General features: G+C 36.0%; 4 protein-coding genes and 1 non-coding gene across 5 annotated transcripts; 2 read left to right on the forward strand and 3 right to left on the reverse strand.

The window, feature by feature from the left end:
* Positions 1-19,668: 19,668 nt before the first annotated feature.
* LOC145091150 (small nucleolar RNA R71) lies at positions 19,669-19,775 on the reverse strand. The gene has a single exon (XR_013702038.1). It is a non-coding gene; the product is annotated as a small nucleolar RNA R71 (small nucleolar RNA).
* Positions 19,776-36,684: 16,909 nt separating this feature from the next.
* On the forward strand, positions 36,685-39,470 carry VIP5 (plus-3 domain-containing protein). Its single transcript, XM_079024385.1, has 2 exons — positions 36,685-36,860; positions 37,347-39,470. The coding sequence occupies exon 2, from the start codon at positions 37,388-37,390 to the stop codon at positions 39,284-39,286; it is 1,899 nt and encodes a 632-aa protein (XP_078880511.1). The 5' UTR covers positions 36,685-36,860; positions 37,347-37,387; the 3' UTR covers positions 39,287-39,470.
* Positions 39,471-39,830: 360 nt separating this feature from the next.
* On the reverse strand, positions 39,831-41,842 carry LOC145086575 (SET domain-containing protein). Its single transcript, XM_079024386.1, has 4 exons — positions 41,386-41,842; positions 41,073-41,269; positions 40,758-40,998; positions 39,831-40,646 (listed from the first exon to the last, which is right to left on the reverse strand). The coding sequence occupies exons 1-4, from the start codon at positions 41,776-41,778 to the stop codon at positions 39,987-39,989; spliced, it is 1,491 nt and encodes a 496-aa protein (XP_078880512.1). The 5' UTR covers positions 41,779-41,842; the 3' UTR covers positions 39,831-39,986.
* Positions 41,843-43,607: 1,765 nt separating this feature from the next.
* On the reverse strand, positions 43,608-47,061 carry LOC145086576 (smr (Small MutS Related) domain-containing protein). The gene is made up of 5 exons (XM_079024387.1): positions 46,879-47,061; positions 45,804-46,520; positions 44,226-44,545; positions 44,029-44,098; positions 43,608-43,937 (listed from the first exon to the last, which is right to left on the reverse strand). Exons 2-5 carry the CDS (start codon positions 46,436-46,438, stop codon positions 43,853-43,855), a joined length of 1,110 nt encoding a protein of 369 aa, XP_078880513.1. The 5' UTR covers positions 46,439-46,520; positions 46,879-47,061; the 3' UTR covers positions 43,608-43,852.
* A 5,934-nt stretch (positions 47,062-52,995) lies between these two features.
* On the forward strand, positions 52,996-56,814 carry LOC145086577 (uncharacterized protein At5g08430-like). Its single transcript, XM_079024388.1, has 7 exons — positions 52,996-53,195; positions 53,804-54,746; positions 54,811-54,870; positions 54,950-55,000; positions 55,105-55,175; positions 55,301-55,440; positions 56,135-56,814. The coding sequence occupies exons 2-7, from the start codon at positions 53,958-53,960 to the stop codon at positions 56,629-56,631; spliced, it is 1,608 nt and encodes a 535-aa protein (XP_078880514.1). The 5' UTR covers positions 52,996-53,195; positions 53,804-53,957; the 3' UTR covers positions 56,632-56,814.
* Positions 56,815-60,948: the final 4,134 nt, after the last annotated feature.

Raw genomic sequence — 60,948 nt, forward strand, 5'->3', positions numbered from 1 at the left:
CCCATGTAAAGCGAGTGAAATCATCAACAATAACCAGTATATCTTTTTTGTGGTGAAGACTGGCTACAGTTGAAGGACCGTAGAGATCAATGTGTAATAGTTCCAGAGGCTCTGAAATAGATGATTCCATTATCAGAGGGTGACTTGCTTTGACTTGTTTTCCACATTCACAGGCTGGACAGAGAGTATCGTTGTTGAATTTGAGAATAGGGAGACCGCGGACTAGTTCACAAATGACTAGATTGTTGATGTATCTGAAGTTGAGATGAGCTAGCTTGTGATGCCATAGCCAGTTGACTTCGGATACAGCTTTAGAAAGAAAACACAATTGCAGTTTACCAATGATGAGAGAAACATCCAGAGGATACATTGTGCCTTTGGAGCGAGATTTGATTAAGCAACTGCTTCGGTTACCCGTCATTATGTAACAGAATTGATCATCAAATTCCACTCGATGGCCTGCTTTACATAGTTGGCCAACACTGATGAGATTGTGTTTTAAGACTTTCTACATAAGTAACCTTCTGAATGGAAAAGTTCCCCGTGGTGAGAACACTGTAACCTCGTATGATGCCATTTGCATTGTTTCCAAAGGTGACATTTCCACCATTGCATATAGGCTTGAAATCCCGAAGGTATTCTAACCTTCCAGTCATGTGCAAGGAGCAGGCACTGTCGATCAACCATTCTTCTTCTTGATCCTCCTTGCACAATGCCTACAAAGTTAAGTGGTTAATTTGGGCACCCAAGTGAGTTTGGAGCCCGAGGTCGCATACGATGTGTTAATCGATGCATGATGCGAGGTGGCAGGGACAGGTTTTAAGTCAACTCTCAAACCTAGCCCCGGGTGTTTGAAAATCTTTGGAGTTTTGTGAGATTGTGAGTAATTATTAGAATCGACCCTGAAATTTTGGGTGTTGAAGTTTTTTTGAATTCCTCCACATTGACATTGACAAGAGAACTTTTTGTCATTTTTCCTGACCTTTGACCTGGTCTGAGGTTTTGAAGATAAAGTATGTTTTTGTCCATTCCAAGGATTGTCCGATTTGACCTTTTTGTTTGTGTGTTTTCAAAAGGTGTTTTGTTTAGGTCTGGCAGGTGTGAAGATACATGTTGACCTTTTATGATGTGATTTCTTAAACGTTTGAAATGACTTTTTGGGTGCCGAAGTTCGCAAAATTCCTTTCCATTTTTGAGACTGTGATACTGAAATGGTTGGAATAGGTAAGATACCCTTCCATTTTGGGTCATTAATAGAATAGATTTGAAATCCATTTGAACGAAAAGACTTATCCTCATGTTTGGATTGTTTTTGAGTATTCTCAGAAACTTCTTTTTGTTTTCTTGGAAATAGTTTTCTTGAAATGATAATTTGAAAGAACAAATTCCTCAGGACTTTTTGATTCTGGATATTTCACAGATTTCTTAATTTTTGAGCAAATTTCTTGTTGTTTGCCACGAGAACGAAATTTTTCTTTAAAAACTCTTTTTGCTTCGGTCTTATGAGAACCGCAGTCAGTGATATTTAATTGCGGTTTCCTAGAATCTTTAGAGGTTTTTGAAAAATAGTGACTTGATTCATCCGAACTTGAGAAATTAGGACTTTCAGAACATTGACCAAACTCAAAATTTTCAATTGGTAATTCATGATTAATTGGTTCAATGATCACAGAACTCTTGACTTCAGTCAGTGGAGTACTGTTTTGGACTACGGCAGAGTAAGTCTTGGTGAATACTTCTTTGGGACAATTGATATTGGGTAATTGGACAGATTGCGGTATGTGAGTGTAGTCAGAGATACTGCGGTCAGACTGTAAGGATGGGAAGTCTAAAGAGACTTCATGACTTTCAATAACAATTTCCTCATCAACTATGGATGATGTCTGAGAATCTATGTTGTTGACATGAGTAGAAGATTCAGGGAGAATTTCTTCTATAACACAATTATTACTCAAATCATGAAGTTTTCCAAAGTGGGCTTGGATATCCTCAGGAAATGTTTTGTTATTGACTGGAAATAAGAAATTGCGATCTAATGGGACATAGGGACGTTCAGGTGTGAACCGAGGTGATGAGTCCGTTGCGGTTGGGTAACCGTTGGACCAACCCCAGTTAAAGGTGTTATCAACATTCCCATTATTGACAAGATTCTCAATGGCCTTAGTTTCATTAAACAGTTTTTCAATTAAAAGATTCAAACGTACAATTTCATTTTGTGCTAGATCTCTTTGATTTAAAGCTATTTCTAATTGAGTTTCACTAAGCATTCTAGCATCCTTTTCTAACATTAAATCCTTCTCTAACATTGCCATTTTAAGTCTCTTATTGTCCAAACGTCCTCTAACATGGAACATCTCCTGCGAAGCGATGTTCTTCTCATCTAGGGCTTTATTGTAGTCTGTAAGGATGGCAGCACAAGTGTCATTGAGTGTGTCTATGAAAGGTTGACAATCATGCATGTTTTAATTTAATGTTTGAATCATCAGTTTTACCTGTTCCACAATGCTGAGAGTTCCATTTTTAGCCATGTAGCAATGGTTCTTTTTTGGATTGGATGAGCCATCTTCATCAGCAGTCGCTACCATACAGATCTTGCCTTTTCCTTTGCTAAGAACTTCTTCATCCTCATCTCCTGATGACCACACTTGATGATTCCTTTTTACTTGAGCAACGTAGGCCTTTCCCTTTTTCTTTATCTTCCAGTTCTTGGGCCATTCGAAGATAGAAGGCTCTATCTTTTACTACATTTGCCTTGCAATCTTTGGCAAAATGGCTTTCCTTATTGCATTTGTGACATATGATGACATCACTCTTGTCTTCTATAGAGGTACCGGAGTCAATTGGTTGGGACTGCAGTGGTACTTCTTTTGACTGTGTCTGCTGGGACTGCGGTGGAGGGAGAGGGTTTTTAATGGAACGAAAATGATTGTTCTGAAAGTTGCGGTTGAAAGGTGGTCTATTAAATTGTTGGTTTTTGCGAAATGAAGGTGGTAAGCGATTGAATTTATGACTAATAAGAGCAATGGCATTCTGAAACTCTTCTTCGTCGTCATATTCTGAGTCAGCTTCATATGATTGCGGTGGAGAGTCATATGAGGTGGAATAGGTTTGAGTGAGAGGTGATTGGGCTATTAATGCAAGTGGTCCTCCGAAGTCTTAGCATTCCTTGAGTACAGTAGACTCTTGAGCTTGCAATTCTCCATAAAGTTCATAGAGAGATAAGGAGTGAATCTTCTTGTCACCTTGTACAATCATTTTGGCTGTTGTCCAGTGTCTTCCTAAGCCATTTAGAAACTGCATATTTGTTTCATGATTGCTGCGCATGGTAGCCGCATTGGACAGTTTTGTGACAATCAAATTGAACCTTTTAAAAGAATCTTCCAAACTTTCACCGAAGTAGGCTTTGAAATTATTGAATTCGTTGAGTGCTGTAGTGAGCTTCTTGTCTTGAGCCTGCTCTGAACCTTCATACAATTTTTTGAGAACATCCCAAATTTCCTTTGCTGATTTGCAATTTATGATGATGTCGAATTTGTCAGCAACAACTCCACAAGAGATTTCATAAAAGGCAATAGTATCACATTCCATTTTGTCTAGATCATCTTTTGTGGGGCGATTCAAGGCTGGTTGACCTCCTCCAAGTCTTGCTGTGGCTCCATCAGTTTGAACAGGGGTAAGGACTGGAACATGGGGTCCTTCTTCTACAGATCTCCAGACGTCTCTACCAAATCGTCTGAGATATCTCTCCATCCTTTGAGACCAGTGGTGATACTCATTTGCAACCAGTATTAGGGCTCGATTGGAACCACCAACACTGTTGGAAACATTCAGTGATAACGATTGTGCCATTTGAAATTTTGTTTAGAAGTGAGCTTCAGTGGTATAGAAGGCTCTTTGAAAAATCAGAGTTCCGATATTCAAAAAGCAACCACTCTGGCTCTGATACCAATTGATGAGAGAAGAACTTAGAGATACACTTGAACAAAAAAAATGGTTAGAACAAGTATATAGAGGAATAGTTAATCTCGAAGGATCTGTTAGCTCAACAATAATATTAATAGTTAGGAGTTAGTGAGTTAGATGCGGAAAGTAAAGTAATGTAAATGACAGCAATTGTTATATCAAGAATACACGTAAGTTGATTCATAACTTGGAGTGCATTCAAAACAAAGTTAGTAAGAGAGATCAAACTTAGTGAAGAAGTCACAAGGACTTGCTCCGAAGAGAGCTTATGATCAGATATGATAGTGAGAAAATGAGAGAAGAAGATTTCAGAGATAAGTAGTAAAGATACTTGAAGATGCGTATATTATTCAGAACAAGTGAGCTCTATTTATAGAGACTCAAGCATTACAAAAGATAATTTCTAGATGTAGCCATGCAAGGCATACTGGAAAATAGAAAGCATAAAGAAAAGACAAAAAAGAATAAGTCCAAAAGCTTGCTGTCTTCTGACTTCGGATGACTGCGGTAGATGCTTTCATTGCGGTAGCAAGTTGGTTGTGGTTCTGTAAAGTTCAAGAGGGTCACTTTCAGTGTTCTAACACCAGCCCGAAAACTCACTCTCTCTTCTGGCTTTCTGGCCTCACGGCCTCAGCCTGGGCCCCACGAATAGCGTCCAACACCGGAGTCATCACTTTCAATCTCAAACAAACATCTCGCATCGAGGTGCCCTCTACCCTACGGCTCAGTGCATCGGCTACAACATTAGCCTTGCCCGGGTGGTACAGGATCTCACAATCATAATCCTTCACCACATCCAAGGATCTCCTCTGGCGCATATTCAGGTTGGTCTGATCCATTAGATACTTCAGGCTCTTGTGGTCCGTGTATATGGTACACCGAACCCCATCCAGATAGTGACGCCAGATCTTGAGGGCTGTAAGGTCAAACCTTGAAATATGATGATGTTTGAAATAAATCTTTCAGCATCAGCGCATATCTCAGCATCAGCATCAGCATTTCAATAGCTCAGTGTATTTAGATTTATTCAGCGCATTGTAATAGATTTTGTATTTATCTTGTTTCCATAGTTAGCGTAAATTAGTAAGCTGGCATATCCCTGATTTATAGGGATTGTCCAGAATAGTAGTATATAATCTTTTGTATCAGTTTGTAATAGGTCACGCCTTTCACAAACCCTAATAGCCGCTTTGTGCACACGATAATCTCTTTGTGAGATTATCTTTCTTAGTGAAAGTTTTTCTTTGTGAATTCTTATTGTTCTTATTTACTGTCATTGTTTAATAAATTGATTGATCTAAGGTCTTTTCAATTGGTATTAGAGCGGGTTTCTTTTATCAAACAAATGGCTTCATCTTCTTCTTCGTCAAACTCATCAAATCATCCTTCCGCTAAAATTCCTCCTTTTGATGAAAAAAAATTTGCTATGTGGAAAATAAAGGCTCTATATGCTTTAGAGTCAGTAGATGAAGACATGTTGGACATCATCGAAAAGGGTCCATACGTCCCGATGTATCAGCCTCTAAAAAACAACGTTCCTTATGGTGCTATGAAGAAAACGCCTAGAGAAAACTGGATGGCAGATGACAAAAGAAAAAATGGTCTAGATGTTCGTGCTCGTGCTGCAATCAGCTACGCTCTGCCATACAATATCTTTGGGCTAGTTCAAAATTGCATCTCAGCAAAAGAGATGATGGACACTCTGACTGTATCTTTTGAAGGCACTGAAGAAGTCAAGGCTACTCAAATAAATGATCTTAACAGAACATATGAACATTTTTTTGCAAAGAAAGGTGAAACTTTGACTCAAACCTTTAACAGGTTCAATACTCTTGTTAATGATCTACGGAGATTAGATCAGTTGAAGCATAGAACTGTTCTAGTGCAGAAGTTTTTGGATTCTCTAGGTGCAGGTTGGGAGAACCATGTTGATGTGCTGAAAATAGTGAGAAGATCAACACTATGGACTTACAAAGTCTCTATAGAAACCTTCGATACTATGAGGAATCCAAGCTTCAAAGAAAGGAGCTGATGAAGGATTCTCAGCGTGAATCATCTGTAGCTTTGTTCTCAAACAAAAAGCTAGTGTCAGATTCAGACACTGAAAGCCATTCAGACACTGATTCCTCTAAAACTGACACTGATGATCTTGAAAAGGTTGTGGCTAGTGCAGCTTTGATTGTAAAGACTTTTGAGAAATCAGGCCGAAACTTCTCAAAGTTTCAGAAGAAGATGGGTGAAAAGTTTTCAAAAAGATCAGAAGCTGATAAAAAGCTTGGTACTGATAAGAAAGGGAAAGCTCAGTGCTTTAACTGTGGGAGCACTGATCATTTTGCAAAAGAATGTAAACAAAGAACCCAAGGCCCGGATGAATACTGGAAGCAGAAGTACAACAAGCTGATTGAGAAACTGAAAGCAGAGAACTTGGAACATAAAGTTCTTGTTGCTGAAGCAGAAAAATGGAAGACTGACGAGGAGTCATCAAATGATGAAGTCAAGTGTCTGATGGTAAAGATAGAAAACACTGATGTTTCTGAAAAAGGTACAAGTACATTTGATGCTGATATGTCTGATGCAGTTGAAAATTCCAGGAAGCACAACACTGACTCTCCTTCAATGTATCAGGTTAAAAACTTTGTTTCCTATTCAATGAATGAAAAAATCAAAATGTTTGAGTATTTGGGTGTTATTAATTCTAAGAAGAATCAAACAATAAGGGATTTGCAAAATCAACTTGATCTTCTTAAAACTGAAATATCCATGAAAAATAACATTATTGATTCCACTCAGGAAAATCTTAGAATCACTAGTTTGTCAAACTCATCTTTTTCTGCTAAAATTGATAATGTTAAAGATCTTTTGATCAAAGAACAAACTGTGCTTCAAACTTGGGCAAAATCTCACAAAAATGCTAATTATATTATTTCTGCTCAAATTCCACATTCATGTGAGAAAATTCTTAGGGGTAATTTTGCAGAAGCTGAAAAGGTTTTTAAATCACAAGAAAAAGAATCTGAATTTTATTCCATGAATGAGATGAAAAACAATTTCAAAAACAAGTTTGTCAATAACTCTTTTATTAATCAGAGTCTAATTGATGAATACTGTGTTACTAACTCTAATGGTGTCACTGAGTGCAATGTTGAAATTACCAGAATTGATCCAACCTCTTACCTTGCACATCTTGTAAAACCAACTCCTCTCACTGAGAATATTATTGCCTTCCCTATCTCAAATGGAGTGTTTCACGCTGTTCATGAACAACTTAAGCATTTTCTTGATTGCAATGCATTTGTGAATAAGTCCAAATCAGACACTGATGATAGCTCATCATCTATCACTGATCATAATTTGTCTGACACTGAATTCAGTTGTGAACAAGGAAAACAAACCAAGTCATCTTTCAAACCCAAGTCATGTTCCAGTATATATGTTCCTCTTCATTTACTCCACATGGACTTGTTTGGACCTATTCCTGTCCGTTCTCTAGGTGGAAACAAGTATACTCTAGTGGTTGTGGATGAGTTCACTCGATTTATATGGGTGGTTTTCCTGAAGAAGAAGAGTCATGCTGCACAAGAAATTATCTCACTAATTCGTAAAAATGAGACACTGACAGGTCTCAAAGTTAAGCAGCTAAGAAGTGATCATGGCACTGAGTTCCGGAATTCAACTCTTGAAGAATTTTGTGGTCATAAAGGCATTGGGCAAAACTTCTCAGCTCCTCGCACTCCTCAACAAAATGGAGTTGTTGAACGAAGAAATAGAACACTGATTGAGGCAGGAAGGACCTTAATGATTCATGCTGGTATTCCTATGTCGTTTTGGGCTGAAGCTGTTAATACAGCGTGCTTTACTCAAAATCGATCTTTAATTCACAGGATTCACAAGAAGACACCATATGAAATGCTGAAAGGTCGAAAGCCAGACGTATCCTTTTTTCACGTGTTCGGATGTATCTGTTATATTCTTAATCAGCGTGACCCAAGATCAAAATTTGAACCCAAGGCTGACAAAGGTATTTTTGTTGGGTACTCATCTATTTCAAAAGATTTTCGTGTTTTTCATATGAACAGGCAATGCATTGAAGAATCCATTCATGTGAAGTTTGATGAGGAATCATATACTGATGAAAAAGTCACTCATTCTTCCTCTATTTTTCAAGAGCTTCTCTCTTGCCCATATGATGAAGTTCCTCATGCTGAAGATGAAGCTACTATTTCTAATTCTATCATTTCAGTTCCAAGTTCCTTGAATCCAGATACTGCAACTAGATCATCAAATAATTCGTCAGGTACTGATGAAACCCTTGAAGCTGAAGATTCTCCTGCAACTGATAACTCGTCAGTGTCAAATTCATTGGAATCAGCATCAGTTTCTGAACATCGATATCACCCTGTTGATCAAATTATTGGGAATATTAATGATGGTGTCCAAACCAGATCTCGTGTATCTAATAATTTTTGCATGTATATTAATTTCGTTTCAATGATCTTACCTGACAAGATACACTCAGCTCTTCAAGACGCTGACTGGATTAAAGCCATGCAAGAAGAACAGAATGAGTTTGAAAGGCACAAGGTTTGGACTCTTGTTCCAAGACCATCAGGAAAGACCATCACCGGAACTCGCTGGGTCTATCGCAACAAGGTTGATAAAGATGGAATCATTACTCGCAACAAGGCAAGGCTTGTCGCTCAAGGGTTTACTCAAATTGAATCCATCGACTACGGGGAAACCTTTGCTCCAGTTGCTCGCATTGAAGCAATCAAACTGTTTCTCACATACGCATCCTACATGAATTTCATTGTTTATCAGATGGATGTGAAAACAGCATTTCTTCATGGTGTGTTAGAAGAAGAAGTATTCCTCAATCAGCCCCCAGGCTTTTTTGACAAAGATCACCTGGATTATGTGTACCGATTAGACAAAGCTGTTTATGGACTGAAGCAAGCACCCAGGGCTTGGTATGAGACGCTGACATCGTATCTTCTTGAAAATGGATACAGACGAGGAGCAATTGACAATACTCTCTTCATCAAAAACAAAGGCTCAGACATGATTCTTGTTCAAATCTATGTCGATGACATCATTTTTGGTTCTCCAAATGAGAAACTGAGCAAGGAATTTGCAGAGATCATGTCTCAAAGGTTCGAAATGAGCATGATGGGGAAGATGACCTTTTTCTTAGGTCTTGAAGTTCAGCAACAAAGATCAGGTATTTCTATTTGCCAAAGTAAATATATTTCTGACCTGCTTGTTAAGTATTCTCTCAGTGACTGCAAACCAGCCTCTACTCCAGTGTCTAAGACTGATAAGATGCACACTGATCCAACTAGCACTGATGTCAATCACTCTCTGTATCGAGGAATGATTGGATCTCTTCTGTATCTCACGGTAAGTCGTCCTGATATCATGTTTGGAACCATTCTCTGTGCTCGATTTCAAGCTAATCCCAAGGAATCTCATCTCATGGCCGTCAAACGTATTTTTCGATACTTCAAAGGGACTCAGAACTTAGCACAGTGGTATCCTCGCGGCTCAGCATTTGAACTTTTTGGATACACTGATTCAGACTATGCAGGATGCAACTTAGACAAAAAGAGTACGTCAGGTGGATGTCATTTCCTTGGAAATCGTCTCATCGGCTGGTCTAGCAAGAAGCAAACATCAGTAGCCATCTCGACTGCAGAAGCTGAGTATGTTGCAGCTGGGAGATGTTGTGCTCAGCTCTTATGGATTCAAAATCAGCTTCTAGACTATGGAATCAAGTTCTCAAAGACTCTCATATATTGTGATAACACCAGTGCCATTCAAATCACACAAAACCCTGTTCAGCACTCAAAGACGAAGCATATCGAAATCAGACATCACTTCATCAGAGATAATGTTGAGAAGGGCAAGGTTGTTCTTGACCATGTCAAGACTTCAGAACAACTAGCTGATATCTTCACCAAGGCACTAGATTCTCAAACAACTGCTTACATTATTGGAGAACTTGGAATGATTACGTTGTAATTAATTTTGCTGATTAATTTTGCTAATGTTTGGTATTGTCCTATAAGCTGATGTACATTTTGCTGATGATGACATGTTGGTGATATTTGCATACTGAGTACTTGGTTTGATCTCCTATCTTTCTCTCTTCTTCAACTCTTCTAAACTAAAGTTGAATGATTCATTGTATTAAACCATACACTGATAACAACTTGAAACTCTTTGCCGATGGTTAGATCAAAACACCAAGATCTATCACACGCAACTATCTCTTCTTACCAATCTTACACTGATTCCGTGATTCAGTGTGACAAAACACACGCTGATGAGAATCCAACAATCTTTGCCGATGGTTAGATCAAAACACCAAGATCTATCACACGCAACTATCTCTTCTTACCAATCTTACACTGATTCCGAGATTCAGTGTGACAAAACACACGCTGATGAGAATTTCACAATCATTGTCGATGGTTAGACAAAAACACCAAGGTTTATCACACGCAACAATCCTCTCTTTACCTTCTTCTCATTCAGTGTCTAATGATTCAGTAAGATAAACCACTCACTGATAAAGACACAACACTTTGTGCCTATGGTTAGATAATACAACTAGTATCTATCACACGCACTAATCTCCTTGCTAGCCTTAATCAAGCAAGTTGTACTTTGAATTGACGGAGAACCATCCTCAGCATGTAACTTTTGTGACACTGATCTCAGCGCTTCCGCAGACACTAATTGACATTTCATCTTCAGTCCAAAGGCTCTTTTTACCCAACGGCCATTTTTCTGATTTGACAGGTTGTTACAATACGCAGTTATTTTTGAAGAAGATAATCATTGCCTTTTTAAAAGCCCGTTTAGTTCCATATTTAAACCTCTTTCCACCCCTATTTCAAACTTTCCTTCCACAATTTAAATTTCCTTCGCTTATATTCAAAACCCTAGAACCCTAAAACTCTTTAATGGCGGCATCTCTGTTCACTTTCTCCTCTACTTCACGAAGGGTAATCCCTGCCCCAAACTCTCCTCCTCTTCCATTATACATCAAAGCCACCAATGTTGTTTTCAACCCTGATATTCCAGATGTTCATCGAGGTCTTGGACTCGATGATTTCGTTAATTTCTTAGCCTCCTGCCGCCTCCGATACGCCATCAGTGACATTCCATCAGAGTTCTTCCATGAACAAGTCTGTGAGTTCTACTACACCGCAACAGTCAATGATGAAAACAATGTCATAACCAGGACTATTGGCCGTGGAAGACACTCAATCTTTATTACCACTGAACTCCTCAGTGCTGCACTCAGTTACCAATCTTTGAACCCTTCTCTGAACTTCCTCCTATTGAACGTTGTCGACGTCTATTTGATCAACTGGGATATGATCACTCAAAGGCTGGTGCTCGATCAGCTCTTGTTCTGCGCCAATGTATGACCCCAGGATGGAAATTCTTCACCGGTGCTCTGTGCAAATGTGTGGGTCATAAGTCTCGAAGTGGTGATCAACTGAACACTTATGAGCAACAAGTCGTCTGCTCACTTCTTCTCAATAAAAGGCTTGATTATGGGGCTTTATTCTTTGATCAACTTGTTCAACTTCTTCGTGCGAATATACGCGCTGATCACGTTCCCTTCCCACGCTGGATTGCTCTTGTGCTCGATAAATTTTTTGCTGCAGATTACTTCTCACACCCTGGAAATCCCATCCAATGCCCTCGCATGTCAATTCGAATGTATCAAGATGATCCGTTGGATACTGACATCGACATCTCTGATAGGATGAGAGAATGGATTGCAAATCCATACACTGTTCCTTCACTCACCGTTGATACTGATGAAGGAGCTGATGGTAACCATGCAGATCATGCCGGTCAAGAGGCTGAACCGCATGATGGTGGTCATTTCTCCCCTCAACTTTCTCATCATATGGTCTCTGTCACTGAGAAAGTTCACTCAGCTCAAGAGGAACCACTGATTCAGGGGGAGCAACCATTTCAGGGGGAGCACCCATCTCAGGGGGAGCATCCCTCCCAGGGGGAGAATCTACCCAAGGGGGACCAACCTTCTCAGGGGATGCAGCCCAACTCACAAATAGCTCCAGGTACTTCATTCCTTCAAATTCCGGCCTCAGCGTTTAATGAACTTCTGACACTGACTCGGGACATGAGTCAACGTCTTCTACGCATTGAGGCTGATGTTCATCAGCTAAAGGAAGTCCTCTTGCATACTCCTTCCTCTAGCCCCCAGAATGATGATGCTCAAAAAGGGGGAGATACTGATACTGATGATAATACTGATACTGATGATAATACTGATGATCCAAAAGAGACTGAGTCACCAAAGCCGATGCCGATGCACGAGTCTGGCTCTGCGGAGCCTAATAGTCCAGCAGATACTGAAAAGCTTGTTGAAGATAGTGAGCATGATGATGAACAAGATGATGAATGTCAAATACTAGATATGAACTTCATTGATCCCTTTATTCCAGTCCAAGAAGAAGATTCAGATGATCTTGATAATGAATCTCAAAGGCCAGACATGAAATTCATTGATCCCATTATTCCGGTCCAAGGAGAAGATTCAGACGTTGCTGGTGAAGATACTCACCCGCTATCTCGCAAGCGCAAGGCAGTAGATACTGACTTGGCTCCTTCACACACTGATACTTCTCTGTCCTGCAAGAAACCCAAGTCCATAGTCAGTATATCAAATTTGGCGGCTGAATGGAACATGTCTCCTGATCAAGTTAAACAAATTCTTGATGAAGCCAATCAAGCTCAGCTTCTAAAGAATATTGCTCAAGCTGATGAATCTCTCATTCAGCATAAACTTCAGGTCAAAGGATCTTTTGAAGCTCAGATGCAGAAATTCTTAGAATTTCAGTCCAAATCTCAATCTTCTCAGCCTCCTCCTAGCAGCAGTAAGTATAAGACTGATAGTGTTCTAGACAGGATTGATCGAAAAAGGTTTGAAGATGTTCTTATACGACGAGTGTGTAGTGATAAAATCATCAAAGTTAAAGCTTCCAAACCACGCAATGAGAAAATTCTTACGTTGTTGATCACTCGTCAAGGCCCACAACATCCATACACTGAAGTTGTCAAGAGGGATGAGCTGATCAAATATGGATATTCTGAATGGATGGAATTACTCGAATTAGCATCCAAGCAAACCTCAGCTCACTCCTCTGAACTAACATGTGCTCTTCATCTGCTGATCAAGAAAGTTCAGCGTTTGGACCTTGTTCCTAAAGAACGACCACAGCATCAAGGCCAAAGTTCATCTGTTCCTAGAATTCGAAGAACCAAATTTCAAGTTGATAGTGAAGATGTGTTGGTTCTGAACTTTGGTGTTGGTCGAATAAACAACTCTCTTCCTATCGGTGTTGACCCAGTTCAACATAAATTTATCTCAGTTCCTGAACACGGGATGTTCTATCTCGACAAAAACAGAAAAATGTGTTTTCAGCGAACTGTTGAGATTCCAAGGGCTCCAACCACTCATCTCGTTGGCTTAAGGCAAATGTGCATGAGTCATCAAGATCTCTCCGGAGAGTTTCACATCCTTATTGCTATGGAGTTGCTGAATAGAAGACAGGAGTTGCTGGATAGTCCTTACTGGCCAGTAAAAATAGAAGCTGAAGCTGAGTATGAAGAGTTCTTGTCCAGAGGTGTTCTAATTTAGTTGGTTTTGAACATCATCATATTGGGGGAGATTGTAAGGTCAAACCTTGAAATATGATGATGTTTGAAATAAATCTTTCAGCATCAGCGCATATCTCAGCATCAGCATCAGCATCTCCAAGTATGTCAAATCTCTCCCAAATCTCTCCAAGAATGTGAAATCTCTCCCAAATCTCTCTCAAAAGTTCCTTAAACTTTTTGGAGTATCCGGGCCATCCCGACCCTTAACCAGGTCAAAAACCGCTTAAAATGGGGCAAAAACGGATAAAAAAGACTTAAGGACCCGAAACCGCTCTTAAGGAGCCGAACCCTCTTAAGGACCTGAAACCCCTCTTAGGAACCGAACTTGTCAGAAGCGAACTTGTCAGAAGCGAAGGCACATCTCGGACCGAACCCTCTTGGACCGAACCCGAAGGGTGCTCTCGGGCCCGAACCTCGCACAAGGACCCGAAGATACCTTCGGTCCATTTCGTCTCCTACCCCTTTCGATCCATTTCGCCTTCGGCCCAGTAGCAGAAGGGACCGAACTTCGGCCTAGGACCGAGAGGCCTCGCAGGGAGCTCTTTTTCACCCGGTTTTCGACTAGTTTTGCGTTTTAGGCCTGTTTTTAATTGTTTTAATGCGGGATTTTCACCCAAAACTTTATTTTAACATATAAGGCCCCATATTTATTAATAAATCACGTTTTTGGGGATAAAGCCTTATCCAAGAAGGGTGGGTGAAGTACAAGAGGTGGAGTGTTGACTTTTCTTTAGTTTATGACACAAGCAACCGCCCACACCCACTCCATGACCAGCCACACTCTTTCTACCATACATATGTCATGTCAAAGTACTTTATCATGATTTCTAGCCATTTCCCACGTTCTTAGAGATGGAACATCCATCCTCTCTCCTCACACGTCATTTATTATCTCATTTCCACCAAAAGATCAAACACTTTTCTCTCAAACTTTTTCTCTCTATTTCGAGACTCCAAGGTTGATCATCAAGCTTTATTATACTCTTGGTAAGTATAATTCATCCTCCTTGTGATTATTACACTTCATTCTACTCAAATCATTGATTTCTTACTCAAACTCCATCACTTTGATGTTAGATCCTCGAAAATCTTCAAGGCATCTTCAAGTGTTCTTGAGTTGAACACTTCTCATCTTCAACATTCACCCACTGAAAACACTCAAGGTGAGTTCATACCCCTATATTTTCATGTTTTCTTAAGTTTTTAGGGGGGGGGAATACAAGTTAAAACACCAAGAACATAACTAAACTTTTCTAACAGCCTTCATCAGAAAACCTCTCTAAGTATGTCAAATCTCTCCCAAATCGCTCCAAGAATGTGAAATCCCTCCCAAATCTCTCTTTGTATGAGAAACCTCTCCAGTATGTCAAATCTCTCCCAAATCTCTCCAAGAATGTGAAATCTCTCCCAACACTCTCCCACATCTCTCTCAAAAGTTCCTTAAACTTTTTGTAGTCTTTCGGGCCATCCCGACCCTTAACCAGGTCAAAAACCGCTTAAAACGGGGCAAAAACGGATAAAAAGACTTAAGGACCCGAAACCGCTCTTAAGGAGCCGAACCCTCTTAAGGACCCGAAACCCCTCTTAGGAAGCGAACTTGTCAGAAGCGAAGGCACATCTCGGACCGAACCCTCTTGGACCGAACCCGAAGGGTGCTCTCGGGCCCGAACCTCGCACAAGGACCCGAAGATACCTTCGGTCCATTTCGTCTCCTACCCCTTTCGATCCATTTCGCCTTCGGCCCAGCAGCAGAAGGGACCGAACTTCGGCCTAGGACCGAGAGGCCTCGCAGGGAGCTCTTTTTCACCCGGTTTTCGACTAGTTTTGCGTTTTAGGCCCGTTTTTAATTGTTTTATTGCGGGATTTTCACCCAAAACTTTATTTTAACATATAAGGCCCCATATTTATTAATAAATCACGTTTTTGGGGATAAAGCCTTATCCAAGAAGGGTGGATGAAGTACAAGAGGTGGAGTGTTGACTTTTCTTTAGTTTATGACACAAGCAACCACCCACACCCACTCCATGACCAGCCACACTCTTTCTACCATACCTAGGTCATGTCAAAGTACTTTATCATGATTTCCATCCATTTCCCACGTTCTTAGAGATGGAACATCCATCCTCTCTCCTCACACTTCATTCATTATCTCATTTCCACCAAAAGATCAAACACTTTTCTCTCAAACTTTTTCTCTCTATTTCGAGACTCCAAGGCTGATCATCAAGCTTTATTATACTCTTGGTAAGTGTAATTCATCCTCCTTGTGATTATTACACTTCATTCTACTCAAATCATTGATTTCTTACTCAAACTCCATCACTTTGATGTTAGATCCTCGAAAATCTTCAAGGCATCTTCAAGTGTTCTTGAGTTGAACACTTCTCATCTTCAACATTCACCCACTGAAAACACTCAAGGTGAGTTCATACCCCTATATTTTCATGTTTTCTTAAATTTTTAGTGGGGGAATACAAGTTAAAACACCAAGAACATAACTAAACTTTTCTAACAGCCTTCATCAGAAAAGTTGGACTCCATTCACGAACTGTTTTGGACAACCTAAACATTTTAGTTTCCAAAACTGTTTTAGATGCAAGTAGTTCCAGTTCTTAGATTTAAAATGAATACTTGCACATCTCCATACGATTTTCCTACAATTTATGGTGATTTTTACAAAACTACCTATCATTTCAAACATCAATCCGGACCAGTCTGTGATTATGGACTTTTTCACACAAGTTGGAGGTCATTAAAATTCATAATAAAAATTATGAACAAACTAGACTCATTTCCCAAACTCTCAGAATTTACGGATTCTGATTTGGACCTTTGATGATTTTTCTATAAATTTTCTAAGAACAGTATATGAAAATATTAACAACAGAAAAATGTTATCAATTTCATTTCACCTTGTAACATGTTGAGCAAGGTGTATATCTTTATGTGAAAATATGTTCTTACAAATAGATGACATTTTGACTTAGTATATAGTCATACATCAGAAGACAAATGGATTTTTACCTACAAAAGTGTGGTAATTAATTTGTTGTTATAATGCATGTTGCTTCACTTTAGTAAGAAGTACATATACATATCGGTAAACAAAAGGGTTTTTACCTTCACAAATATAGTAGTTAACCATAATAAACAAAGTTATAACTATTACATTTAAACGTTTTGATAAACTATAATAGGTATGGTTTATGTTTCCATTAACACATCAAACACATTTTGAAAGGTTTTATTTCCACAGAAAAGGGTTTTACACTCACGCACACCACACGTAAACTTGTTAACTTAAATTGTGAGACATTCTCTTCCCGTACGTCCGAGTGCGGGATCCAAATTCCTGGTAGTTATATCCAGAGTCTCTTGTAGGGAGAACGTGATAGTTGTGTATAGATCTATATTGGGTTAGACACCCCACACCTGAGCTGCATGCAACAGCTAGACCGGCAGGTCTGTGGTGACAAATGTCATATCAGTTTCGCGACGCCTGAGAAACATCGTGGCAGGTTCATTCAGTCATAGTATGGTTATAGCGACTCACATAAGAAGTTAACAACTCATAAAGTTTACGGGAATTTTTATAATCAAAAGGGATTTTATGTCAATATAAAATCACTTTCTATCTCAATAAGTACGGATATTACTGTACACTTTCGGTCTTAGTATTTAAGACTACACGTCATTCATTATGGGATTTTCCCTCAAATCGAAAAGGGTTTTATGCCGATTTAAAACCACGGTTATATCATTAAGTATGGAAAATACTTGTTTATTCTTGGTCCTGGGATTTAGGACCACGTAACTTTTAAAAGGAAAATTTTGGATTTTTCTTGGTGACACACAACACATTACAAAGAACGGTTTCCAAACTCCTTATCTCAAAAACTTATGAACTCACCAACCTTTGTGTTGACACTTTTTCAAACAACTTGTATTCTCAGGAAATCAGTGAAACAGGAAAATTAACAACATTTTGAGGATGGGACGTTGAATCGTCAAACAGTTCATTTTGTCATCATAATGTAATTGATTTGAATCATGTAAACATATACTTTAGTGTAACTTTTTCAATTATATTTATGATGGTTGTATTTACTTTGAGCACTATTATACTCGTTGTTGTGATACTATACATGAAGTCCGCCACCCCCGGACGTTTCCGCCATCCTTGGTTTGGGGGTGCGACAAATGTCTAGCTAAATCTAGTTGCTTCTGTTACATAGATGAAGCTGGAACTCATGGTTTTATTATATTGGATCTAGACTTTGCTTATTGGTTATGTCTTGTGTTTGATAGGTATACCTAGCATGTTTGATTTTATAATTAGATTGCTTAAACTTCTTATTATGTGTAGTTAGTGACCATTAATTTGCATGAATTTGAATACCTAGTAATTTAGTGAACATTAGATGATCAAAGCTAAGATCGAACCAATCTTAGATAAGTAATTGAATTATTAAATTAGGTTGTGCTAGAGAACCCATATTATGACCATAATTTGTGTTTGTCAACTCAATCTTACATAACTCCAATACTATTCAATAATTGATTTTGTGTTAAATTATGTGTGACCATACATAGATCTACATGAATTAATTAATATTAGTAAATTTAGAACTGAATTGCTAATAATGTTTTAACTGGTAACCAACAAGAATTGTCATAATTAATATAAATCATTGAGTGAAAGTAGATTCGAACTAACAGAAGTGTTTTGTTTATTGATTGAATTGTGTTAAGAAATTAAGTTCATCTAAACTTGCAAAATTAGATAAAACCCACTACTTAGCTAGGAAATTAAGTTAATTTAATAATAGGTAAATTAATTAGTTAAAACCGTTCCTTGTGATCGACACCCGACTTACCTAAACTATTCTATAATTTGACTAGGTACACTGCCTAGGTGAAATTTAGTTAGTTAAGTTAGTTAGGTTCTAAATTTAAAATTAGGTGTAGCTATTTGCACACATCAAGCTTTTGGCGTTGTTGTCGGGGAACGACTTATCTGATTGTTAATTCATTTGCTTAGAATTAATTGATCTCTTTTGTGGGGTAAAACCTGCAAAAAATTAATTTTTCAGCCTAGATTTTTATTCCAGTACTAAACTCACGACGTGAGCCTTAAGCTCGCGACGTGAGTTCAACAATTTTCAGTTGTTCTTCGTTTTTTCTTTTCTGTTAAATTTTTTGCGACAACACGAGGTGGTATTCTTTACCACGTCGTGGTGACCAGTCAGTAGGCTATTTTATTTAGTTTTTGTTCAGTTTTACGTTTTTATTTTTGTTTTATTGTAGTAGATCATGACCAGAGGCTCTAGCACACCTTTGGTGCCACCATTGGAAGATCCAGAGTCGGCCCTTCACAAGAAGACAAATTAGAACACAGCAGTGGACCAAACACTAAAGAATTCATCCTTCAAAGATCTCAAATCAGTCTTTGGAAAGAAATCAACCAAGAAAGTGGGAGAGTCAAGTACATCATCAAAGGACAAAAGCAAGGAAGAAAGCTTTGAACAAAAATCTAACCCACAAGAATTCGAGTACGAATCTGAGCCTGAATTTGCATTAGAAAAAAGTGACAACGAAGACGAACAATTGAACGAGATGGTGGACATTGTTGATATGTCCATGGGAGCTTACAAAAAGCGAACTAGAGATGAAGCTGGTCCTGGTCTAATACAACCTACAATTCCCGTCACTGCAACATTCGAATTGAAGGGACACATTCTTGTTGCATTAAAGGATGTACCATTTTATGGAAAGGACCATGAGGATGCTTACAAGCACTTAGATGAAGTCAATGACATAGCGGACTATTTCAACATCGCAAATGTTCCAAGAGAGACCGTTTTGTTGAGGATGCTACCAGTTACTTTTAAAGGAGCTGCAAAAGACTGGCTGAAGGCACTACCACCTGGTGCAATCACTACTTGGGTCCAAATGCGCAAGAAGTTTTTAGAACAATTATGCCCACCATCCAAGATATCAAAACTCAAGAAGGCGATAGCCAACTTTGAGCAAAATCCAGGTGAGTCACTTTATGAGGCATGGGAACACTATAAAGGGTTATTAAGAAATTGCCCTCAAAACGACCTCAACATTGAACAAGAAGTATCTATATTTTATGATGGGGTGAATGTCATGACGGGGCAACTCCTTGATTCTCAAGGACCACTGACAAAGAAAAATCTGGGTGAAGTAAAGGAGCTGATTGAAGAGTTCGTAAAGCATTCTTGTGAGTACCATAATCCGAGAAATGAGGGAACAAAGGGAATTGGTGGTGGAGCATCAGAAGAAATGGTTGTTGTAATGGCAATGCTCAATAATATGGACCAGAGGTTGAACCAAATGGATCAATCACTTCATGCTATAATAGTTAGTTGTGAACAATGCAATGGTCCACACTTGACCAAGGATTGCCACTTAGATGATAATGGGAACAAAAAGGCTCAAGTTTGCTATTCGAGTGGGGATAAATACGATGAAGAGTGGAGAAAACCAAAGAAGGAGTGGTTGTCATACGATAAGTACAAGAAGCAAAAACAAGAAAAATATAGGCAGACTGGTTGAGGCTTCTACCAAAAGGAACAACCAACAGCTGAAAAGAAAGTTGACTTAGAGAATATGTTAGCTCGCTTTATGGAGGCTTCAGAGAAAAGACATGACAACACAGATGCAGCCATAATAGATCAAAGATTAATGATGAAGGAACAGCAAGTCATGATGAAAGAACAACAAGCTATGATGATTGACCAGCAAGCTTCATTAAGAAATCATCAAGCATCAATCCACAATATTGAAGCCCAACTCGATCAACTAACGAATTTGGTGAATGAACAATTATCTCCACGAATTCCTGAGAAGAAGACACAACCACATGTCATGGTGATTGATACTGAAGAAGAAGTTATTTCTGAGTTCCTAGAAGCTTTAGAAGTGGAGCTAAATACATCTGAACCAAAGCCAAAAAAGTCGAAGCTCAAAAATCAAAATGCTGCTGAACAATCGAACTCACGACGTGAGTTTATTATGCTCACGACGTGGGACCAGTCTGAACAGAAAAAATCAGCAACTGTTTCGACTTATCGTCCTCCCTTGCCTTTTCCATCTCGAGCTAATCTTCATCCACTGGAACGGGAGCACCTGGAATTTATAAAGCAAGTAAAGGGTATCCCAATAAATACTCCTTTTATTAAGTCGTTATCTAAAATTCCCGAATACGCGAAACTCCTACAAGATTTGATAGACACTCGTCAGCAATTGAAGAAAAATTCCAAGGTTATTCTTAGTGAGCAAAGTTCAAATTTTGTATTAGGAGAGTTACCTGAAAAAATGGGAGATCTTGGACGTCTCACTCTTCCGTGTGAATTTGGAAATAATTTGAATACATATGCTTTAGCCGATTCTGGAGCTAGCATAAATTTGATGCCTTTCTCATTTTATAAGAAACTCAATATTCCGAAATTGAAGGCTATAAGAATGACTATTCACATGGCCAACCGTTCAATGACATAACCCAACGGCATTGTAGAAGACATTTTGGTAAAGATTGGGAAATTTGTTTTTTCAATTGATTTTGTGGTTATGGATATGAAAGAAGATGCTGGTGTTCCAATTATTCTTGGTCGCCCTTTACTAAATATTGTTGGTGCCTTGGTTGATATTCGCGAGTTCAAGCTCACTTTGAGAGTTGGTGATGAGGAGGAAACTTTAGGATTTGAAGATGGTTTCCAAGGGAATGATGTTCAAGGTGAGGTTTTCAATATTGATGAGGAAAATGAACTTGGCAAATTGGAGAAGCTAATGGAAGAAGAACTAAAGACAATTCAACAAGTTAGACGAACGAAACCGAGAGCATCCGTTCCATTTTTAGTTGAAGTAATTGCTTATACAAAACCAACTTCTTGGGTAAGCCAGGAAAGTGACGAGGACGAGTTTACTTCCAAAGAAAGAAGCTTAGCTGATGAAGAAAAGAAGGTTTCCATGGAGCTTAAAAAGAATGAAAAAAATTGGGAAATAGAGGGACAAAACGCAAGCTCGATGTAGATGAGATAAAAGCTAAAAAGGAGAATTCTAAAAAAGCATATATCCGACGAGTTCAAGCTTACAAAAGGCGATGGAAGGAACAAAAGGTTCAATTGGTGATGGATTCTCCGGAAAACTCAACGTGAGGAGGCACGGAGTCCGGCTTACGACTCCAACAAAAAGAAGCGCTTCTCGGGAGGCAACCCGAGCCTGGTTTGAATTTTCTTTTCATTTTAGTTTTTGAATTTTTAGTTTTTAGGAAAATTGATCATATCATCCTCAATTAATTTAATGAATGGTAAAAATTAAGTGTGGGGTCCCTGAATTAAGTGGTAAATAAATTAGGGTTTTAGAGTAAAATGGGAGTGCTAGTTAAGTTTATTATTTTGATCAGTCATAACTCACAATGTGAGCACATACAGCTCATGACATGAGTCCATAATGACATACAGAATATGATATTTTATCCCAATAAGTCTATTAGTCCATTATTGATTAATTAAATGGCCCAACCATGTTAGCCCACACAAACTCACGACATGAGCCATAAAGCTCACGACGTGAATTTTAGAAGAACACGGGACCACTGATTAAAGAATCAGGAACCCTCTTTGACCCAAACACTCTTCTATATTCATGAAGTGAAGCTTGTTCTTTGGTCCCCCCTTATCCTGCATTCGGCCGAATCCAACACATAATACCTTTTTGCTTACGTAAACTACAATCCAAGGTAAATAACTCCAACTTTTAGTGGTTAATTTTGATTAATTTGTTGATTTAAGGGCTAGAGTTTATATTATTTTTGAATGTCGAAAATTTTCCCTAAATGTGTGATTCATCCATTGCATGTTAGTTTATTGTTCCTAGAATCGATTTAGGAGTAAACCCCAACAAGTCTTTTGGTCCGATTTTGTGACTGTTGTGAAAGACTTCTTCTGTGATACACAAAGTCACGACATGAGTCTGAAAGACTCACGACGTGAATCCTGGACTCCAGCAGAACTGAATCTGCTAAATGCCTAATATTTTGGAATATTTTTTTGGTTTTCGTTGTTTCTCTGTTTTTGTAGAAATATGGCACCGAGATGTGAAGTTCCAGCCAAGGTTGCTAACTTGCACCCATTCTATGTGTTTCCAACAAATATATCGAGGGATGTTCTCACATGCTATAATAACCGATTGGGTTTGTTACACAACATAGAATTCGAGGTTGCCCCGACAGTGAATTGGCAAAGATTAAGAGAAGTTGGACTTGTTGAAAGGCTAAACCCATTTCTTACAAAACTATTTGTGGGGAACGGGTATTATTTTACGCGCAAGGGATGGAACAATCTATTCGCCATCCAAGAACGAGTGTACAAGGAGCTGTGCGTTGAGTTTTTCTCCACAGTGACATTTCACGAAAATGTCCAAGATCCTACTTTCCCGCAAGCTTTAGTTTTCTGTTTGGGCGGGGAATATCGGGAGTGCAGCTTAGTGGAGTTTTCATGGCGTATGGGTTTATATGAGGCTCACGAGGCCATGTCCCCCGAGTTCACTATGTTTTTACATGAGGTTGCCCGTGCATATATATGAGGGAGGAGTATCGGAGCTTGAATTGTGGAGCAATATCAAGTCGGCAGTGTTCAATTCCAGTGTATCACCGGAAAGTAGTATTAAATCACTTATCCACCGTTTGATTCACCGACTCATCACCTTTTCCATCCACCACAAGCGACATGGAGACAAAGTCACAAAGCTGAATTTGTTTTTCTTATGGACTATTCTGCAGCCAGGGGTGTGTTACAATATTCCCTACTTCTTGGCCCGCTACTTGGCGGAATATGTAGTGAGTTCCCGACCCGGGAGCCCAATATGTGGAGGTCATTTCATCACCCGTTTGACCCGATCTTACGGTGTGATAATTCCCGACATTATGAGGTCACTAACTTGTATGGAGGGAAATGAGTTTTCTTTGAGTTATCTCGAGACGATGAGGGTGGTGGCCAATTATGGGTCATATTGGGGTATCGTGCACACCGATGATGAAGATATTGAACAACCCCTAGAGCAACTCGAACAACAAGTATAGCCAAGGCCTCGGAGAAGGAATATGAGAGCACAGGGAGAGATGGGGAGAGCTCAACGATATGAAGGCGGTATACCTACCGACCCATTCCAAAGTCGGGTGGGTACATATTTGGATAACCTTTGTGGGGGCGTCACTTACAATGCCCAACTTCTCGAGGGTATCTATTCTTACATGGGTGTGGTAAGACCACCTGATGTGCCACCTCAATTCCCATATATTTCGACATGGGAAGAACTTTGGATGCCAAGAGGAGATGGGGCCGGGACGAGCAAAGCACACGATGAAGATGATGATTGATTGATTTTTTAGTTTATTTCTGGTTTTTAGTTTATTTTTAGTTTGCTTTATTTGTTTTGTGTGTTGTAGGATTGTAAAACTCTTGAAGATATTATGTTATTTTTCTCTTCCTTTGGTGATTCTTTTCATATTTTCTAGAGGAGTCGCGGGAAAGGAATGTCGAGATATAAATTCATATACGTTAAGCTGAGAGTCTAGAGTCGAGAGTCGAGACCCACAATTTAAAATAAGTGTAGGGTGAGTCAAGAGAGAAGATTGAGTTAGAGAAAGAGTCAAAAATAATGAATTTAGAAGAGTCTTAATCCATTAAGACATTGGGTTGAAGTTCAAAATTGAAGAAAGAATTGGCAGAATTGTTTTCTGTTTGCCCAGTTCTCACGTTGTGAATCCTTAATATTCACGTCGTGAGTCAAGTTCTCAATGGTTTCAAGAAAACGCATAATCACGACCTCACTTCGTGAGTTTTCTTATGTCACGTCGTGAATCAGTATATTTCAAAAAAAATAGAAGACCATTGATACATATTATTCCGTGGGTCGCCATAATTCTTCTTGCAATTATTATGAAGACAATTATGGCTCATTTTTCTCAACCATGCAATGTGGCGTATGTTTTCCCATATTGGTCTTCACGCTTGGGAGATTTTTCTACACCGCATTTGTTGAAGATTGAAGGCTCGATTCCATATTTTTTCGGCATATCCACATATCTTACATGTTCAAGATCCAAGTTCCATATTAGAAGAGTCTGTATTCGAGATGCACAAGAATCCACATTTTTGGAGTTCAATATCACAACTGTTATCCCAGGGGAGTCTGTTCTTTTTTCTCCCTTTTATTGATTTAATTTATTTTATGCATACAATGAGGGCATTGTATGTAATAAGTGTGTGGTAGGGGGTCGAAAAAGTAAATTTCTAGAAAATTTAGTAAATTTAAAATTTTTAGGAATAGATTTGAAATAATAATCTAAAAATTAAATCTAGTAATAATTTGAACTTAAGTTGTTAGTGCTATATGGGATGATCCGATGAGAGCTCATATGTTTAACCGAGCCAATACATGTTATAGTATATTTGTGGCTTCCCAAATCCAAGTGAAAAGCCATGAGCTATGAAAGGTAATCTGGTAGTTTATATGGTATAATATGTTTTGCAACCTGAACCTGAAATCTATCCAGGAAAGCTTATGTAGTAATTGCACTTAGACTAATATCTTTAACCAATAAAGGTTGAAGTTAAGCACCCTTGCCTAAGCATGTAGGATTTGAGCGAAAAAAGTGAGTTACATGTGAAAAAAAGAGAGAGAAATTACCAAAAAGTTGAAGAAATTTGGAGCTATCAAGTATGAAGATCAAAAGATCAAAACTATGTAGAATCAAAAAAAAAATTGAAGATACCAAAATTTAAACAAAATGGTGGTGAATTCAAGGAAATCAAAGATCAAATATCAAAGAAAGTGAAGAATTCCAAAGAGCTCCATTGTGGTATCAAATGTTGTAATTTCTAGACTATGTATGCTTGGGTAGATTTACAAAAATACCTTGAGGTTAAGAAAGATTTCTGAGGATTGATCTGGAGGGTTGCAGAAATTAGTATTATAAACTAAGGGGTGAAGGTTCATAAGGATTGTGAGTATTTAGGATCGGGAGGTTATTAGGACTTTAGACACAAATATGCGCGTTGAGGTCTTGGTATAATGGTTGAGCTTGAAATGGATTGTCTTGTGTGGTGCTAGTGATGAGAGGTTTGAGTTTAAAAATAATTACTTTTTCTTGAGGGCAAGCAAAGGATAAGTGTGGGGTATTTTGATATTGTGTCACAACTAGGAATTTAAATGCTTTGTAACAACAACAATGATAACATTGGTGAACCAAAAAAGTGGAAGCATGTATGACGCTTATTCAATAACAACAAAATCCCCATCAAACACTCTATACAAGCACTTCAAATAGTCAACAAAGATTTGGAAGCCCTAAAAATCTCGGGTTAAGTCCATTATAGACTAGGATTTCCTTATTGGGCCTAATGGACCAAAAAGCTTCCAATTTGACTATTTTGGGTTTAGGACCCTTAAATGGACCCTAATTGGACCCACTTTCATTTATTTTAACATTTTGGGCCATAATGGACCTAGAATGAAATAAAATACCCTAATGGACCTTATTGGGCCATAACTAACCTAACTAGCTTTAATGGGCTATGAAACCCATTATTTTTGAAAAATTAGGCCGTAATCCATCATAGGAGCCCAATGGGCCAAAATAATCAAAAATGGGCCCATGATATGGACTTAAGCACCAAAGGCCCAAATTCTTTTTCTTTTTTCCCATTTCTCGGCCCAAGAAGAAAAAAAAAGAAAAAAAAGAGAAACTAGTGAAATAAGGAGGGTTAGCCACCTCCTTATTACATTATGGATTTCCATGCACTCCACCCCTTCCCCACTCTCTCTTCTTTTCCCCCTCTCTTCTTAAGATCAGCCGAGAGTCAAACCACACACACATACAACACCAAAACTCTTCTAAACTCTCTCAAAATTCTCCTCCTTCCCACTCCAAAAGTCACAAAATTTTACTTGTGCGTCAAGAGGGTTTCAAAAGATTATCATCACTTCTTGGTAAGTCCTTACACATTCAAGTTTTATAACTCCATTTTCTTGTTAGATCACTCTTTTAAGCAAAGTTTTTGGTGTTCATACTCCTAGAATCTTCTTAAATTCGAGATCTACTCAAGGGAGTTGCTAGGACCAAAATCTTCTTTCATTTCTTCTTCAAAACCGAACCCACAAACTCAAGGTGAGTTCATACCCCTCTATTTTCGGTTTTCATATGTTTTATGGGGGAGAATACAAGTAAAATGTGTAGATCTATGTGTATGTGTGCTATGTGTGATTTCATGTGTATATGTGGTAAATATGTGCCAAAAATGAAAGATATTTCGAGAACTATAGTTCATAAGGGAAAAATATGTTATCTAGGGTGTATTACACATAACTAGTTAAGAAAAATCTACCATATAAGGGTTAAAATAAACATGTTACAACATAAGACTCATTATTGGGTTATTTTTGTCAAATAAGCAAAAGTTTGGGGAAAGATTGTCATTCACAGTTTCTTAAGGACTAAAAGAGTCAAATCAGTAAAAATAAATGTTTTTTTTTTGGATATCATACTCTTTTAAGGGCTAGAAGTGTAAATTGTAGCTTAACGGGCCAAATTTTGGGCTTTTCGGCCAATTAAGCCATAACTTGCGAAAAATTCAACTTTCAAGGGAGTGAAATGACAAACTTCTCAAAATAGGGGGTAAAAAGGGTAAACAAAACTATTTCAGGGGTTAAAATGATGTATTTTCCAAACAAGGATCAAAATGTTAACTTTTGGGATTTTGGGCCAAAATTGTAAAAGTTGCAAAAGTTTGGACTTTAACCGAAAAGTACTTTTCTGGAAGGGTTGAAACTGCCAAAGAATAAGTTTTGAGCTAAAAATATCACTTGAACAAATCTTTGGGTCAAAATTACCAAACCACAACTTATGAAAAATGAAAAGATGAATATACATAAATTTCCAAATATCGTTATAAACGACCGACCGGTCTCGTACCGATACAAATTTAACAATGGTTCAATTAAACATTCCGACAACTAAACTATACCTAAAACAAGTAAACATTCAAATCTTTGGGCTTGAAAGTTCCAATCATGCTTATTGGGCATTTGTGACCCATTAACATGATTTTTGGGCCCAAGGGATAATAATAAATGTTATTGGGCCTTCTATGACCCAATTTCACATTTAAGGGACCTTCAATAGCTTTTAAGTGCTATTGGGCCTTAGTGGCCCATTAGCATTGCTAGTAAGGTCCAAGTAAATCAAATGCGAAATGAGCCAGCGTGTCCTTCGTATAATCAATAGCCATAGATAATACGCGGGAATAGTAGGATCTTGTAATCCTCTTCTCCTCGTTTATTAGGCCTACCGTCAATCCAAGTAAACAAATACGGGTCGATAATCAATAGTAATCAAAGTCAATTGGGGTTTAGTGAGTAATAACGGGTGGTACCAACGTGTGTCGGTCGTAGTCTGTAGTTATAATCAAAGTCTCCTGGAGGGAGAACGAGAGTTTGTGTATAGATCTATACGGGGGTGACTCCCCCACACCTCAGTTATTCGCTACAGTTAGACTCGGCCAGTCTAGGGTGACAAAATCTTAAGATCAATTCTAGCGTTCACCATAGTGCCAAGACAGACGAACTAGTCATTATCATGCATGGTTATAACGACTCACATAAATAAATCCAATATTAATCAAGTAATCAAGGTAAATCAAAATCATTCACGGGATGGGATAACAATTCGAACAGTTATATGATATTTTTATTTTCGGAAAACATCGGGTTTTCCGGGGAAGTTCAACATTTTTCACTGGTACTTTTAATACGAAGTTTTTTTCAACTATACACGCTTTGAAATCATCATGCATATATTTACGGATCTTCACACTTTTATATAAACAATGGTCTTTTCATAAAATATCGGATTTTCTGGGTTGTTTTCTTACAAACTACACAAAACATTTTCATATCAAACCTGCTTATGAACTCACCAACATTCCATATGTTGACAGTTTTCGGAATAACTTGTATTCTCAAGTAACAGGTAAGCTGAGGAGTAGTACCAAGTATGTTAGGGTATTGTGCTTTTGAAAACTATCAAACATTTTATGTTATGGATTTGTAATGTTAAAATAATGTACTTGATGTGAACAAAGCCAGTTGTAATATTGATGCATGGTGATGTTTATGTTATGATTCATGTATATTCATTGTGATGATATTCAAATTTAGTCACTTGAGCCCTCAAACGTTTCCGCCGTCTGGTTCGGGGGTGTGACATATTGTCATATTTATACATATTTTTAGGCAATATTTAAGTGCATTTTTATACATATTTTGGTTATTTTCATGGAATAATGGTACTTATAAGGTTAAAATATATTTTGCATCCAAATAGAAGACATTTTGAAGAAAATGGACTGAAAGCGTCAAAGAATGGAACTTTGGCGGATGAAGACTTGAAAAAATAAAAATCCAGCAAAAACACGAACTCACGACGTGAGTTAGGACATTCCAGAAGATAAGCATCGCGTAGAAGAATCCTTGTCAAACACGGATAACCACTGAATTCACGCCGTGAGACATACTAGTTCACGACGTGAGTGCAGGTAATTCAGAAAATATAAATAGGACTTGATTACTACGATTTGAACAGGTTGGCTGACTTAGAGAGGTTTTAGAAGTCGAAAATCAAAGAGTTTAAAGGCCGGGACATTGGTTTTAACACCAAGGAGGAAGAAGAAGTCAAAATTCGATATCTAGTTTGGTACTTTTAATATGTTTTTGACTATGGATTATTTGTGTTTATTTGCTAGAATGTCCAGCTAAATCTAGCTGCTTCTGTAAGCTAGATGAAGCTGGAACTCATGGTTTTATTATATTGGATCTAGACTTTTTGCTTGTTGGTTATGTCTTGTGTTTGATTGGTATACCTAGCATGTTTGATTTGATAATGAGATTGCTTAAACTTCTTATTATGTGTAGTTAGTGACCATTAATCTGCATGAATTTGAATACCTAGTAATTTAGTGAACCATAGATTATCAAAGCTAAGATCGAACCAATCTTAGATAAGTAATTGAATTATTAAATTAGGCTGTGCTAGAGAACCCATATTTTGACCATAATGTGAGTTTGTCAACTCAATCTTACATAGCTCCAATACTATTCAATAATTGATTATATGTTAAATTATGTGTGACCACACGTAGATCTATATGAATTAATTAATATTAGTAAATTTAGAACTGAATTGCTAATAATGTTTTAATTGGTAACCAACAAGAATTGTCATAATTAATATATAAATCATTGAGTGAAAGTGGATTCGAACTAACAGGAGTGTTTTGTTTATTGATTGAATTGTGTTAAGAAATTAAGTTCATCTAAACTTGCAAAATTAGATAAAACCCACTACTTAGGCTATGTTTGGCGGACTAGCTGAAAAGCTAGTTGTTAGCTGAAAAGCTAGCTGTTAAATAAAAGCTAGCTGATAGCTGAAAAGCTAGCTGATAAAAAATAACGTTTGGTAAAACTAGCTGAAAAGCTAGCTGAAATATATAAAATTACATAAAAGGACATGTAAGAATATGTGTTTCTATAATTAATTAAGGGGTGTATTTGGAAAATTTTAAAAAAGCTCCTAAAAAGCTAGTCTAAGTAGCTTTTCAAAAAGCTAGCTTATCAGCTACTTTTTGGCTTACCAAACACGACAACATAAAAAAGCTCGAAAAATAAGCTAGCTTATCAGCTAGCTGTGGCGCGCCAAACACAACCTTAGCTAGGAAATTAGGTTAATTTAATATTAGGTAAATTAATTAGTTAAAACCGTTCCCTGTAATCGACACCCGACTTACCTAAACTATTCTATAATTTGACTAGGTACACTGCCTATGTGCAATTTAGTTAGTTAAGTTAGTTAGGTTATAAATTTAAAATTAGTTGTAGCTATTTGCACGCATCAGATGTTGCGAATCCAATCATTAAAGTTGGACCCATCAAATGTGACCCTCCCACAAATACCCAAGAGAGAAAGTGGGTTCGAGGAGTTGGTGTTGGAAGAGTTCGAGCCTGACATCTGAAAAAGAAAAGAGAGAAAGTTTAGATTAGATAAGAATCCTTAATATAACACCCAAATAAAATATTAAGGCTAGGAACCAACACAATATTCTATAATTCGGAAGAGGGATGTTGTAATCCAATTGCAAAATATTTGAAGGTAGGTAAATGACGATTTACCAATTTCCACCATGAAAAACGAAAATAGACACTTAGGTTTTAAATGAATTGAAATTCCTAGATTATTTTGAGATTCATTGAAACATTTTAGTGACATGTTTAAATCTCGATTATGCCCTTCAAGTTTGTGACTGGGATACCGAGGATCACAAACAAGGTGTGAATAACCATGCAAATGTGCTCGGTACTCTCGAGGTTATTTATCACCTAATCAATGTGCCGGTTAACCACACACGCCATTGATCTATGATAAACATCGAGCTACCTTTTACCACCCTTGCTAGTCCAAGTTAGTGTGTCGGTTAACCACACATGCTCCACTAACGACTTGGCAAGGTGCAAAGTGCAATTTCATGGAATAGCATCTATTTCACATTTTTCCTAAAGTAACTATGATCGGGAATTTTATAACAACATTTAGTTACTTTATTATATTCATTATACTTATTAATGAGGAATTAGTTGTCCTATCCTACCCGTTCGGCTAACGACCCTCCACCAATCAAGGAAGCGGTGGGTGAGAGTGGACACCCATTCAACCGTCATTTTATAGGTAGTTTCCTTATACCCCCTTATAGATCGGCTTCGTGAATGAGGCCTACTAACGGCAAGACTGACTTATCTTATACATACATATATATATATATATATATATATATAAGTATTAAGCTTTTAATATTATAATAGTATAAGGGTTGTATTTTAAAGTTTTAAAACACAAGGGTCGTGTTATAGTCAGATTAGTATAGTAACAATCATATCACATTTTGCCTTAATTAAACCATTGATTTTAAGGTAGTTATTACTTCAGTGATTAATACAAATAATACTGCAGTACACATATATATTTTCCCACTATATTCAAATTGTGATCTTCTCATATAAAGGGTAATATAAAACTATATTTTGGTAATGATAGTCATACTTGGCAAAAGCATTCACTTTTACAAAGGAACAAACATACAAAACAGTAGGGTCTTGGTAGAAGACTACTTTTTATACTAGTAGAAAGTATAGGATTTTCTAGGAGTTTCAAACATATACAAACATGTACATTGATCAATTACAACATTTTCATCAAACTTATACAAACATTGACACTAAATACTTATGAACTCACCAGCTTAAATGCTGATCTATGCTTTCAAAATAACTTGTATTCTCAGGTCACCAGTTGACAGGTACCGATGATCAGGTTTTGAGAAGACGGAGCATCTTCAAGACTCGTCTTTTATTTTTGATTATTCATTTTTGGTGTCTTATTACTATCAAATAACACACTTGTATGAAATTATACTATTAATGCAATGGATGATGTTGTTGCTTATTTACTACTTTGCATTGTTATGATATTGTACATGACGTCCTCCGCCCCAGAACGTTTCCGCCGTTCTTGGTTTTGGGGTGTGACAGTTGCGCCTCATATAGAATGTCACAATTCTGGCAGCTGCGCCTAAGTGATAGAACTAGCAATTGTGCTTGACAACTATGTCATTGACAATGATGGACTTCGTATCCCTTCCTTAGGATAATCCTTAGGAATGAACGAATGAGGAATAGCTGAATCTTAGGGTAGATCCTTAAGAGTAAAGAAGATAATGGGGATAGGTAATTGGGTTGATTGCTTGATGTTTAACATAATAATTATATTATTGTGGGTTGAAAACCCTATGTACTCACTAGGTTTCCCAACCTGACCCACTCAGTTTATTTATATCACAGGTGTTGATATGAAGTCACATTACACTTAGAGATTAAGGAGATATAAATCACTAGTGATAATGAATGTAAGTTCTGTTTATGTTTATGTTTATGTATTGACGATGACATCTCAAATGTTTTAAAATGAATAAAAATAATTTTCTTCAGAAATGCTTTGATAACGTATTTATCATGTTCTACTGGGAACAAATTCCGCAACGTTTTTATTAAAAGAGGTACTCTGAATTTTATAAAGCATAAACAAAAATCGATCTTTTCTGGCCGTAAAAATGGGGATGTCACACACACACATGGCCCCTCCTCTACAAATGACAATGTCTAGGGTTAGGGTTACGGATGGTTGACGTTATATACCCGATCCATTCAAACTTTGGTCCATAATGACACTCTTAGTCCCTCATTCTCCCTTTTCTTTCAAATTAAATCTGAAAGTTACCAAATGGCCCCTCATCTACAAAACCTTCTCAACTTAGGTCCAGAATTTACTTTTTAACCCTTGCTTCCATAAATCCTTTCACATTAAGTCCAAATGATACCAAATACCCATGACTTCTAAAAATCTTTACAAAATAATCCCGAAATTACACTTTAACCCCCCCCCCCCCCCAAAGATTCGAATATTATCATTTGGCTCCCCGAAACCAACACCCCGCTAATTATTATTTGATTTTGACTATAATAATATAAAATAATAATTAAAAATTACATCTTGGGGTTCTGGATTTATTATTTAATTATTCTATTTTAAACGGAATGTTACAATACATAATAAAATAACACATAAAAATATAGAAAATACTTAAAAATACATATAAATACGTGACAAATATGTTTATACATTTAAAATATATAAATACACAAAATAGTTATATATACATAAAAAATACGTTTATACATTATATATAAGTTTTGACAAGATCTACAGAAAAGTCCCATTATTTTGGAAAAAATAACAATTTGATCTAATTACCTACTAAATAGGTCAAAAAGGGGATAAAGTGAATAAATTAGTCGGTTTCTTGGGTTTTTCTATTCAACAAGTTAAATAATCGAGATTTTTCTGTTCAAAAAAATAAATTTAGGTTTTTATTAAAAAGAGTAAATTACACGAATAGTCCCTATGGTTTGGGGTAATTTGCGTGTTTGGTCTCTAACTTATTTTTTTTTAACTCGGAAGGTCCCTGCTGTTTGTTTTTGTTACGTGCTTGGTCCCTACTATTTGTTTTTGTTACGCGCTTGGTCTCTGTCTTACTTAAAAAAAACTATTATTTAAATAGGAAAAAAATGGTAGGATAGGTAAGGTAAGGTGAGGGGTGGGGTGGGTTTGGGGGTGTGCTTATTTAATATAAATAAAAAAACAAAGCCAAAATAGTCTTTTTAGGCAAGATAGGGACCAAACGCATAACAAAAACAAACATTAGGGACCTTCCGAGTTAAAAAAAGAAGTTAGGGACCAAATGCGCAAATTACACTAAACCATAGGGACCATTCGTGTAATTTACTCTATTAAAAAAGTTTCTCAAATATTAGGATGACAAAATTGCAAGAATGGTCCATGTGGTTAGGTCGAAATTGCCACTTTGGGCCAAACAGGTTTGGACTATCATTCATGGTCCAAAGGTTTTCATTTTCTTGCCACTTTGGTCCAATTTACTTTAAATTTTTTAATAATGATCATTTTGCCCTTTCTTTTTATTTTTTTCAGTTTTTTTATTATTTATTCAAATACTTTTATTAAAAGAAAAAGAAAAAAGAAAAATACATTTCTCTCTTCTCTCTTTTTCTCTCTGCTGAAGATTTTCAGGAATTACGCTCTCTTCAATTTTCTCTTCATTTTTACAAGATTCTTCATCTTCATCTTCATCTTCCTCATTGTTTTTCTCCATATTTGGTTCCCAGAATCGATTCGTGAGAGCTTCCATCTTCATAGGATCATATCTACACCTCATCAATAACAAAGCATTTTTAGGTGGTACATAAGTGCTCACCCTAGCTTAATTTATTGTCCCAAAAACGATGTCATTTACAATCTCCAAGTCTTGAAATACATGTCTTCTTGAATTCATAATACCCGTCTCATCAATTTCCTCATTCTCATCATCATCGTCTCCGGTGATTAACTCAACCACTCTCTCACCACCACCACTACTGGCATCTCTTTCACTTCCATCACCTCCCTGCAATGCCACCAACCACCGTGCAAACACCGCACCACAAGACCCCTGTCTATTTTCCCCAACCATTTTTTCCTCTTTCTCTATCGCCGTCATTGAAGAACACGAAGACCGGTAAGGAAACAAACAGCTTACCTCAGACCCAAACGCTCTTAAACCTTCACAAATCGTCAATGGTAAATGAACCCATCTCTGATTATTCCTCTGCAATGGTAAACACTCTTGATTAGAACCAAGATTTTGACTTTGACTACCGAACCCATTACCGGAATGCTCGAATCTCCTGAAACTAACTTCGTCGGCGCTCTGTCGTCTCGATAAACTCAGATTTTTCGTGTGCTTCTTCTTGTTCTTCATCCTAACCTGACAAATGCAAGTAACTTTAGGGGAAGACGGTTCAGGGTTTTCGAAACTGCTTCCTATTTTTTTACCGATGGTAGGGAACATTGCGGGAGACGCGCCGCCTTTGATGCTACGACTATTTCTGAGCCTACGGTTGTGCGAGTTTTAGAGGAAAAGCGGCGGTGGGTCACGAGCAGCCCCATCCCTGGCTGGCCTGAGGAATGATCTGGATGAGATTTTCATAGAGGATGAAGATGTGTGAAGCAGACGAAGTGTTGGATAGATTTAGCAGCGATGGTGGTGGTCTACCATAAGGGGAGAGAGAGAGAGAGAGAGAGAGAGAGAGAGAGGAGAGAAATGTATTTTCTTTTTTCTTTTTCTTTTAATAAAAGTATTTGAATAAATAATAATAATAATAACTGAAAAAATAAAAAGAAAGGGAAAAATGGTCATTATTAAAAAATTTAAAGTAAATTGGACCAAAGTGGCAAGAAAATGAAAACCTTTGGACCATGAGTGCTAGTCCAAACCTGTTTGGCCCAAAGTGGTAATTTCGACCTAACCACAGGGACCATTCTTGCAATTTTGTATATTATGATTTTTCATAAGATTTCCCAAAAAGTAACTAAATGCTCTTTGAATTCTAAGAGGTAAAGTTATAAACAATTTAAATAAAATTATGACGCTGTTAAATCAATATTATATTTGATTTTTATTAGTGATTGAAAAATATTGTGAGGTACATTAACTTAGAAAGAACTTGAATAATTGTGGTGGTTTATTAAGTTTTGATTTTAATCCAAAAACCTTGTTTTTACTTTAGGTCGTTCAAGTTTATTTGAGACATAGATAATAGTTAGAAATATATTAATTTGGTATTTAAAAAGGAGAAATTGAGTAATCTAACCCATGTAAATGGAGTTTTTAAAGATAATAACCATTTTTTTTAAGTTTTTGAAAAATAACTATTTTCTCCAGAATGCCTAATTTCGGAGTGCTGTTTATATTCCATATTTTTTTTTAAGTTTCTACTTATGTACAAGATGTTTATTTCGAAGTATTTAATATCACATATTTTCAATAAAATGTCTGATTTTAAGTACCAATATTTACATCTGCTATTTTTATTTAACTTTTTGTTAGATTTAAGTAAATAATAGTTTTTTTTCTTGAAATTTCGGAATTGTTCTTCGGATTTCGACCTATTTTTGAAATTCCGGAGTTTTTTTTTTCCCAAAATCCAAAATTTTAGTTCGGTATCCAGTGTATTTGTCCGAAATATTAGTCTGAAATATACTTTTTGTCAGAAAAAGTGTTTTTTCTTGGTCCGAAATGTCCCATTCGAGACCAAATGGTTATTTTGCAAAAAAAAAATATTTTTTTTTTTAAATTTTTTCAAATACACACTAAAATGTGGTTAGATTTCTTTGTTTCCCGTTAAAAAAAAAGGTAGTATTATTTTTTCAGTTTTTTTATAAGTTTGGTCCTCTTGTAATTTCCCAAAAACTAGATATAAAACATTTATGAAAGTAACAACTTTATCAGCATCCTATAAAACTCACTTCCATCTCCGACGTACAACACAGATCACCTCTGCACCTGCCGGACGGCTGCTGATACTATCTCAGGCAACATCTTCTTCACACGGAGACGACGCTCCTACCGATATTCGTTCTCTGAACTCCGTTCTCTTAAAACCAGGTAACGCTCTAACCCTAAATCCCCAATCCGGCAATCCCTCACCTGTACCTTTTTCCTTTTCCTTTGTTGCTCCGTTAACCGTCAAACTATGACTTAATGTATGAATTGGTGATTTAAAACTTTAGTTGGTGTTATTCGAACAGCTAAATGTCTCGAATCCTAAAGAGTAATCGTGTATCTGTTCTGATTTAGGGTTTGTGATTTGTTTTTTTTAGCTTTTCGTTTGTTTTTTTGCGGTTAGTCTGTATATGATTCAGATAGTGGTATTCAACTATTTCTTCTTAGAACATTTGAATCCGCATGATTTGGTTATACAATCCATGTGATTTTATCCTTGGACTTCTCTTATGTATGCAATTTCTGTTTTCTAAGTTATCATATGATTGATCCCTTTGTTCATGTGTAAAAATCCGCTCTCTTTTCATCGATGAGATTTGCAGCAATTGATTCTAAATGCAAAGTTACAATTTGCTACAAACCATGCAGGAAATTTAAAAACAATCAGTGTTTGTAACTGACCAAGAATCATGGCGGATTTGGATGATCTGCTTCTTGAAGCAGCAGGAAGAACAGGAAGAAACCAGCATTCCACACCACCATCAAGAAGACAACGAAAGGGTTCATATTCCGATGATGGAAGTGATTCAAGAGATGATGATTCAGACGATGATCGTGGGTATAATAGCAGAAAGCCTTCTGTCTCTCAAGTTCCTTTAAAGAAACGAATAGATTCTTCAGAACATGATGATGAACACAGCAGCAGCCGTGAAGATGATGAAGATGATGATGATGATAGATACGATCGCGAAAGAGACAGTGATGATGACTCAGTTGGAAGCGATCTTTACAAAGGCGAAGAAGACAGACAAAAACTCGCAAAAATGTCAGAACTCGAACGAGAACAGATCCTCGCTGAACGCGCCAATAAAAAAAACGATAAAGACTTGAAGAACAGAATCAAGAAACAAACGGAGAAATCCAATCAGAGAAAAGACAGCCCCCCAACTCACACGGTCAACCGGGCAGTCCGGTCATCTGCCCGGTCAGCCGACCGGGCAGCTGCAAAAGACGGCGCATTGAACGAACTCCGTGCCCGGAAAAGACTCCGCCAGCAGGATCCGGAATCTAACTGGAAACGAAGAGACACAGAGTCTACAGTCAAACGAAAGACCTTCACTCCAGCTCCTTTAAGCAACTCGAGCCGTAGTGACAGCGGGTCCCACAGTGAAGATGAAGACTCAACGGGCGAAATGGGCGATAGTGATGATGAGAAAATGTCAAAAGAGTCCTCGATTCTTAAATACGAAGATGTGAAGGGAATCACAATCCGAAGGTCAAAACTGGCAAAATGGTTCATGGAGCCGTTCTTTGAGGAGTTAATCGTCGGTTGTTTCGTGAGGGTCGGAATCGGAAAGTCCAAATCCGGTCCGATTTACCGCCTTTGCATCGTTAGAAACGTGGATGCCGCTGATCCCGATAAACAATACAAATTAGAAAATAAAATGACTCATAAATACTTAAATGTCGTTTGGGGAAATGAAAACTCAGCCGCCAGGTGGCAGATGGCGATGATTTCGGATTCCCCGCCTTTGAAAGAAGAGTTTGACCAGTTGATCCGGGAGGTTGACCGCCACGGTGGACGGATGCCTAGCAAACAGGAGGTGTTGGAAAAGCGGGAAGCCATTGAAAAAACCAACACTTTTGTATACTCTGCTGAAACGGTCAAACAAATGTTACAGGAGAAAAAGTCAACGATAAGAAGACCGTTGAATGTTGCAGCTGAAAAGGATCGATTAAGGAGAGACATAGAAGTGGCTAAAGCGAAGCAAGATTATGTGGAAGTTGAAAAGATTGAAGCAAAGCTTCTAGAACTAGAAGCTTCCAGACAGACACAACAAAAGGATAAAAAAGCAATAAGACTCGCGGAAATGAATAGAAAAAATCGAGTTGAGAATTTTAAAAATGCTTCTGAGGTGAAGCCGGTGGCTACGGGTTTAAAAGCGGGTGAAGCGGGATACGATCCGTTTTCGAGGCGGTGGACCCGGTCGAGGAATTACTATGTTCCGAAGCCTGGTGAGGGGGCGGGTGAAGGGAATGGTGGGCAGGCGGCGGAGGCGGTGGTGGGTGGTGGTGTGGTGGCGACGGTGGCGGCATTGGAGGCGGCGGCGGATGCTGGGAAGTTGGTGGATACGAGTGCTCCGGTGGATCAGGGGACGGAGTCGAATATGTTGCATGATTTTGAGCTTCCGATTTCTTTGACTATGCTTCAGAAGTTTGGTGGACCCCATGGGGTACAAGCGGGGTTTATGGCACGGAAACAGAGGATAGAGGCGACGGTTGGGTGCCAGGTGCCGGAGAATGATGGGAGGAGGCATGCGTTGACACTGTCTGTTAGTGATTACAAGAGACGGAGAGGTCTCCTTTGATATGGTAGTAAAATGGTTTATGTTCAAAAAATTTACGCTTTCTTTCGTTGGTGGATATGAACTTGAATTATGCTATTGCTATGGTTGTGTTGTTTTTCTTTGGGCTAATTGCAAAAAATAGCAACGTACTTTCATTTATTTGTAATCTGAAAAATCTACCAAATTCTAGCATTGTTTTTCCCAATGTTTTTTAGGACATTGTACTTTGAAAATTCTACCAAATTATAGTTCATGATATTTGTACTTTGACACATCATTTTGTTTCTGATTATGATCATGTACCTCTTTTTGTTAGTTTGGGTGGTATTTGGTACATAATTGCTATTTGCATCAGCCATCATGCTTTATTTTATTTTTTTTGGCAACTGATGGTTGATATGAACTTGAATTATATACTTTGGTTTTTGGATGACATTCTTAGATAGAATGTTCAAAGTATAATAATGTTGTAAGGATTAAAATAGGCCAAACCGAAAATAGAATTGGAACCTGTTTGTTTCTAAAACAGAAAGGATTTATAAATTAAAAATAAGTCCTAGTCGTATGACCAAAATTCATCATCGAAATTATCCGGTTCAATAAAATCAAGTCTTGGGTATCAAAAAAAAAATAACAAAACTGGAATACACTGAAAAGCTAGCAACCACTTTAACTTCCTAAATTCCCTCCATAAACACCAAAAATGGCTCTGTCATCTCTTTTATACATTCTTCTTCATGGTAGATCCATTACAACCATTATTAATCCACCTTCCACCTCCACCTCCACCCGCATACCCCCTAAGCTTCTCCAAAATCCGCCTCTCACTAACCCGCAACACCAACGAATGATACAACTTTTTCTCCAAAACATTATTACAACACTTCCTCAATGCTTCAACATCATCTTCCATTGATCTCAACCCATAACACCTTTCCCTAATATCCGCCACTGACAACAACCCACGTCGCACATTCTCAGTCAACAAAACGTCCTTATTCGTTTCACTCACCTCACCCAATACAATCCTTGACTTACCAAATTTCTGACCATTTGAAACCCCGTGATATAAGTCGTTGTACTCTTTTTCAGGTAGTAAGATTATGAATATCAATTTAAGCAACTCGAGTTCTGGTTCACCTTCGTAAGATATTTCAAAATACTCGATTTGCTGGTTTTGGGATTCAGGATGATGTAAATGTAATAATGATTTCCAAAATGAAAGACGAGTTCTTGTGTGACGAGATGAAAATAGAGATGAACTCCATTGGAGAACTATGTCTAGATCTATGTTTATGATGTCGTATGGGTTATCTGGTTTGGTGAATCCGTATCTGTGGAGCAATGCAGCATTACCCATTGATCCGTATGTGTTGAACACCTGAAAATGAATTCGGTTTGTTTGGTTAGATGGAATGTAATGGAATAAGGAAAACAAGGGAATGAATTATTACATAATGTTCTATGTCACAAGTATGAGAAAGATGCTAACCTCTGCTCCAGCTTTAACATCCCTCACCATAATCATTTCCAAAATTTCAGTGGTTGGGGAAACACCATCATCATCACCATTAAAATCACTTTTTGGTGAGGCGACATTTGATTCATTTTGAGGATCTCCGTCCCTATCATCATCATCATCCTCAACAACCTGTTCCTCTATGTTTTCAGAAGTATCATCATCAGATACAGAGGTGAAGTGTACATCCTCAGCATTCGTTTTGTGATTGAATCTGAAGCATCATGAAGAAAATAAGAACAGAGAACTATCAAACGAAAAGCCACACAAACAGATTCAATAACTTACAGGTCTGCCAGAGGAACCATCCCAAATCCGTAATGATCATCTATCTGAAATGAACGTGAAGAGATCAAACTTTTTGCAGCAAAGTACTGTTCAACACCAAAATCTTCTGGATTTAGTTCTATAGGAGCCGATTCCACAAAAGGTACAATACATGCTTTCCAATCATCGTATACAAGAGCTTTATCTTCTTTAACTGTCTGTCTACACATACACCACAGTGATCAAAGGTTAGTCTAATCATCTAAACTCGATCAAAATTTGAGGCATCAATCATCTAGAATTGGAGAGTAAAGCCTAAAACCTAAAACCTAACCTTATGAAGCTCTGTGCCCATTAGGAGGTGATCAATTTCATCAAGAGACCAAAGCAAGGGTACGTCGGGGTTGCAGTCTGGCATGAGGTGGAGATAATCATACCAAGGGGAGTTTTGGCCCAAGCTTTTCTCGAACATTAGAGCTACGGAAAGTGCCATATAACCTTCGAGACAGAAATCTTCGATGAGGTGACAGACAGCGGAGGATTTGACAGTGAGGCAACTGCGCTTGGGGATGGTGGCGATGAGGTCTCCTTCGTGTAAATCACACAATGCCTTCACCGACACTTGTTGGTCTTCTTGTTGAATTATGAGGTCGAGTGCGTCGCTGTATTCTACTGATTGATATTTCATCCACCGCTTGAATGCTCTCATTCGCCGGCTGTTGGCCATCGCCGGAGGCGTGGTGGCGGTCGTTTAGGCCGTTTTAGTTAGTGATGTAGCCATGTAGGTTTAGAAAGTAAGTGGGCTCTTTACTCTTAAGTCTTAGCATGCAACTTCTAAACTCTACTATTTTGGCCCATTTCTAATTCATCCAGTTAAACCTGTTTGGGCCCATTAACTTTCTCTCCTCCAAAATATGTAAATATCACCTTTTGTATTCAGTTCCCTGTATTATGTTTAATATTTACATAAGTAAAATACAAAGCGTAAGCAAATAGTTTTTGTCAACAAAGTTTCGATGTCCGATTGGTTGTCAATATTTGTGTATATATCAATATCCAAATCTATAAGATGGGATAAATGGAACAATCTATTTTGTATGTTTGTCTAACAGTAAGGAGATAAGAATCTATAAAGATGTATAAAATTAAAACATGGATATTTTTCTTACTTTTTGTTTTGAGCACATTGGTTGTGAGACCGGTTACACAAGATGGACTTATAGATGTTAAGTCGGTTACCATAATGACTACAAGATAACATGAATAACGATACAATATCTTTCATGTTTTTTTTTCCACACGACCGCCTCCTTTTTCCTCCTACTGTTCTCTCCAGCCTCTTAGAAATTTAGATTTAAAAGTTTAGAGCCTCTTAAAAATTAAAATCTCTCAGGATTCAAATTCTAGCAAATAACCACTAACACATAAAAGTTTGAGATCATTTTCAAGTACATCAAATTCATAGATGAGTTTAGAAATGGGATTTATAGTGGGGTTGGAGATGCCCTCCTTGAGGCCATGTTTCTTTTTATTTCATTAATAAAATATTGTCCGAATAAATGATGTATGTATGAAAAAAAATGTTGTTATGATCAAAGACTTTTTTAGACCAAATAAACCTATGTTGGTATTTTGATTTTTTTTTTAAACCTAAACCCAGATAAATAATAGTAGATACAAAGGTTGTCAAAATCAGGATCCTACATAGGATCGTTTTTGGGTTTGTAAGATCGGGATCCTACATAGGATCGTTTTTGGGTTTGCAAGATCGGGATCGAGATCTTAAAATCCCACAAAATAAAATAGAATTTTAATTTATAATTTTTTATCATAAAAAATATTTCAAACAATCAATTTTTTGTTCAAAAGTTATAAAAACTTCAAAATATTAGTCATAAGTCACAATACAAATGATAAATGGTAAATTGGTAAAGGATAAAAGACATAAAGTGGTAATTAAAAAAAAAAAATCTAGGATTGGATCGAATCTCGATCCTACGATCCTACCCCAAATACGATCTTTTTACGATCCAGATCGTTTTATATACCTAGGATCGTACGATCTTACGATCAGGATCGCGATTTTGACAACCATGGTAGATAACATTTTACCCATTTAAACATATAAACCCTCCATTCTTTCACTTTATACATCAAGTCGTTTTTTTTTTGTATTAAGTCAAAAAGCAACGAACAAAATTTAAGTCCATTAGGTAAAAAAAACCAACTATTAATGCATCACGGCACCATATTTTTTTTTTTTTTTGTATTAAGTCAAAAAGCAACTTACAAAATTTAAGTCCATTAGGTAAAAAAAAAAAAAAAAAACAACTATTAATGCATCACGTCAGCACATTTTATTTTATTTTTGTATCAAGTCAAAAAGCAACGAACAAAATTTTAAGTCCATAAATAAATAAAAAAACCAACTATTAATGCATTACGTCACCACATTTTATTTAACAGTCATGAATACATCTTCAAAGCCATAAAAGTTGACTTGATAGCTCTTCACACATATAAATGCCACTCTTTCCCCCTTTTAACACTACAAGATTTGTGTTAAATCTAAAATCCGCATGGTGTATTATCCTTGCAATATTTTATTTATAAAACAACGTCAATACATAATCAATATCGTACACAATTCACCCAATTTTAAATCTCTAATGTCAAGCCTACTAATTCCCAGAAACATAAATTATACATATAATAATTTTTTTTAAATGAATCTAAAAGTTAAAAAGTAGTCCATTTGACTCCCAAATGTCAACCAGGAAACTTCTAGTAGTTCAAAACCACTACGTAATTGATAGAATAGTTGAGAGTTGACGAAATTTAGGTTGCACTGTTATAACCCCAATCCTTGCCTCATATGAATAATACCTGTTGTCAATAAAAAGGATATTATGTTTTTTTTTTTTTTACTTATTTTTATCAACTCCTAAAACTATATAAAAAGACAAAGAAAACACACCCTTTTTCAGTGAGAAAGCTTTTTATTGCTATTGGAAGTGCTGCTTGTCCTCGGCTATGACTACCTTTCCCTTCACAATCACAAGCAAATTACATCAATCATTGCTTTTTAACTTCCTTCCTAATAAAATTATAATAAAAAATACGTATTTTATGTTTTAGCTCCCAATACATAACACATAAATTTATGTTACTTACCTGTAATGACTTCTAATAATCTTCGCTTAGATAATTGTTGTTGTTGTTGTTTAGGGTTTGTAGAGCTTGCATGAGATTCTATCTTGAGTAAGTGTTGTTGTAAGACTTGCACTGCTTCTGATGCATGAAGACCATGTAAATCCAATTTCCAATCATCATTTTCAGAGTTTCTGATTGCTAAAATTTCATTTGCTGCTTTTGCATTAAGCTTTTCAGAAGCACTCCATTCTTCTCTAGCCTTTAAGGAAAACTCATGTGCAGTTGCATGATCTCTTCTTAGATACGCCTCTTTAGCTGCTTTTGAGTATCGAGAGGCTGACCTGGCGATATAATTATTTTATTATTTGTTTTAATAAATAGATCATCTCTCTTCGTTTTTTTTTTAATTATTTTACATGAATGTATCTCAAATATATAAATTATGCAAGTAATTTTATGTAACAAAAATGAGAAAAAGAGACCAAAAATGTAATTTCCAAAATTAAAAACTATAGGGACGAAAAATGTAATTAATCAATTTCCTAATTTTAGAATTAAAAACTACACGGACCAAATGTGTAATTTCCTAAATTAAAAACTACACGGACCAAAACTGTAATTAATTCACTTCCTTTTAGAATTGAAAACTATAGGGACCAAAAATGTAGCTTCCTAAATTAAATACTACAGGGACCAAACCTGTAATTCAGGCATATCCTGACAACTAAAATGCAATTAAAGGCTACAGGGGCCAAACCTGTAATTATGGAATTTCCTGACAATTAAAATGAAGTTAGAAACTATAGGGACCAAAAGTGAAACTTTCTAAATTAAAAACTACAGTGACCAAACTTGTAATTGATCTATTTCCTAAATTGAATACTACAGGGACCAAAACTGTAATTAATCCATTTCCTTTTAAAACTAAAAACTGTAGTGACCAAAAGTATAATTTCCTAAATCAAAAAGGGACCATGCCTGTAATTAAGGCATTTCCTGAATCCTGACAATTAAAAGGTATATATAATGTAAAATGAATGACATATTCTGAGTTCTGAACATATAATCACAGTGATTCTTGGTGCATAAGCGATTTTCTAATACGTACCCTAAGGGCACATATAAGAAGTATTAATTAATCACAATTGTTACCATAATTAAATGTTAAACGCATTAATTATAAGAAATATTACCATAATTAAATATAAATTTCATTAATAATCTCCATAATTAATGCATTTCACGTTTAATTATGGTAACAATTGTGATTAATTAATACTTCTTATATGTGCCCTTAGGGCACATATTAGAAAATCCCATAGATAAATGAGCAATATACAAAAATCGTTGATGTTTAAAGAAAAGGGCAATCATATGTCCAGATGAAATGCTTAACCCATTAAGTCAAAAAAAAAAAAAAAAAAAAAAAAAAAAAAAACATAGCCCCTAAGTAGATACACAATCGAATAAGAAAGTAGAGTCTAAAAAATATATCATTTGAGCTAAAAAAAAAAGTAAGCATATCTTCAAAAGATCCTAAAGCCCTAAAAATTTGTACAAAACCCTAAAGGGCTAAAGGCCTAATTATTGTAAGCATACCTCATAGCCTTGATGGCTTCTTTCCGATGCATTATGTACACGTCATCATCATCTTCCCATTCAGGTTCCACTGGAATCATACTCAAGCTATCAATAATAAGCCTTAGGGCTACATTATCATCAACAACCACCTTCCCAGACAAACCATGTTCCTCAATATTCTCTTCTTCCTTCTTTTCCTGCAAACTACCAGGGGAAGTCATCTCTTTCAGTAGAGACGAGGCTTTGTCAATATCATTATCTACAGCTGCTACTATATCCTCTATCAACTTCTCATCAGCCCATGGATGAAGCTCCTTGAGCTTCTCATAAACTTGAGAGATATTGATTTCCTTAGACTTGACAATCACCCTTTCATTGTGATTATTTTCCATTAAACTACTTGGAACATTTTGAATATCATTAGATATCATATCTGGAAGACATGATGAGTGAGTGAGAACAGAGGAGAAAGATCTCCCATTAAGATCAAGATTTCTTGAACGATTTTGACTTTGATGAGATGTAGGAATATTGCTTGAGATCGGTGGGTATGGGTCATTGTGTATTTCATCATTGTTGACTTGTTTTTGTTGCTTATTAGGGTCGAATGCAGCCCATCCAGGAGTTTTGGCCCTCTTCCAAGACATATTCATGTAGCTTTAACTTTCAAAAACACTCTCATGTATATCAATGCACTTCCTCTCCTGTTTGAGCTTGCAGAACAAAGTGGAAAACCTGGTGAAATAAATACCACAGAAAAGGAGAACATATGAGTGTGATAAAGGATATCCGGATTTGTGCATCATTACAGGAACACAATTCATAAGTAATCACCAACAATTTTAGCTTTTTGGCAATTAAACAAAAAAAAATTACTCGGTTCCTTATCCGTTTCAAACAAGTCAACGCCGCAAAAACAGTAATCATCAACAAATTACATGCGTAATTATCAGCTTTCAATAACAATTTCAATTACAACAGTATACGCTTTAGGAAAACAAGAAAAAAAGAATCAAAAAATCAAAAGCTCCCAAACATTTGGAATTGAACAAACTTATTGTGCAAATAGATAAACAGATTGAAGGAGATTTACCAAATTAGGGCTCGTAAGTAGTTGGAAGTTGATGTTCGTCGTCCGTGGGTTGTGGCCGTGAACCTGTGCCTCCCCACGTTCGGTCGTCGACTGCTTTCGCTTTGTTTCTTCTCAATTTCTTTTGCGCGTTCGTTTGGGCCATTAGGATTTTACCCTTTTCGGTCTGCGGTTATGGTGACGATCACCTTCAATAATAAAGTATCAAACTATCAATATCGTTCGCCCGCTGTCAATCGGAACCAATATAAATGGTAAATAATTGAATATGTTTGTTTACCTAAAACGAGTATATTTCAATTTTTAGTATAAACTTATTTTTATGTGGATGACAATGGACTAGTTCGGTTTGGCATTAATTTGGTACTTTGATTTTTTAGTTTGAATCAAATTTTAGTCAACATTTATCAATTTTTTTGAGTCAGAGATACTGGTTTAACCGTTTAATCAGGCCCGGTCCTGACAGACCGCCCAGGGCCTATGGCTCTAAGGAGCCCAAATTTTATGGGCTATGCAATGTATATATATATTTTATTTATGTATACTTTACTAAGACGCCCAAATTAACTCAATTTGAAATCTGCCCAAAAAATACATATTTTTTTGAACAACGAGGCCTGGAATGGTATTTTTGGCATATAAACCAAGAAACAAGAAAACAACAAGAATTAGGGCACCATCAGGCGGGAAGGCAATCGACTCTTCCTGAATGACGCCTCATAAATCTCGACATCATCACATTTTTAATATCGCTTCTCCTTCTTACACACTCAATCTCAATGTCGGATTTTCGTTTCTGATTTCTCTCTTAATCAATTCGTTGATTTTCTATTGCTTATACCGAGTTAGAGTCTGATTCTCTCATGCTGAACTACTGATTTCGCCTACCTTATGTGTTAAAATGATGATTTTATCTTTCCTTTTGTGCTTAACTCTGACATCTGAAGTGAATAGCAAATACCAATTAAGGTTTGTGTGACAACCGTCAATTTCCAGTCAAGTCAAAGTCAACTAAAGTCAACAAGTCAAACCGGTCAAATTATCTAACCCTTGTATACTAGGGTTTTCATTATGTTTCTTATTAAACAACTCGCACTCTTAATACAAAGTATCACACAGTTTTCACGTGTTCGGAAACTCTAAACCCTAATCAGGGCAAGTGATGAAACTACTCGATAAAACGTTATTCCTTAACCCTCGGGGGCATATGACAGTCATAACAAGACTTAACGAGGTTTACGAACCTTGAAATACAGAGCCAAACACTTAAAAAGGTCTCAAAAGAAGTCTCTCTCAACCTCTTTCGCTCTATCTCTCCCAAATCTCTCCAAAAATGTGGAATCACTCCCAAATCCCTCTCCGTATGAGAAATCTCTCCATGTATGTCAAATCTCTCACAAATCTCTCTCAAAACCTCTTTTGAGTTTTTATAATCATCTAGAGCATCCCGACACTTGACTTGATGAAAAAACACTCGAAAAGGGGTGATCTCTTGGAAAATAACCTTTTAGGGCCAAAGCCCCTCTATAAGGACCAAACTCTTCTCAAGACTGAGGTCCCCTTGTCTAGTCGCAGCCAGCGAGCCGCAACCTCCGAACCGCAGTCATCAAACCTGAGCATCGTAGCCACCTTCGCTTCGGACCCTTTGGCGAGCCACCTGCGGTACCTCCTCAGACCGCAGCCCCTTCCCCTTCGGACCTAGTTCAGTGACTTCGGACCTAAGGCTGTTAAGACCGGAATCACGTCATGATTTGTCATATAGTAGTCTTTAACAAACTGGCCATATGAATCGGGAAGTGACTGAAGAACCAAGTCAACAGCCAGCTTCCTTAGGAAAACGACACCCAACATTCCCAGCCTGTCAATGCATGTCTTGAACCCAAAATAGGTCAAAATGGGGATTTATGACCTACTCTCCATGCATGACATCAAAACTTGACTATAGGCCAGGTCCAATGCTTTACAAGGTCACCTAGACCTGGATATTCATAAAGTTGCTAACTTTATGAGATCTAAACATCCTCTCACTCAAGAACAACAAGTAAAAGGGAAAAAACTCAAGATCTAGAAACATAGAGGAATAAAAATCAGATATTGGACACTTACAAAGGTCCAGAAGAGTACCAAACTGAAAGACGAGGGCTTGCTTGTTGGATCCTTGCTTCCTTCTTCTTTGGCTCCAAAAACACCACACTAAATCACAAATGAGAGGGAAAGATGATTAGGGTTCTCAAGAGTTAATATGGGGAATTGGAGGGTGATAAAAGACTAGCCCTTAGGACTTAAGGAGATTATATAGGGTACAAAACCCTAAAATTTAGTGTTTTCTCAACCAACTGCCAACACGCCGTGTTGCCCATCAACACGCCGTGTTGGCTAATAAAAACACGCAGCCCAGAAGTTCTCAACACGTCGTGGTGAGGCTTCACCACGTCGTGTTCAAAAGGGAAATCATGCATAAATGGAATAAATCTCATACCTGGAAATCGAGATGTTATGATTTTTATATAAACAATTTCATATAAACATTGATACGTACCTAGAAAATCCTCATGTACTCACCTTGCTAGTTAGTGAAAAAGTATCTTCTACTCTAATCTCCAATTATGTGTTATCTCTATTCTCAATCACTTGTCCAAACCTGTTTGGACAACATACCAAGTTTCTCAGAACTTGTCCCAATTTACTGAAAACTTAACCATAATACATATCACAGTGATCATTTTTCTGCTCACTAACCGACTTGGTAAATACTTGTTATCAAACTCATCTAATAGGATCTTACATTTAGTAAACGGATTAACCTTGTAACACGTTAGTAAAAATCTCACATTTTAGACATTTTTGTAAACTAGGGTTTATAACCTTCACTAGCAAAATCAAGAATTCCTCCACAAAATTCATCTGTCAAACTTACCATTAAGTTCATAATAGCACCATATCATGAACCCCAATAATTACTTCGGGTCTTAACAACCCTTCATGATCTATGTTATGTAAACACAATTATGTACTAATAGTCGAGATAATACCTTCACTCACTCAACGGTCGTACCATGGTAAACAGTGTCGTTATGCACTTCCTCTAACTACGAGTCATCACCTGAATGTTCGGAAATCTTGATCGGAAAAATGTATAACCGAAGAAACTGTTTCAACTACTTATACCCCGTCGGAACACGCACATACACGTTGGGTCGGTTATGTGGATGTGTCGCGTCCACATGTCCAACATAGAATATGCTTCGTGTCCCAACTTTCACTACATGTCACTTACCTTGCAACATATTTCTGATGACTCACAATTATCGATGCGTCGAGCTTCTAAACAGTACGCGCCATATAAATGCTTTATGTGTCGTGCGTAAAAAGTCATGCACCGCGTTTCCTCAAATATTGACTTTTTTATTTTACTAAATAACATTCTACTTCCTTATTTGTCATTCCCACTTAGAGTATAAGAAATACTTAAATTTTGGGTCGTTACATAAGCCCCCTTTGGGGGGGGGGATGGTAAAGGATTTTTTAGCCATAATAAGTGTCCCCCTTAGCCCGGAGTAGGGGGAGGGTTGAACCAATTTTTCACAATAATCCCCCAGGGGAAGTGACCAGTTCTCAGAGTTGTAATACCTAAAACAGCCCCTCATGGGAAATCAGTCTACGATATAGTGTTGGTACCAACAATATGTTTTAGGAACTTATGTATTATATAAATGTTATGTGAATGTATATGTTATGTGTAGGCATATTATTAATATAATTAGTGAGTAATGTGCATGCTCACAAAGTTTTATGCTTACCTATTGTTTATTAACTTTTTTTACGATCCTCCTGGGTGAACGGAGGAAAGAAACTGACATGACTGCAAAAGACATTCACATTCTCATAACTTTAAGTTATGTTCTTTTATGACATTTATGATCATGTAACCTGAGTTTGATAATTCCACATTTATTTTGAAAATCCTTCTTTTGTAACCTGAGTTTGATAATTCCGCATTTATTTTGAAAACCCTTCTTTTTTATATTATGATATTTTATCTTTAATGTTTTTCAGTTCCCCCAAATAATGCTTGAAGAGTTACCAATACATCATTTACAGATTCATAGAGTTTGATATGACCGGACAAATCAGGTGGTATGCCACACACAAGTTCAATGAAATCTATTTCATCATTTTCAAGCTTTGAAAGGTTTTCTGTAGTAGGAGGTTCATGTTGTGGTGTTGCTTCACCACCAATAGTGGTTGTGGCAACATTATATGCAACTTCTCTAACAACTACATGGGGACCTTTAATTACAGAACACCATACATCACTTCCTAACATTTGAGATAGTTACCAGTTATGGTCTTTTTTTATTGCTCATATTCTTCTATAATAAGGATGGTGATCTAGTCGAACAACCCAAGCTATTGGAGATGTTTACAACATAAATCAATTGTAAGTTAGGATTTACCATTTGTTTTTTAGAAAACATTTTGAGCAACGATTGTATATAAATGATACTTCTAAGTTTTCCATAAATGCAAGAAACCAATGTTTCTTACAACGATAATATAATGAAGATAGATAATACACACCCAATCTAGGCTCTAATACCAAATGGTAAACCATGATAATGATTTAAGGAAAATATACAGTGCATACTGTAAATAACTTAACCATTGATATATATATATATATATATATATATATATATATATATATATATATATATATATATATATATATATATACGGAAAGGATTAAATGAGAACACCTAAAAGGTTGAGAACGCGAGAACAAGAATATTCATTTGTGAATCCATGTATTCATTTGTGGGGAAATGATAAATTTTTACGCACAATCAACATGAATATGTTTTTCCTCTTTAATTGAAATTAAAGTCGTAAAAATTTATCATTTCTCCACAAATGAATACATGGAATCGGAAATGAATATACTTTGTTCTCGCGTTCTCAACCATTTTGGTGTTCTTATTTGATCCTACTCCTATATATATATATATATATATATATATATATATATATAATAAAAGAGAATGAGAAGAACTTAAAGTATATAAATGAAAAGACCTCAGTAATAAAGAAAAGAACATTCAATATAACAATGGAAGTGTTCTTAGAAAGGTGTAAGGGAAGACGTGATGTCAATCTTATAAATAGATGTTGCCACAAGATCGACTAATATACATTACAATAGATAATAATAAAACATCTTTGTCATTACACAAAACACAAATACACAGAATACAAAGTCAACTTCTCGAAACGATCTTATGGGGTCACCAATCTTTAGTGGCGAGTCTATAATAGAAAACCATATGGTTCATTAATTTTTGTATATAAAATTTTCTACACAAATTCAAAGATTTTATTAGTAAGGTAGATCCTAAATCTTTTTCTAGGGTAGGTCACAAAAAATTTTCTATAGAAAGTTTACATAAATTAGAAAAATTAGGTGGGTCATTAAACCCACCTTATTTATACATAGCCTCGTCACTGCTAATCTTCTTCGCACATTGCTCTTCGAAGGGCTTCGCTTCTTCAAATGGCTATTCATGTGGATGGCACTTTTGGGTTCCAACAGGTATTAATAAACAATTCCTAACTCTCTAATTCTCTATTTTTTTGAACACTTTTTTGAGTTAACACCCATAACTTGAGCGTCAGAGCATAATCATGAACCATATCCCGAATTATTGACCATAGTCTACATGTGTGATCAATATGTACCAAAGAATCAAGTTATTCCATGAAGATCCTATATTCTTGCTACATACTCTTTCACCTTCAAAGGCCTTGGTTGCATCAATTACCATGTTTTATACACAAGATTAAATGCATATTTGTGTAAGTATATTTATTTTTATTTTTTATAATTTATGTCAAAAATAATCTTTGATACAAATTATGAATGCACAACTAGTAAGAAATCAACTTTATTGCATAGATTGGTAAAAGATTTATAAAAATTATATACGTTTACACAAATAGAATTGATAAACCGGTTTATATTATATTTTTGAAAAGTTAAATGAGCTATTATGTATTTTTGAATTGTTGAAGGGGGTTATTCTGTACTTTTCAAAAGTTGCTTCTGTTTTGTCATACTCACCTATTTTGTGACAAGTACTGAGTCGGGAGTTAAAAACCCTGTACGAACGTCGTGTATCGCTCTCTCTCAACCTCCTCGCACTCATCCCTCACCTATTTTTCCCATAATACTTCACCCGCGCAGCTCGGAAGATGAAACCTGAAACCAAAATCAAGCCACAGAGGAGCATGATAAATTCGGAATTCTGAATTCGAAGTTATAGGTATGTATGCTAACACCGGTCCCCCATTTTTGCATAATTTCCCGATTTTGAACATGTTAACCATATAAAAGGTACTTGGGCATAGGATAACTTTTGGACATTTTCTCCGGTTGTCAATTTTTAGGATGCATATTTAATTGTAATCGAATATCGTGTTATTCTCCATCAATGCCTTCTATTTAATACACATATGCTATGCATCGACTCATTCATCATTTCTTCATATGAATGCTTATTTTCCCACTCAAATTGAAGATCGGTTTAGTTATCAGGTGGTTGTTTTACCACATGTGGAAATTGTTTTTGGAATTTTATTCAATTAAACCTCCTTCTTGGAGGTGTTCAAGGTATAAAGGGGCACTGCATAAAGGAGGACGAAAAAAAATATTCTTTTTAGGGCCCATACTCTGGAAATTTCCTTTAGTTTCTTCACTTTAAACATTTTCTGCGTGTAATTGTAAAACCCTAAACCTAAGTAGAGTGGTGTATCCCCATCGAAAAAAGTCTACTTAGCTTTCGAAAGTTCAGCCTAATATATAAACCCTATAGTATATCTTTATTAACTTTATTTGTATGAACTGAAATAGCTTTTGTTAATTTTGTTGTAGAAATGCCCTTGAGACTTGATAGTCAAAGAAAGACTATGCTGTGAAGCCTGTGATGAAGTTTGATTCTACCATGGTGCATTTGTTATGAGCAATGTGTTAAGTTTTAGTTAAGTGTGTTAATTATTAAGCTCTATATCTTCATTTTTGTGGCAATATGGAAAATCGAGAGGCAAATGGATCATGTTTTTGGTTGGAGGAGACTAATGATCATGAGCAAACACCAATCCCCATGAAGCATAAAAGAAAAGTAAAGGCAAAACCAGAGTTTGTTGGATGGGGTTCCAAATCTTTAATTGAGTTTCTCCAATCAATTGGCAAAGACACTGATGAACAGCTCTCTGAGAGAGATGTGAATGCCATTATAATTGAATATGTGCATACATTAAATCTTTTCCACCAAACAAAAAAGAAAAAAGTTGTATGTGATGAAAGGCTTCGATCTCTTTTCGGAAAGAAATCAATACCTCGAATCAAAATCCAAGATTTGCTAAAATCCCATTTTGCTGATAATCATCAATCCTCTGAAGATGATTATTTGTATAGTTCAGATGAATATGAAGATTCCAATATAACATACAAGAAACATAAGGTGTCAGATTCAGAGAAGAAACCTCAAGCTTCCTCTCAAAAGAAAAAAACACCCATGAGCTCTTTTGCAGCTATTATCCCCGAAAATATAAAGCTTTTATATTTAAAAAAGAGTTTAATTCAAGAGCTCATTAAACACCCCGAGAGTTTTGAAGAAAAACTATTGGGTAGTTACATAAGGATAAAATGTGACCCAAATGATTACTCTCAAAAAAACTCCCATCAACTTCTTCCCATTACAGGGGTAAAATTGGTAACTGGAAATACTGATGAACAACAAGACATTCTCCTTCAAGTTCCAAACATGGTGAAAGACATAACTATAAACATGTTGTCTGATCATGACTTTTCTAAGGTAGTTAACATTTCTTACATGATTCAGTTTCATCTTCATTATTTAATTATTTCATCTTTTTCAGGAAGAATGTGATGATTTATGTCAAAAAGTTAAGGATGGGTTGCTAAAGAGACCCACTGTTGTAAGTTTTTGTTTTTTCTTCTCTGTAAATTTTTATTAGTAATTACTTTTTAATCCGAGTTTATTGGCTTCCTGTGTAGGTGGAAGTTGAGAAAAAGGCACAGCTTTTACATGAGGATATAATAAAACATGTAAGTAATACTCACTTGTTATGAAAAATACAAGAAATAGCATCACATTTATAAAATTTACCATTTTATAGTAATTAAATGACATTGCTATAATTAATTTACAGTGGCTTCCTAGAGAACTAAGCTATCTACAAAACCTCATAGATCGTGCAAATGAGAAGGGGTGGCGTAGGGAATATCCTTTTTTATGATGTACAAAAATGTTATTTTACATGATTGAATTTGATGTTCCTGTTTATATTTATTATTGAATAAAGTAATTTAGATACTTGGGAAACCTTTACTTGCTTCAGCTCTTACATTGTATGAGTATTTAGAAAGAAGGAATCTGCTTCAAAAACCTTCTGAACAGTCAAAGTTGTTGACCGAGGTTCCAAAGGTGACTCCAGATGCACTAGATCCACAAGATATACAAGACTTATGTAGTCCAGATGCTGCAGGTATGTATTTTCAGAAGGGTAAATCCGTCATTTACTCATTCAGTCCAAAAGGAAACTATTTGTTTCTACAACACTTACTCTACACAAACATCATGTATTGTATCCTTACAACACTTAAAAAGAAGAAGGGTAAAACCGTCATTTTCTTACCAGCCTGTTTGTCCTCCTTTGTTTTTTCTTCCATTTCCCAAAGTTTGCTGTTGTTTCTCAAATTATACAAAAGGGTAAAATGGTCATTTACTTGCATTCAGTCCACAAAAGAAACAAACCCTTAATCTGGTAATTTTTCAAAGTACAATGTTGTAGTAAAAATGAAAGTACATTGCTATTTATTGCATTCACCTGTTTTTTAAGGGTTAATCTCATATAAGACCTTATATTTTGTGTTTTTCCGGATTTAACCTCGACTTTATTTTTTTTCCAGAAAAAGACCTTGTATTTTTTCGATCTGATCCTTTTAGTCATTTTTTTTCCGAAATAACTTAGGGTTTTTTCCGGAAAAAACTAAAAAAGTTGAGGGTTTTTTCAGAAACAATTAACAGGTTGAGGGTTTTTTTAGGAAAAATGATAAAATACAAGGGTTTTTTCAGGAAACAAATAAAGTTGAGGTTTAATCTGGAAAAAATACAACATATAAGGTCTTTTATGATATTAACCCTTTTTTTAATCATCATTTATCCAACCATTTGTACAGACGCAGAACAAGTGGTGGATCTTGATGAAGCTAATGAAGGCAACCAACAGTCGGTGGAGAACGGGGGTATTAAAGTAATTTCACATGTAAATTCAGGAGAAAAAGTAACCACAGGAGGTTTCGAGTGGGTTGAATCCGTGAAGATTTGTGACATCAAAAGTCCAAGTGACACATTGGTGGAATTAAACAACAATGTGACAAATGTGATTGAGCTAAGTGATGATGAAGATGATGATAATAATAATAATAATAATAATAATAATAATAATATTAAGACACAAGGAAATATAATAAAAGAGGAAAATGTGTGTGATGTATCCCTTCAACAATGGTTTTATTTGGATCCACAAGGAAAAATCCAAGGCCCTGTTTCAAGAATCGAGTTGAAATGCTGGAGTGATGCGGGCTACTTCCAGCCTGATTTTAAGGTGTGGAAAGACGGTCAGGTGCCCGAGAATGCTGTCTTGTTGACCGATATGCTTTCGGGCAGTTTTTAGTAATTGAGTTCGGGCAGTTGTAGTGATTGATAGGAATGGTTTTGTATTTAGAGATTGTACTTAATACCTGAGGGTACATTGCCATTTTGTCATCTTTTTGTGGGTGAGTTTTTTATTTTTTATTTTTAGGTTTAAAATGTTTTATCATTTTTAATCATAGTTTGCTCTAATTATCATCTCTAATCATAGGCTTTTATTTATTTACAAGGCGAATCCCCTCGCATTGCGCTCAAATATAGTTATTTAATTAAAATAATAACTTTTAACAAATTGTGATTTAATATTTATACATGAAAACCAATGTCAGCAGCAAAACAAAAACCCATAGTTAACCTATTAGTTTTATTAACTATAACAAGTTTATATCATTGATCATTTATACTATTAATTGATGATTTTATAGACTGTTTTATATTGTATAATTTGCATGTAAAACATATGTTGATTTTTATATATAACAAATGCAAAGTAGTATGAAAAAATAAGTACTACAACTTTTGATGATTTTATAAACCGCTTTAAGTTGTGTAAATTATATATTGAACGTAAGTTGATTTGTATATAAAACAAATAACAAATAGTATTAAAAAATATTACAACTTTTAATAGCATAAAAACACTACAACATTTATTATAACATTTACATCAAATGAAATTTATTAAACAGTTATACATAATTCAAAATGAATATTTATAAATTGATATACATTGATATATAAAAACATTGTTATAAACAAATCACATTGAAATAACCATTGATGATTTTATAGAAAAAATAAATACTACATTATAGACCACTTTAAATTGTGTAAATTATATATAAAACATAAGTTGATTTGTATATAAAACAAATAACAAATAGTATTAAAAAATACTACAACTTTTAATAACATAAAAACACTACAACATCTACTATAACATTTACATCAAATGAAATTTATTAAACACTTATGAATCATTCAAAATGAATATTTATAAATCGACATACCTTGATATATAAAAGCATTGTTACAAAAAGTTGTGTTGAAATAACCATTGATGCGGCATAACTCATTTTTTTTTTTAAAAAAATTGTTCATATTTGAATCACAAACTTTTTCAAACATATGAATTTATTTATCAAAACTTACTTATATACTACTAATATAGTTATAATGTTTATAAATAAGGAAAAAATAAAAAGACATTCCACATTAATAACCATAAGTTAAAAAAAATCTTGAATGTAATGGAAAATAGAAAGACATGACTAATTACATTAAATTTGAAATCATAACTACATTGAAAATAGAACACTCTTGAGATGTAATGAGAGTTTCGAACTCTTGAGTTATGCGCAATAATGTAATATGAGTACTGGCAATTATATGTTATAATAATAATATTATCGGCATTTATCATTGCAATAATTATTTTTATACTAAGTTGCAACTAATACTATAATTTTTAAGTATATGATAAGATAGATATAATAAGTTGTGTTTGGATTGAATTAAATAAAGTTTTTGATTTAACATTTTTTTAATTATAAGTATTTTTAATTAATTTAGAAATAATTCATTTGAATATTTTTTTATTTCATATATTTTATTATATTATTTCAAATAACACTATTTTTAATAATTTTTATTTAGTTTTATGTTATTTCAAGCTATTATTATTTTTACTTGATTAAAAATTACATGTTTGAAAAATTTTCATTATTATATTTAAAAAAAATATCTACTTTAGTATTGTATTTTTATTTTTTATTTTAAATCTTTGAAATATTGGAAAATAATGAATGGTCAGAGTAAAACGATGATTTGAATTTCAAAGCTATAGTAATTGTTAAGTATTAAGACCAATTTAAAAAAAAAACAAAACATGTTAACAGTGGGTTATGAAGGGGGGAAGTGTTACACTTAAGTTATATTTTTATCACTTATATTTTTTTATTAAAGTATTAATATTTTATTTATTTTACTTTTTTACGGTGAAAAAAGAATAGGAAAAAATAAAATTGACAAATGTAATAAGATATAATAGATTATTTAATTTTATTACTACAAAAGCATTTAGAAGATGGATATATTCATATTAGTTTTGCGAGAACATAAATAATGTATTTTTATAACACATAAATAATCATTGATTTTCAACAATAAAATAATATCATATTTTACTTTTTCTTTACGATGAAAAACAAATAGGAAAAAATAAAATTGACAAATTTAATAAGATATAGTAAATTACTTATTTTTATTGCTATAAAAATATTTAAAAAATGGGTACATCCATATTAGTTTTGCATGCACATAAAAAATGTATTTTTATAAAACATAAATAATCTTTGGTTTTCAATAGTAAAGTTATATCATATCTAAAATCATCCATTTTAATTCGTTAGTATCACCAATAATTTGGAATAATCAATTACCAAAAATTATATTGATGTTATTTACAACAAAATAAGAGATAGAAACTAAAATAACATGTAAACAATAACATAAAATACATTTTGAATAATGTTATATTGGATAGAAAAATAGATTGTTCTAACATAAAGAGAAAGAAAACATAACGATACATACATATTAACCTCGTTAATTGCTCTAACCGATAAATAGTTGCAATTTCTCTTTACATGCATCCAATTTGAATTTACTTGCACTTACATTTGGAAAAAATGCAATTGCTCTCTTACATCGATAGAATCATTCACATAACTCTTCAAACCCTACCAAAGTAATCTATCATTTTGTGTTTACATACATACAATATGCAAGCTACAATGTTTTTATATAGGCTAAATATTTCATTTAACTCATCAATTAAATAAGATGATTTGCAAAGTTTTGGGAGTTACAATTCAACATTTCAATTAATCATAAATTAAATTTTATAAGTTGAATAGTCTTGTAACAATCAGATGTTCCTAACTTACATTCTCCAACATGTCGCTTTCCACACTTATTACAATATTTGGCCTCATCTTTCTTGAAATAGCTAGACGTGGAGTGACTCCTCTCATGTGATCCTAAATGTCTATGGAATTTCCTCTTTTCACCAATCAATTATCTCTCACTTGCCTTATGAGTATCATGTCTTCCACTTTAGAGTCCACTTTAATTACCTCATCAAGTATTGTGGCCTTTCCCACTTTTAGGGAATAGTCACCTGGAAGTCCATCAAGGTAATGGTAACGGTTCACCCGCTCTTCTTCATTGGGTAGTGTATTCCTAAGGAAGGGAAGCATGTCGGTAAACCTCTTGGTATACTCATCAATCGTTATATTGCCCTTTTGAAGAGCAAAAAATTCATTCACCAAATTATCTTGGCGCCTTGGGGAGCTAAATTTGGCCTTTATACTCCTCACAAATTCCTATCGAGTGAGGGATATAATCCCTTCGGTTCCAATCGCCTCATGAAGGTCGTTCCACCATCTGAGGGCACCATCTTTAAGCATGTGGCTAGAAAGCCCCACTTTCAATCCATCTTTACGCTTGAATGTGTAGAAGACATGCTCTATTTCGACAATCCACTTCATCATCACCTTTCGGTCTTTTTCATCCTTGAACTCTATATGGCGACATATCATGAAGTCCTTGATGTTACACCTCCTCATTCCTTTTTGTCCACATTGTGGTGCTTGAAGAGTAACCACGTGGGGTTGGGGTGGTGGAGGTAGATGAGGAGGGGGTCCATGATTGGACGACTCAGATTGGTTAACAACCTCAGGGGGTGTCACCTTGATTACAAGTGTCCGATATGGTTCTTAATGAATCCCCCATTCGTTCCTCAATCAATCGTCTCATTTCAATTATATTTTATTCTTGGTGTGCTTCCAAAAGTCATTGGATTGCCTTAAGGGTAACCGGAGGGGGATTTGGATCACTGTGACAACCCGAAATTTTCCTTTGGTCAAAACCTAAAAGTCAATCACTTCATATTATAAGTCAATTTCATTTCTAAATTGTTTTTAACAATTTAAAGTTAGTTTGACTATTATAATAATTATTCTTTAAACGATCGGGTGAAAGGATGTGCCATCTCGAGTCTTGAAATTTCAAAACCGCGAATACCACGTAGCTTAGAAGTTCACGACCAAACTTTTATGTTTGGGCCTTAATTTACCCCAAAAACCGTAAACTCATGCTTAAGCATGATTTTACTCCCCAAAACACTTCATTTCTCATTTGCAACCTCAAGAGTAAACTCCAAAACTCTCTCAAGTATCATCCAAGTTTTTATTCAATATCTTCAATCTAGTAAGTGTTTCTAGCCCTTTCAAGTTAGTATATCACTTAATCTAGTGATTATACATCTTTTCATCCA

The sequence above is a fragment of the Lactuca serriola genome, chromosome 2 (genome assembly GCF_051521515.1).
Source record: "Lactuca serriola cultivar US96UC23 chromosome 2, Lser_US96UC23_V15, whole genome shotgun sequence".
NCBI classification, from domain to species: Eukaryota; Viridiplantae; Streptophyta; class Magnoliopsida; order Asterales; family Asteraceae; genus Lactuca; species Lactuca serriola.

Coding starts and splice junctions, on each gene's coding strand:
- LOC145086575 (XM_079024386.1), bottom strand. CDS start 41,778: ATGGCCAACAGCCGGCGAATGAGAGCATTCAAGCGGTGGATGAAATAT. Junction 41,270..41,385: donor TGGGCACAGAGCTTCATAAG/GTTAGGTTTTAG, acceptor ATGTGTAGACAG/ACAGTTAAAGAAGATAAAGC. Junction 40,999..41,072: donor ATGGTTCCTCTGGCAGACCT/GTAAGTTATTGA, acceptor ATGATGCTTCAG/ATTCAATCACAAAACGAATG.
- LOC145086577 (XM_079024388.1), top strand. CDS start 53,958: ATGGAAAATCGAGAGGCAAATGGATCATGTTTTTGGTTGGAGGAGACT. Junction 55,001..55,104: donor ATGAGGATATAATAAAACAT/GTAAGTAATACT, acceptor ATTAATTTACAG/TGGCTTCCTAGAGAACTAAG. Junction 55,176..55,300: donor GAGAAGGGGTGGCGTAGGGA/ATATCCTTTTTT, acceptor TTCAGCTCTTAC/ATTGTATGAGTATTTAGAAA.
- LOC145086576 (XM_079024387.1), bottom strand. CDS start 46,438: ATGAATATGTCTTGGAAGAGGGCCAAAACTCCTGGATGGGCTGCATTC. Junction 44,099..44,225: donor ATTATTAGAAGTCATTACAG/GTAAGTAACATA, acceptor GTGATTGTGAAG/GGAAAGGTAGTCATAGCCGA. Junction 43,938..44,028: donor AGCTTTCTCACTGAAAAAGG/GTGTGTTTTCTT, acceptor TATTGACAACAG/GTATTATTCATATGAGGCAA.
- VIP5 (XM_079024385.1), top strand. CDS start 37,388: ATGGCGGATTTGGATGATCTGCTTCTTGAAGCAGCAGGAAGAACAGGA.